Raw genomic sequence first — 72,089 nt, 5'->3', positions numbered from 1 at the left:
TGGCGTGACCTATGGCCAGAAGTGCTTTCTCCAAGAGTAGATAGCGCACCTTGGCCTCATTCAAAAACTTACTAACGTAGTAGACTAGTCTTTGCACCCTGCTTTCATCCTTTATGAGGACCAAGCTGACCGCGTGGACGGCCACTGCCAGATAAGCAAACAAGACCTCGTCCGCCTCGGGGCGAGACAAAATGGGTGGCTAAGAAAGATATTGTTTAAGCTGTTGGAAGGCTAACACACAGTCCTTGGTCCATTGAAACCCTTTCCATTTATTCAACAATTGGAAGAAAGGATGGCATCGGTCAGCTGACCGAGAGATAAATCTGCTCAGTGCGGCAATCATTCCGGTCAATTTCTGGATTTATTTTGGGTTCCGAGGCGGCTGCAAATCCTGAATAGCCTTGACCTGCGCTGGGTTTACCTCTATGCCTCTATGAGTAATCATATATCCCAAGAACTTTCTAAATCCCACGCCAAAAGAGCACTTTGAGGCGTTAAGGTGCAACCTGTACTTTCTTAGCACCTGAAAGGTGTCGGCCAAATCTTTCACGTGTGAAGGTATTGTTTTACTCTTCACCACCATATCATCCACATATACCTCAATGGTCTTCCCTAGTTGCTATTCGAACATTCTGGTCATCATTCTTTGGTAGGTAGCCCCAGCATTCTTCAACCCAAATGGCATGACCTTATAGTGGTAGTTCCCTGTTGGAGTAATGAAAGCAGTCTTCTCTTGATCCTCCAATGCCAATGGAATCTGATGGTAACCCTGGAAGGCATCCAAAAAACTCATACGAGGATGTCCGACAGTGGCGTCCACAAGCTGATCAATACGCGGCATTGGGAACGAATCTTTGGGGCAGGCTTTGTTCAAATCCGTGAAGTCCACACATACTCTCCACGTCCTATTCTTCTTTTTGACCACAACCGTATGCGCCAACCATTCGGGGTAGAAAACTTCTTTAATAGCCCCAGCCCTCTTGAGCTTGAGCACCTACTCCTTAACAGCCTCGGAGTGTTCCTTAGAAGAACGCCGAGGTGGCTGCCTTCTCGGAACAACGGCGGGGTTGACATTTAAATGATGACAAATGAAGCTCGGATCTACGCCTGGAGCCTCATAAGGGTCCCACGCAAAAACATCAATATTGCCTTTCAGAAATTCCAACAACTCCATCTTCTCCTGGTGTGGCAAACGTATGCTGACTTGGAAGAGCCTCTTTGGGTCATTCGCTATCAAAAACTTCTCTAACTCCTCACAAAGAGCCTCCTCTCCTATCACCGCTCCAGGGGCATCCGGAGCTGTTAATTGCTATGAATCCTTGATGAGCAAAGCTGATGACTCGGCTTCTGTCTGATGAAGCATTGCAGCCGATATGCATTGCCTGGCCACCGATTGGCTGTCGAGGATCTCTTCAACATATTCCCCAGAGGGGAACTTAACCTTAACATGCAAGGTAGAGGAGACGGCTCCCAGAGCGTGCAGCCATGGCCTGGCGAGGATGGCTGTATATGGAGAGTACGCGTCGACCACAATGAAATCCACCTCAACCGTTTCTGAGCAGGATTGAACAGGCAAACGAATCTGTCCTTTCGGCACAACGGCCTTTCCTTCAAAGCTTATGAGTGGCGAGTCGTAAGGAGTAAGATCTTCCAGCTTTAACCTTAGCCCCTTAAATAGATCAGGGTACATGATATCTGCACCGCTGCCCTGATCAATCATCACCTTCTTCACGTCATAATTACCTATCCTGAGAGTGACCACAAGAGCATCGTCATGGGGTTGAATGGTACCAACCTTATCCTCCCCCGAAAATCCCAAGACGGGTAAAATCATCTTCAACCTCTTCGACCTACAGGCTGCCTCCTTGGCCTGAGAATGGGAAACTGCCATCACCCTAGTGGGACCTGAGCCGGTCCTGCCAGGCGCAACGAAGATAACGTTAATTGTTCCCAATGCCGGCCGAGATGGATTATTCTTCTAATTGTTTGAGCCGGATTGACTGCCCTGCCCATTAGGTTGACACAGGTGCTGCTTTAGTTATCCTTCACTGACAAGCTGCTCTAAGTGGTTCCAAAGGGTCCGACAATTCTCGGTAGTGTGGCCCACGTCCTGATGGTACTGACAAAAGAGGTTCTGATTCCTCTTTGCGGGGTCTCCTGCCATCTGACTAGGCCACCTGAAGAAGGGCTCCTTACGAACTTTCTCTAGTAATTGGTGTACTGGTTCTCGGAACACAGTGTTCACGGTCTGAGGTGCTGCCGAGCCAGACTGCCCAACGTAATCCCTCCTCGGCTTGCTGTTGCGGTATCTGTCCGACCTGAAATCCCTTCTCTCCTGCGGGATAACCTTCTCATTACCCTTTCCTTGCTGCTGGTCTTCCTCTACCCTTTTGTATTCATCAATACGATCCATGAGGCGACGTACGCTGCGGACGGGCTTTTTAGTCAAGGACTTCCTCAAGTCGTGATCAATAGGAAGGCCTACCTTAAAGGTATTGAGCGCCACCTCATCAAAATCACCATCTATCTCGTTAAACATCTCCCAGTACCGGTCGGAGTATGCTTTCAACGTCTCCCCTTCCCTCATGGTCATGGATAACAGCGAGTCCAATGGCCGAGGCACTCTGCTACACGTAATAAACCGCGAAGCAAATGCTCTAGTAAGCTCCCCAAACGAACCTACAGACCCCGATTTAAGGCCGTTAAACCACCTCATAGCAACAGGTCCCAAGCTAGAGGGGAAAACTTTACACATCAGGGTCTCATTATGAGAGTGCACCGCCATCCTCTGGTTAAAGTGACTCACATGCTCCACTGGATCAGTCCGGCCATTGTAGATGGTAAAGGTGGGCTGGGTGAACCTCCTGGGGAGCCTCCCCTTCTTAATCCTCCATGAGAATGGAGATTTGGAGAGTTGGTGCAACGCCCGACTCATAGCATCGTTCCCCAAGCCCCTGGAAGGAAGTTTCTTGTGTCTGCGAGCTGGCGGGTCGTCCTCCTCACAAAAGGACATTGCGCTGGGGGGTGAGCATGACCTCGAGCTGTAACTACCTCCCCGGACCTCCGCTGAAGAAGGATTAGATGAGGACGGTGAAGGCTTATGTCTGGCGCAGCGCAGCTTTCTTTTCAAACGATAATCTCCTTCTGCATGGCTTTAGCACCATCCTCATGGGTGGTGCTACCCCCGCCATGAGTATGGCTAGCCCTAGGGTATTCTGTATGGATGCTCCCCTCTCGATCCATTCGACGCTCCAGACGCTCGAAAAGATCCTCCGGTTGTGATCCTTGAGACTCTACATGGTGTGAACCTTGGCCTGCCATAGTATCCCAGCTCCTTCTAGACTAGATTTCCCACAGACGGCGTCAATTGTAAGTGCACAATTGCACCTGGACCCAAAGACAATTATGAGCTCAGGCCCAACGAGCCTTAAATAATGAAATTTGTAGAGTGTGGACTTGAAATCTAGATTAGAGGTACTGAGAACTTAATAACAGACTATGGTGTGCAAACGCTTGTAAATAATGAATGATAATTGCAGATGACCTCCTCGGACGTGAGCCGAGGACTACTTCTGTATTATTTCTCTTTCTCTCTTAAAGATTACAATTCTTCATTTCTTTCTTGGTTACAGACTGGCCCCCCTTTTCTTTGGCCTTCACCCCCCTTAAATACTTCTTTTCCTGATACTTTATCCACGTGTTGCTCAAACCCCCTCCCCTCTAGATATTTCTTCTCTTAGTGCCTTTGAATAGTGACCAGAAGTTTCAGTTCTACTGTTCAGGGGTCACTTCCCCATTAATGCGGCCAGGGAGGTAGGTGCAGAGTCTTTAATGTGGAGGTGGCAGCCTTTGCTCATGATGTTTTTCTAACACTGGTGTATCTAGAAGGTTCAGGGTTTCCCCCTCTTAACCAACAGTTTTTCCGAAATTCTGCCTTGACCTTCGTAGTGAATTTCCGAGTTCTCTTGGGTCTGTCCGAGGAGAAACTCACCCTCGGATGTGTCCTTGGACCCTCGGCATATGGGCCGATTCGCAGTACTAACAAATTCTTAGCTCAAGAACAGATCGGCCCTCCTTGCTAGAACCCAAAGGCCCAAACGCCCGCTTGGGTCCTTTTACTCCCCACATCTACTTGTCAATGATTCATTGGTTGTTGGTTTGATTTTTAACTTTTAATGCAAAAAATAATTCATCATCTCTTTCACTTTCACACTTGTTAAGGTAATATGTTTTTTTTAATTAATATTAATAATTTTAGTTGTGAGTTCATGTGAAATGTTGAGCCACACATTCAACTCCCTGCTATTTACTTATTAAAAAAATTATAATTTAATAGTTTACATTGTAACATTTTTTTGTGTCCTTAAAATTAATATATATATATATATATATATTTTTTTTTTTTTCTGTCTTATCCAATCCATTTGCTCCTATTCTATCTACTTTTTTGCAATTCAGTCCACCTTGGTCTTCTTCGGTCCACTTTTGTCTTATTCAGATCGATTTTTATTCGATCCATTCTATTCATTTGGTCCTATTTGGTCCATTCGTTCCATATTGGATTTATTCTGTCCAATTTGGTCATATTCGGTCCATTCTATCAACTTTGTTCTTATTCAGTCCTTTTCGTCCAATCGTTCCACATTAGTTTTATTTGGTCTTATTGGGTCCAATTATGTTCATACGGTTCTATTTGTTTCACTTTAGTCCTATTCGGTCCATTCTATTCACTTAGGTCATATTCGGTCCACATTGGTCCTATTTAGTCCATTCGGTCATATTTAGTCCACTTCGGTCTACTAACTCTATTTTGGTCTACATTGGTGCATTCAATCTGTTTTTGTGCACTTACATAGTGGGAAAAGATAAGTTTAAATCCAATTTTTTTTTCCAAATATAGATCTTAAACTCGTAATATATAAAACCTTAAGCATAACATTTCTTATTGCTATGATCTTATTGAGTCACATTAATGTAGAATTTTGGCCTACTTCGATTCAACTAAATTTAAGTAAAAGTCTTTCTAAACATGAATACTAATAGGTTATGAACATACAAATGTAATCTTTAGGATAGTTACTCATTTGATTAACGTCATTATTTTTAAATGAATTGCACGAGGTTGATTATATTTTTAAACTAAATAAATAAATAAAAATTAATTAATTTTATTTAACTATCCAATGCAAGACACACGATAGTAACTAGTTTTATATAAGCTCATGTTGAAGTTATTTTATATACCTATAGGAGAGAGAGACCCAAGGGTAGAGGAACGTGGTGAATGAGCTTTTTGAGAAGTCAGATGGGCCCCATTGTTCATCGGATTGGGCCCAACCTAGGCAGGTAGCCAAACACTAGAAACTAAGTAGAGAATGGCTCACCTGAGGAGCCTTAGGAACATGCCCTTCCTGGGAGATCGAGGTTTAACCTCAGAGTCGTTAAGGCAATTTCTGAGGAAGGAAGTAAGGTAGAGCAAGTAAAAGCAGGAGGTATCTTCCTGAAAAAGCACCCTTCACCACCACATTCAATACTCCATGCCAAACCACCCTGCTGCATTAAATGGAGAATGACCCCTATATAGTACTTGCTCAGCTTTCACAACCTATTCTACCACCACCAACAAGGCAATGATGAGACAAGTATTTAAAACCAAATTTAAGGGATGTCCAAGTGAAAGGTTAGAATACACTTCCTCCTACTATATATAGAAAGGCAAGTCCCCCATGAAAGGAGATTGATGAAAAAGTTTGAGAAGAAGTTCCTAGAGAGAAAGAGTGAGAGAGAGAGAGTATAGTAACTATTGAATATCTGTGTTGTAGTTTGGGCTCCTCGAACTGGACGAGGAAGACTTTTTAAAATAAAATCATTTCTTAGCTTTTTCTTCAAATATTTTCTCAGAGTGGGTTTGGATAGGGCTAAAACGGTCAACGTCTGCATTTCAGCCCTTTTTTTTTTGGCTGGACGCGCACCTATCACTGTTCATTGGCCATGAACTGTGATTTTAGACCAATGAACAGTAATTTTAGGCATGAATAGTATTTTTTACATATTAAAAAATTATTTTATTACAGTGTTTTTCAATTTTCAGCCCAATCCAAACGGACCCTTAGTCTTACTTATCTTTCCATTAATCTTGCTAAGGTTCCACCATATATATAAGATTGGGTTGTTGACTTTGACCATCCATCTCTTCGAAATTAGTTGTATCGGGCTTACTCTACTAGCAGGGCCCTCAAACCATTGGGCTGGATCTGTTGTCGGCAGTTTTTGCCCCCTACAATACCATATATAAAAGTTGTGTCATACCCACTCCTTATGTTATATAGCACTTTAAAATATTAAAATTATTAATATGTTTTTGTTGGATGAAACGCTAATACTGATTAAAATTGTACTACCAAATTTTTTTTGGAAAGTTGAACTTCATGATTCGCTTTCAACATATAACTCACAATAATTTTTGTTCTTTATTTTTATTATCTATTTTATTATTCATTTTTAGTTTACCTATACAATTTCTTCACCTTTTTTTTTCTTTGGCCATGATATTTAACTTAATTTTCAAAATTTGCTTTAGTCAGTTTTCGTAAATCGTAATTCCAAATCAATATAAATGAAGCTCTTTATCAAAAATAAAAAATAAATGAAGCTCCAGTAAATTGGAACCTTCTTGGGTCCACAATAAATTATACGAAAATGTTTACTCTAGGCCCAAACTTAGCCATTGGATGATTCCTACTTCTTGTAATATGTTATCTCCAACCAAAGAGTATAGTCACCTTCCTGGTATATCATATGAGAAAGAGGAAATATATACCCGATGCAAGTTGTATTTTCTCCTCAAAGGCATAGGCGGAGATTTAACTGTTCAACCTCCGCGTAAGTGCGTAACATGACGTTGCTGTATTATTTACTAATTTATTATTCAATTAGATTCTCAACAAAAAAAAAAAAAAAAAATCCAACTCAGATCGAGTCTTCATGTAGTTTTTGTTGATCAAATCTCTTCCTTGACAGAGTCATTAGCTTGATAGCCTTGACACGTTAATAATTACTGAATGTCATTGTGGTCTTAGCTTGTGTTTTTAGTTTTTCTCAGTCAAATCTCTTCTTTGACAAAGTTATCAGTGGGCTCTATTGCTTTTGTTCAATGTTGTTGCTGCGCATTGGACACGCCATGCATGTAGAGAAAGGAGACATTTATCTTGTTTTTAATATGCAAATTGCTCTATGCATTTTTTTTCAGACAAATATGCAAATGCACTGAACAGTCTAAACACATATTTGTTTGACTAGTCAGAGCCTTATAATTCAGCGATAGTTTATTATTTCTTTTCTTGGAAAAGAATCTGAAAAAAAAAAAAACTATTTTTCTCATTTATTATAAGAAAAACAACAGGGCTAAATCTTAAATGTAACTTGAAAGCTGACATATTTATAATTATTTAAATTAATAATAGTCTCATTTAGATAAAACCTTTGACAAAGTAAAAACCCCAACACTTATATAAAAACTTATGTTATGGATTCCTATTTTCTTGGAATCTCCAAGAAATTAACATTCTAAATATATTAATTAATTAAACTATTGTCTCCGTCAACGATACTGTTCCTAATGAAATAGCAGAAATATGTACTTTTCGACTTGTCAACGATTCGGTGGCTGTTGGTTTGATCATTAACTTTTGATGCAAAAAATAATTCATCATCTCTTTCACACGTGTTAAGATAGTATATTTTGTTTTGTTTTTATTAATAATGTCAATGGTGAGGTTATGTGAAACGTTGAACCACACATTCTCCACCCACTATTTACCTATTAAAAAAAATCATAATTTGTCACCTTAATATTTAACATTGTAACATTTTTTGTGTGCCTTTATAATTAATCTTAACTTATATATATATATATATATATATATATATATATATATATATATATATATTGGTTTTTCATACAAACATCTAATAAATGTACTTGGTAAAGGCCTCATTAGGTCATACTTTGAACTTATCTAAATATCGATTTAGTCAATACCCTAATCATCAATTTCTTTGATTTTTTTTTTTATAAGGCAATTTCTATAAACTTTTGTATTTGGTCCACATCGGTCCTATTTTGTCCACTTCAGTCTAGTTTATTTAGATTCAGATTCTCTAGAGTTCCTAGGGTACTCTACCAAGTAGAGTTCATTAAATCCTAACCACTCTTTAATGATTTAATGGTTTAGATTCTGCCATGTCAGCATTTCATTAACAATCATCTTAATTGTTTTGTTTACAACATTATTTTATTATTTTAAGAATATTATTAATGAAATGCTGACATGGCAGAATTTAAACCATTAAATCATTAAAGAGTGGTTAGGATTTAATGAACTCTACTGGTAGAGTACCCTAAGAACTCTAGAGGATCTGAATCCAGTTTATTCTACTTTGGTCTTATTTGGCCCACTTTGGTTCTATTTAGTCTAATTTGGTCCAAGATGGTCCATTCTATTCACTTCGGTCCTATTAGGTCAACTTTGGTCCAATCCGGTCTATTTTTTCCTCTTTGGTCTTCTTCAGTTTGTTCAGTCCACATTGGTTTTATTATGTTCTATTCGGTCCATTTATTTCTATTCAGTCCACTTCAGTCCATTATGTTCACTTTTTTCTTATTCAGTCCACTTTAGTCCACTTTGGTCATTTTTGGTCAATTTGGTCCAATTCTGTCAACTTCAGTCCAATTCGTTCTACCTTGGTCCTATTCGGCCCACTTTAGTTATACTCGATCTACTTTGGTTCTATTCTGTCCATTCTGTCCACTTTGGACCTTTTCGGTCTACTTTGATCCTATTAAATCCACTTTGGTCTTAATCGATCCATATGTTTATATTTGGTCCACTTTAGTCCTATTCGGTCTACTTTAGTTCATACGGTTCTATTTGCTCCACTTTGGCCTTATTTGGTCCAATTCAGTCCATTTTGGTCACTTTGGTACATTTCGTCCATTTTTGTGCACTTACATAATGGGAAAAGATAGATTTGGGTTGAGCGCATCTATTTTAAATCCAAATTTATTCAAAAAAATTATTGATCTTAAACTCATAATATTTAAAATCTTAAGTATAACATTTCTTGTTCCTACACTCCTATTGAACCACATTAACGTAGCATTTTAGTTCACTTCAATCCCCCACTAAATTTAAGTAAAACTCTTTCTAAATATAAAGGCTAATAAGCTTTGAACATATAAATGTAATCCTTAGGTAGTTACTCATTTGTTTTAACATCATTACTTTTAAATGAATTGCACGAGATTGATTATACTTCAAAACAAAATAAATAAATAAATATTTATTTAACTATCCAATCAAGCACATGGTAGTGATTAGTTTTATATAAGCTTATGTCCAAATTATATTATTTATTTTTTTGATAAGGATGTCCAAGTTATATTATATACCATATAAAAAAGTTGTTTCATACACGCTCCTTGTGTCATATGAGGCACTTTAAAATATTAAAATTATTCCCCCTCAAAAAAAAATTATTATTATATTTCTTTGAATGAAACTCTACTACACTGATTAAATTTGCACTACCAAAAGTTTTTAGAAGATTCAACTTCATATTTGCATTTGTTATAAAACTTACAATGGTTTTTGTTCTCTATTTTTATCGTCTATTTTATTATTTATTTTTAGTTATATTATTAAAAAAATTGAGTTTACATATATGATTTCTCCATTTTTTTTAATCTTATTTTTCAAATTTTTCTTTAGTCAGTTTTCGTAATTCCAAATCAATATAAATAAAGTTCCAGTAAATTGGGCCCTTCTTGAGTCCACAATAAATTATATGAAAATGTACAATTACCTCTTGGTCTAAGATAGACCCAAGCCTAGCCAATGGACGATTCTTACTTCTTGTAATATGTTCCTTCAACCAAACCCAACCCCAAAAGTACAGTTACCTTCTTCTTCTTACTATTTTTTTTTAAGGTTACATAATGAATTCACAATATCTTCAATATATTTAATGTTCATTGTTTTACCAAAAAAGAATCGAAAATTAAATTTCTCAAAGGTCCAACTCATAACCTTAAACCCATAGATCTCATCTCTTGGACCTTCACCTACTGTTGGTTGGACCCAATTGAACATGGATGGGATTTTACACTCACGTGAGACAAGGGCAATCACTCAATAGTCCCTTAAAAAGGTATGCATAAAAAAGATGAAAAAAGAAAAAAAACATAGTCCACTGATCATAGTGGAAAAGAACATGGCCTGCCTTCCAAATAATTATGCCTTTTATGTGTATCTGCAGTTCTGCACCAACAGATTGCTTGTCAATGAAGGGAAAAAAAGCTTGTCATTGAATTTTATAGTGTCACTTGTTAGAGCATTCCCATTAAGGATGCTAAAAGTGCCATATGCTAAATTTTAACACCAATTCACCAAAAAACCAACTCCACCAAACATTTCGAATCTCAAAATTTTTGAGATTCTGCTACAGTGAGATTGTATCAATACAACCTCACTGTACCACAAATCCTAAACCAACAATTATTTTTTTATTCTAATGGTAACTGTGTGTAAATTATTTATTTATTTTTCCCTTCTTTCTTCTCTCTCCTCTCTCACTTTCCTCTTCTCTCTTTCCCGTAGCTTCTCTGTTTCTCTCGGTCTCACGGTTTGAGCTCCTCCCCTCCAAGATTTGTCGGTTAGAACTTCAAAGCCCAAACGCCTTTGAAGTGTTGCCGCCGATATGGAGGTAGAGCTTGACGGCAAGGTGATTTGATTTTGTGGGTTGTAAATTTGTGATTTTGAATTGTGATCGGCGTGGGTTTGGTTGTGGGTTTGTGATTCCGGATTGTGATCGGCGTGGGCGTGGGTCTCTGGGTTGTGGGTTTGTGATTTCGGACTGTGATTGGCGGGGGCGTGGGTCTTTGGGTTGTGGGTTTGTGACTACAGATTGTGATCGACGCGGGTCTCTAGGTTATGGGTCTGGGTCGTAGTGGATCGTGGTGCAGTGGATCGGTGTGATGGGTTTGCTTTTGTGGAGGTTTGCCATGGTGGGTTTGTGTGTGTGTGTGTGTGTGAGTTTTGCTCACCGGCATGATGGGTTTGTCTCTCTGTCTTTCTTTTTTCTTCTCGTCGATCTGGGTTTTGTGATTGTGATGGTGATTGATTTGTGATTTGGAAGAGGAAGGTAGTGGTTGGGTTTTTTTTTTCGTGTAGTGGATTTTGGTTGCCATAGTGGAGGTTGATGCTGGTAGTGCTGCGGCGGAGGTGGCTATGACGGTTGCTATTGGATTTTGTGGAGGTTGTTTTTATATTATTTTTAAGTATTGTATATATTATTTTAAATGAAGTGGTAAAAAAATAGAACTTTTGATATATGATGAATTGTAAAATGAACTGTTAAAATCAATAAAGTAGGTTTTTAAGATGCTAAATGCTAAATTTTTTAGAATTTTTGATAACAATGCTCTTAGATTTCATTATATTTGTAAACCTTATATAATTGGTGAAAAGATATATTTTGGTAATATTAAATTGTGTCAATATAGTTCAGTAACTAATAATTAAGTCAATTTATTTCCTAAACTTTTAATAAAAATAAAAATTTATTTTTATATCTTCTCTCTATTTAAATTTTAACACATTAGTTTTTGAAAATGGAGTATACCTTAAAAGGTTGTTCTGAAGAGTAAAAAATTGAAATTAAGTCAATTACAATTTTCAATGCCATTAAAATTTAAACAATGAGGATGTCTAATGATAAAATTGATTTGATTTTAAAAATTGAGAAATTAAATTAATGTCATTAATAGTTAACCGATGAAAAAATATAATCATTTTTCAATAGTCACGTTTAAAAAAATATAATCATTAAAATTTGCATAAGAAGTTTTAGAGAATAATTGGGTTGGTAGACAAAATAAAAATACATCTCCTCCTTTTTTTTCTTTATTTATTTTTTTAATTTTTGGGTTTAAATACAAAATAAGTATTATTGATACTGGGGCCACTACAAGCAAAGTATACATAATACATCCCACCTATCAAAAGGGACAAAGTAAGAAAGAATATTGGCCCAATAGATTAATTGTGTGCTTCTTCAGAATGGCCCACAAAATCTAATCCAAACAACCAATATGTTTGATTGTCGTTTTTTGTTTTTGGTTTTGTTTTTAGCATTTACTTCTTTTGTTTTTCCAAGCCGTTCAATATATGGACGTTACAAATCAGTCTATAATGTTTGAAATATTTCATTACTAAATCTAGAGCAATATATTCTAAGTAATTATTAGGTATTTTACCGAATATATACGTAATACAAATTTCTTTAAATGCCATCTCTTATGAAATGATATTGATTCTTTTTAAGGAAATAATTATGATACTTGTCCTAATTGCTCAAAAAATCTACTTCAAAAAAACCCAAAGCTCATTATTATTATTATTTTTGTTGATAATTTAATAATTAGGGGGTGGGCTCATGGGAGAATGTGAACCACGGATGTCTCTGTTGAAAATATCAAAATGCACCAGTCAGTTGAGTTATAATATTTTTGACAAATTTATTGCTTTATTGGTAGACTGTTTAGTTCTACTAACACAAATAAAAATTTAAGTTATACTCAGATTGTATGATTACTGAACGTGATATAAGCATATATCATATACACAAACAAATTTGTTTGAAGGGATAAAGTTCCATTTTCATGTCATGTAAAAACATGACAAAGGGGGCTCACACTGATATAAGAAAACCTTCATGTTGGGATCCTAGAGGGGATGTATCCCATGGGGATCGAGGTTTGCACATGGGGTTTCTTACAGTAGATTGCCTGACTTTTCTTGTTTTGTTTTTTCCCCTTTCTTTTTGAGATAGGTCATTAACATTTTAAAACTTCATTTTAAATCTTCTAGATTGAATTAGATTAGTTATGTTGGATGGCCCCTCACACACGAAGGGAAACATTGCATAAAAGGGGATGCTTGGCTTCCCTTCGTATAAATATATGGATTAACTGATTAAGGTCTTTTAGAGAGTTTTAGAGTAACTCTAGTACTCTACAGTAGAGTTCAAAATCACGTCTGTCAATTTTGAAATGACTAGATTGGATATTAGGATTTTGCTTCTTAATAGTAATATCTAAACAAACATGAACTATTACCATTTTGGTATCTATTTAAGATATTAAAAAAATTTAATCAATTTATTTTAACATAGATTGATAGAATTTTAAAAAATTTATGATATAGTTACTCGAAGAAGTAAGAACTATGAAGAATAGGAGTCCGGAGTATATAGCATTAAAAGATGAAGATAAAATTTTAAATAGAAAAAGTCATAGATAAGATTTAATTATTCCTATAAAAATATTAAAAATAATAATAAACCCCTCATTCTTATCTTATGCAACTAGAAAAAACTTATTCTTAAGTTTTTTTTTTTTTCAGAAGAACATATTCTTAATCTAACTTTTTTTTTTTTTTTTTTTTGAGGAACTATTCGTAATTTAACTTAAGAAACTCAACAATTTATTCTCATCCTTATCAATCTACCAAATGCAATTAAGTAATAACACGGAAACAACCTTAAATTAAAGTCTTTAAAAAGAGATAAACGTAACTTAAGCCTCACAACCCACCTTGTATTACACTTTCTCTTCCAAAATCCGAAGTACTAGCTCTTAAGCAACTTAGCTAATCTCACAGGCCATCTTGTCATCAAGCAACTTTGCTCATCTCTCTGGCTTGCAGTAGATGCGCCCTCTTTTACTAAAACAAAATGAGTAGTGGCAGTTTTTTGCTAAGCACAAGCTGATTGCATTCAAATCCCTCAATTGATGTCCACTTTTGTTTGTCAACCTTCATATCATAAAGACACAGATAAAACATAACTAGAAACCTCACATCCCCACCTTGTATTGCACTTTCTCTGCCCATCTTGTTCTTTGAGCAACTTTGCTATTTTTTCTGGCAAAGGAGCTGGTGTTAGCCGCACTAGATTCACCTCTTAGTCATTGCTTATCCAGCCAGAATAAGGAAGACCATCTGGATTCCAAGTCTCATGTGGAATTGTTGGAGTTTCAGAAATGTTTGATTTGGTAACGTTATTGAATTTAAGTCATCTTATATTTTACTAGTTAAAATTTTACAACAATTGTTAATTATTATATCATAGTAGGTGATTTGAGTTCGAAACCAATATTTAATGGAAGATATATCCTACACCATATGCAAAAACAAGAACATACATCACATGATTAAAGTTCTGATGATGTTCACATGCAAACTGTTATTAATTGTACAAAATGTAGTACTACTATTTACGATTCAGGTTTGAACCTTTAAAAGCTAATACTAAATATATTATTAATGACATTTCCTACTTTTGTACTCATACTATTACTCTCTAAAATTTGAAGGACGATTGTCAACGTGATGATCCGGGAGGTGCAGAATTATCAGTAATGGAAAAACCAGGTTGCTGGGCCTTTAAGAGAAGCTTCAATGCCTACTTGTCTTAACTCAAAAGGCCGTGCGTGGTTGCTGTGTTGCTAATTAACCAGGCTCCTGCAGACTCTGCTTCACAGACTAATGAGTGGCTCCTAACACTGCATCAGCTACTTATGAACCTTGTCAGCTTTTATTATTTCACGTTAAACTTGGTTAATTGGTTTTATTTTTAAAACCATTTTCAATTTAAATGAAATGAAAATGACCCTAAATTTTTTTTTTTTTAATTTTGTTCATGTACAACATTTTACACATAAGGTCACTTTAAAAATCAAAAGAGAAAAATGAAAAAGGCTTACCCCTTTAAGTAAAAGGCTTATTTTTAAGTTGTACCAAATTGTTGCATCAAACACAGTCTTGGTTGTGCACAGGATGAAATCCAAATCTGTTAATTATATATATATATATATATAAAATAGTACTATGAGTTTATATGCAAACGAAAATTTTAAATAATGTGATTTATGTTCTTGTTTTGTAGATGATGAGAATTATCTCCCATCCTTAGCAAATATTATTGTTGGTGCTGACACTTGACATGTGTTCCAGTCCCCAGATGGTCTTCCTATACCTGAAGACGGCGACCTTGTCATGGTTGGCTTAGCAACGATGATGAGGTGCATCTATTGCCACTAACACCATCTCCTTAATTTGCCAGAAAAAACATAGCTTGCTCAATGAGGTGTATGACTAGAGAGATTAGCAAAGTTGCTAAAGAGCTGTATGTGCAGAGAAAGTGCAATACAGGGTGGGATGTGAGGTCTCTAGTTATGTTTTATCTCTTTGAAGGTTGTAATAACTTCTATTTTATTATTATTTCTTTTTTTAATAAAGACTAAGGAATTAGTAGTTATTATTGTTAGAGAAGTGTGCATGTTATGTATATCCACAACACTTTCACAATAAATTCTAGATGGTAAATTGTTACTGGTTCTAATTTGAATCTACTACTAAAATTACTTTTTTTTGTCTATTAGTACCAACCAATAATAGTCTATTACTTAATATTTTTTATAAAAATGTTATGAATATAATATTTCTTGTATTATTTATTTAATATTTTTATTGAAATTTTAGCTGACACCATCAGCATATATATATATATATATATATTTGTTGATTTTGTGAATGTGAATTGACGTCCAAGCCCGTAGTCAAAAATATTCAAGGGTTACAGTGGAAATATTTAGAATCTATTACCTATCCATCTCCTAAAGAATTTGAAATTGTCAAGGAGCTCATTTATTTTAGTTCAAATTTTTAAAAATGATTATAAATTTTATAACAAAAGGCTTATAAATTAATGAGATTTATGTGATTCTTATCCATTCAAAATATAAGAAATAAATATTTTAAAGATAAAATTTAGCTACAAAATTGATTAAGACTACAACCTTACTCAATAAAAATAAAAAATTACAATATATATATATATATATATATATATATATATATATAGAAAATCTAACCATTGAATTGCATGTTCTTTACACTCTCAATACCCATGTCAAATTTTGTAGCAATCAAATATTATTTACTATATGATCTATAAGTTTATATTTTATACATAATTTTAAACTACAAAACTTGCAATTTAAACAATTTATTGATGACATAACTACTAATCTTTAATTTTTTTTTTAAATTCTGTAAGTATGAAGGATATAAGAAGAAGATGTAATCTAATAGTGGATTTGTTAAAATTCACCTCCAATAAAAAGATATTAAGGTTTTAGTCTTAAGATATAGCCAATTTTGAAACTAAATTTTGCCTATATTTTAATTATTATTTTATGATTTATGATTCGTCAATTTATAAGGTTTATATAATAAAATTATTTGCATGCTACACAATTCTTAGTGAGTTGTTGAGTCCAAATTTGTTATAGTTTGCTATGGTGTAGTAGTAAGTGGTCTTTATTTTCTAGCTTGTGTGAGTTAAAATGTTTGTACTATATTCTTACATTTGTTGTTGTTCAAGTTGGACAAAAGGACAACAAAACTGAATAAAATTTATAATTTTATATTATTCTTTAAAAAAAAAAAAAAAAACTTTAAGAGTGTAGGTGGTAATCTAACGCGTTTGTAATAAGTTTCATTATCTTTAATGCAAGACATTATTTATCACTCAAGAGAAAAGAAGAAAAGTTGACAAAAGGAAAATGAACTTTACTTTGTGCTTGCCATATATAATGCAGGACATAGTTTATTGCATCAAAATTATATATCATAGAAGTTCTTTTTTTTTTTTATTTGTTCCTATTCTAGTGTTCTCAAACATTTCTGATTTATAATAAAATTATTTGCATGCTACACAATTCTTGGTGAGTTGTTGAGTCCAAATTTGTTATAGTTTGCTATGGTGTAGTAGTAAGTGGTCTTCATTTTCTAGCTTGTGTGAGTTAAAATGTTTGTACTATATTCTTACATTTGTTGTTGTTCAAGTTGTCCAAAAGGACAACAAAACTGAATAAAATGTATAATTTTATATTATTCTTTAAAAAAAAAAAATTTTTAAGAGTGTAGGTGGTAATCTAACGCGTTTGTAATAAGTTTCATTATCTTTAATGCAAGACATTATTTATCACTCAAGAGAAAAGAAGAAAAGTTGACAAAAGGAAAATGAACTTTACTTTGTGCTTGCCATATATAATGCAGGACATAATTTATTGCATCAAAATTATATATTATAGAAGTTCTTTTTTTTTTCTTGTTCCTATTCTAGTGTTCTCAAACATTTTTTATTTATCTTCGCTTCAAGTTAAGTTAAAAGCAAAGTTGGGGAGTTGTTTCTCCTGCATCATTGATCAGATAATAAATAAAGTCTAATTACTACAAAATATGGCATGCATGTTAAGGTACAAAGACAACATATAATTTAATGGTTTGATTTTAAAAATTTTAATATTGATACATTATTTATTTATATTTATAATTGTTACAACATGTATGAGAAGGAAAATTTGAATTCTAACTCTCCTCATACAGAAAATGATATTTTTATTTGAAATCAATTTATTTCATGAATATTTAAAAGTGTACAAATTACTAATTGGTACTGTAGGGATAAAGGGCCCAGAAAGTGATATTGGATTGTGGGCCATATCCATGGACATTAAGTCGTCCGAGGATAGGTGGGCATCAATGAGGATGTACAAATTAGTAAGTTATGAAAAAAGTCTGGTTGTAAAGTGTTGGGAGTGTAGTCCGAGGAGAAATATCTCCTTGGCCCATCCGAGTAAAGGTCAAAGGTCCGACCTTTAATCAAGAACAACACACTAGACGATCACACTGATAAGGATAAGCATCAAAAGGTAATAAGACAAAGGAAAGTTTGGAAATATCTAAGAAAAAACTACTACCATCGCATCGAATGCTCTGCAGCTAACTCTCTGGTCGCATTAATATGGAGGTGATACCTGAGTAGGGCCATGCAGCCTTACAACTACCCACAGAGACTTCAGAAAGGGTTGGTGGGAGATGGATCAACACTAACAAATTAATCTACACGTGAAAGGTTGAGATGAAGTAAAAGAGGGGAATAAAGAGGGAAACCCCCATTACAAGGGGGGACCGGAGAATCTAAAGAGAAAAAAATCAATGTACACTCAAGAATTGTAATAATGTTTAAGTCTGAAAGGAATATATAAGAACTATCATCCTCGGACTTTGCCAAGGAGGATTTTCTTTGCATTAAACTGTTTATTTATTCTTTCAAGTATCATCTAACCTACTGTTATTACTATCCAACACTTTGAGTTCAGTTCCTAACCCACTCTCTAATGTTCATTGTTTTGGGCTCTTTGGGCCTTAGTCCTTTTCATCTTTGTGTTAATCCAAGCTAAGCGTACCCTTACAATTGGCGCCGTCTGTGGAAAATTGAACATCCTTGTGTTCATCACATAACCATGGTAGATTCATGGCCAAACCGTGAAGAGTTTGTGGGGTCGCAACGTCAAGATCGTTTCCTTAATCTTGAGCAGAGGAGAGACCGTGAAGTTAGTGTACACACCACTCATACAAGTAGAAGTTATTCTAGAAATAGGAGTCATGTGTCCCAAGAGGAGAGCACCAAGAACATGCAGTTGGAAATTGACCACTTACGGAGGAAACTAAGTCGTAAGCAACGGAGAGGGACTCCTTTGAGCTTAGAACCTTCCTCTGGTGATGATAATGATGCTAGCTATAGAAGCAGATCAAGGACTCCCCCTAATGAGTCTTTTTCTTATGATGAGGGGCGCCATTATAGGCAAAGAAGTAGAAGTCCATCTCATGGAGGCTTGGGTAATGACGCTATGAGCTATGCCTTGCGCCAGATTTCTAAGTCACCATTTACACAAAGGATTGAGGGAGGGAAACTTTCTTGGCGGTTTACTCAGCCAACATTTACCATGTATAATGGTAAGATAGACCATATAGAGCACGTCAGCCACTTCAATCAAAAAATAGCTGCTCACTCCAAGAATGAAGCGTTAATGTGCAAAGTATTCCCATCCAGCCTAGGACCGGTGGCGATGAGATGGTTTGATAGTCTAAAGGAAAGTTCAATCAACTCCTTTCAGGAGCTTACCATGGCCTTTGGGGCTCGTTTTGTTACTTGTAGCAGGGTCCCTCGTCCTTCGGTTTCTTTGCTGTCTATGGCCATGCAAGAAGGGGAGACCTTAAAAATGTACTCAGATAGGTACTGGGAAATGTTCAATGAGATAGATATAAATATTGATGATGTGGCAATAAGAACTTTCAAGGTTGGTCTGCCTGCCGAGCATGATTTAAGGAAGTCTTTGACTAGGAGGTCGGCTAGGAGTATACGCCAGCTTATGGATCGTATTGATGAGTATAAGCGAGTCAAGGAGGACCAACAGCAAGGAAAGGGTAAGGCCAAGATAGTTCCCTAGGGCCGAGGAGGTTTTAGGTCTGAGAGGTATAACAACAATTGACCCAAGAGGGATTTTACTGGGCATACAGGATCTACCACTACCCAGGTAGTTAGCATTATGTCCAGGAAGCCTGTGCATCAAATTTTGAAGAAAATAAAGAATGAGTCATACTTTAAGTGGCCAAATAAGATGGGAGGAGACTCCACCGAGTGCAACCAAAATCTTTATTGTCAATACCACCAAGACTGAGGACACACTACAGAAGAGTGTAGGACCTTACGAGATTATTTGGAGCAATTGATTAGAGTTGGGAAGTTAAAATAGTTTTTGCATCAACCCAATGGGCAAGGAGGCCAGGCAGGGTCAGGACCTCAAAGGGATGCTTCTTCAAGACCGCCTTTAGAGACAATTAGTGTTATTCTTACTGCACCAGGCAAAACTGGTTCCCTCCCATCCAGGGTGATGTCTGTAGCCTGGTCGTTTACTAAAGACCTAACCTTTGATCCCAAAAGAAGTAGATTGGAAACCTGACCGGCTTTGAGCTTCTCGAGAGAGGATAAAGTGGGAACCTTGCAATTACACAATGATACCCTAGTTGTTACCCTTAGGATTGAAGGGTATGATGTGAAGAGAGTTTTGATAGATCAAGGTAGCGGTGCATAGATCAAGTACCATAATCTGTATAAGGGCCTGAAACTGAAACCTGAGGACTTGACTTGCTATGATTCCCCTTTAGTAAGGTTTGATGGGAAAACAGTTATCCTGAAGGGCCAAATTAAGTTACCTATTCAGGCAGGAGAAAAGTTGTGGAGGTGGATTTCATTGTGGTAGATGCCTATTTCCCCTACATTGTTATTACCTGGCTTCATGCCATGGGGATTGTTTCTTCCACCTTACACTTGAAGGTGAAGTATCCATCAAAGGACCAAGTCGAGGAACTGATCGAGAGTCAGTCTATGGCTAGGCAGTGTTTAGTAGATGCAATTAGGCATCAGACTGGAGGAGAGTCCTCGGCCCTTGTAGAGAAGAGTTTGTAGCAATCAAAGAAAGTAGTTTTGTCCTTGAAAACAACCGTAGAAGGGGCAAAGTGTGAAGAGTTAAAGAAAATTGTCATTGATGATGACAAAGAGAAGTTTTTCCAGGTGGGAATTCAGTTAACCCTCGGGAGAAGGAAGAGCTGATTGTGTTTCTCAAGAAGAATGTTGACGTATTTGCATGGAGCACTTATGAGGCTCCTAGGGTGGACCTAAGTTTTATTTGTCACATTAAAATGTTAATCCATTGTCACACTGAAGAAGCAACCACCTCAGCCCTCTTCTAAAGAGCATTCTGATGCTGTTAGGAGGAGGTGACCAAGCTTAAACAAGCAAGAGAAATAGAAGAAGTGTTATATCCTAAATGACTAGTTAATACCGTAGTGATAAAGAAGAAGAATGGAAAGTGGTGAGTGTGTGTGGACTTCACTGATTTAAACAAAGCCTGCCCAAAGGACCCTTTCCCAATGCCTCGGATCGACCAGTTGGTGGATGCCACAGTTAGACATCTTTGGATGAGCTTTTTGGATGCCTTTCAAGGATTCCATCAAATACCTTTGACTCTAGATGATCAAGAGAATACTACTTTTATTACACCCACTGGGAATTACTATTACAAAATGATGCCCTTTGGACTAAAGAACACAAGATCAACTTATCAAAGGATGATGACCAGGATGTATGAGTCTCAACTTGGCAAAAACATTGAAGTCTACATAGATGATATGGTGGTGAAGAGCAAGGTAGAGTCCGAGCATGTGAATGACCTCGGGAATATTTTTGAAATACTAAGAAAGCATAATCTATGCTTAATGCTTCTAAGTATTCTTTTGGTGTTGGTTCGGGCAAATTTCTTAGTTATATGCTCACTCATCGTAGAATTGAAGTCAACCCTGATCAGATTAAGATAATTAACAATTTGCAACCTCCTCGAAATCCCAAAGAGATTTAGAAGTTGACAGGAATGACTATCGTCCTAAACCGATTCATCTCTCGGTCAGTAGACAGGTGCAAGCCTTTCTTCCCGTTATTGCACAAGTGGGAAGGATTTGAGTGGACTGAAGAATGTGCTTCGACCTTTCAACAGTTAAAGGAATATCTTTCTCGGCCACCCTTTATATCTAGGCCTGAAGAAGATGAGGTTCTTTTTGCCTATATTGATGTGACCTCTCATACGATGAGCTTAGTACTGAGAAGGGTGAACAATGAAGTACAACAACCAATTTATTACATAAACAAGTGTACGAACCGTACCGAAGTATAATTTGACAAGAATAAGGTTGAACCCACAGGGACTTGAATGAACGTAGGAAAATTAATTCAATCTTAACCAAATTAATCCTAATATAGTTTAATAAAAATTGGTTGTTTTGAAATTAAATAAACTAAGCAAAAGATATAAAGTAATAAAAAGATGTAAACAATCAAAGGAAATGAATTATGGTTTTAGAATCTGATGAAGTAAAAGTTCGTCAGTCGTTATGAGTTCGTCCAGATAGGGCCGGTCACACTCCTGCGTCACGACAGAAGCAAAAGCTCATTCAAATGGTCACCGGTGTGGTGCCTGCCATAACGTCTCCGATACCAAAGTTAGTGCGGAAGAAGGTTTATAACAATAAAAATAAAATAACTCAATATATCTTGTGACTATGTATATACCTCGTATTGGCGTTGTGAGGGCTTTATATATCCCTCTGGATTATAGCCATTGTGGATGGTATTGTGGTGTTAATGTCTTTCTTGATAACGTCTTTAACTGAGTAATGGGATTCAATACGTTTCCAACGGCTTGTCCAACTGGTTTCGTAATCGTCCAGGACATTATTGGCAGCATTGAATGGTCTTAACATCTTCGTCAGTGATGTGGATACTTGGTCAGGTTCGTCTGTGGAGGCGATCTCGTCTGTGTTTGACTTCGTCAGTCCCATCAAAATTCGCCTTATTAATTCATATCAGCATATATTTATGATCATTGATTTTTCCCAACCACTACATAATAATCTAGAAATCAATCTTGCTATCATTGAAAATATCATCTTTAAAACTTATGTTTAAAAATCTAAAGTATGTTCTTCTTCGCTTCTTAAGTATAAAATCAAATCATCAATTGTATCCGTAGCCAAACAAATCACAAGAGATATCTAATTTTAAAATCAAGAAATAATAAACCAAGCATTCAATTAATTAAGACAAATCCTAAATCATGAGAAAAACATGATTGAACTCATATCTAAAATCTTATCTTAGTCAATTGATATGAAGCAAGAACAATTTAAATCATTAAAAAACAACTATTGTGGGAAAAATCAAATCACATAAATATTACTAATAATCCTTAACAAAGTTTCATCCTCAACCCTAATTATAAATTTAGTTACTCATGGTAATTGAAAGAAAACACAAAAATAAAATCCTAAACATTAAACTAGACAAATAAAATAAAACTAACTGTCATGGAAGAAAATCAAAGAAATAGCCGTACTCTCTATGTTTAGCCCCCAGCTCTAGCACTCACCTCCCTGAATTTTGGCCTAAAAAACGTTTAACTAGGTCAAGGAATCCTATTACAAGTTGAATTCTCGTTTGGAGAAAATCCTAGATTTTTAAGCTTCGCTTAATCGACGATTTTGACCCATTTAATGTCAGAATTCAGACTTTTGGTAAACTACAAAGTTGTAGCCCTTTAAGTTAAATTTCCAGCCCAACTTGAATATCATCTCGATTGGATGTTTGTACCAAAAGTTGTGCCAAAAATACTAACTAATGTGCAGGCAGGAATCGTAATCCGAATTGGACTTGGATTTGATGCAAATTTCTTTTGATTCCTTACTCCAATTGGACTTAAATTTAATTGGGTTGACCTTCTTTAACTTTATCATGGCCCTTGTAAATGTAAAGTCCATTAGCATTCTTCTTTGCACAAATCCACTTATTTAATGTCATTCTCCTACAAAAGAAAAATTCATGCAATAAAATCCAATTAAGCACAAAATTAATTATTTAGCATTATTCCAAAATCAAATATAAAATGCATGAATTAACTCAAAATAAGTATGATAATACTTTCTAACAATGATATAACTATGCAAAATTAAGCTATTATCAATGTACATCACAAGCCATTGCAAGAGGTGGAGATTCGTTACCTGCCACTAGAGAAGACTATTTTGGCAATGGTACATGTTATACGGAAACTTCCTCATTACTTCCAAGCTCATACCGTCGTGATTTTAACTCAACTTCCTATTTAATCATTACCCTGGAAAGTTGATTACACAGGAAGGCTTGCCAAGTGGGAAACCATTTTGGGGGCCTTTGATATCAAGTATATGCCTCGGACCTCTATTAAAGGCCAGGTTCTTGTAGATTTGGTGGCAGAGTTTCCCATGGAAATGGAGGACGAGAAGCAGAACTTGGGAGGAAAACCAATCGAGTCAATCTCTCTACAAGGACCCTTACCTTAGAAATTATACGTTGATGGTGCGGCTAACCAAAGAGGATCTGGGGTGGGGCTAGTTGTGGTGTGCCCCAAAAAGATTTCTATTAAGAAATCTTTAAGGTTAAGCTTCTCGGCCACCAACAATGAAATCGAGTATGAAGCTTTGTTGGTAGAGATGGCTATGATACAAAATATGGGTGAAAAGGAAGTAGATGTATCCTCGAATTCGAAGTCGGTGGTAGGTCAGGTAAAGGGAGAGTTGGAAGTTAGAGATTTGAGGATGTATGAGTATTTAAGCCAAGCTAGGCATTTGTAATCAGGTTTTGAATCTTTCACTTTACAACAAATCCCAAGGAGTAGAAATACGCATGCTGATTCTCTTGCCACTTTGGCAACTTCCTCAGCATAAGGTTTACCTTGAGTTATCTTGGTCGAAAATTTATGTAAGTCTATTGAGGCAAAGAAGGAGAAGATCCAAACTCACCAAATTAGAGTAGGGCCTAGTTGGATGGATTCTATAATTCCGCTTTCAAGGAGAACACTTTGCCCGAAGATAAGGGAGAGGCAAACAAAGTGCAAAGGAAGACTCCTCATTTTTGGTTGTCTGAAGATCACAAGTTGTACAAATGCTCTTTTTCTAGGGCATACTTGTTACTTGATTTGTGATTCCACACACTCTCATCTGGGATAATGGCCTTTAGTTTGATAGTAAAATTTTCATAAAGTACTGCTGTGATTTGGGCATTAGGATTAAATATTCAACTCTGGCCTATCCACAGGGGAATGGACAAGCCGAGGCTATTAATAAGGTTATTGTGAATGGGCTTAAGAAGAGGTTGGAGGATGCACAGGGTAAATGAGTGGAAGAGTTACCACATGTTCTTTGGACATATCGGACTACCCCTCGTCGGTCAACGGGGGAAACACCCTTTTCAATGACTTATGGGTCTGAGGTTGTGATCCCTCTAGAGATTGGGTTTCCAACACTAAGGACAAGCTTGTTCACTCCAGACAACAACGATAACCTATTAGAAAAGAGCCTGAATCTAATTGAGAAGCAAAGAGAAACTGCCATGGTTCAGTTGGTGTCTTATCAACAGAAGGTCAAGCAAGGATATGATACGAGAGTGAGGGAAAGGCCTTTGGCCCCAGGAGACTCGGTATTAAAAAAATTTGTGAGCACCTCAAAGAATCCTTCTTGGGGGAAGTTAGGACCCAATTGGGAGGGATCATATCGCATCACTTCAATAGCTGGTATAAGAGCTTACTTTCTAAAATATTTAGATGAAAATGTTGTAACACGCCTTTGGAATGTAAATAATCTGCAATGGTATTACTATTAATGAATGGCATCTTTGCCACATTTTTGTTTAAAATATTGTATGTTGTGTTTTCTATCTCTTTAAGTATTAAATAGAACTTTGGTCATGCTTGGCTACTCGGACCATATACCTTGGGTAAATGAATACTCCTCAATATTTATCTAAGTGTTAAACAGAATCTTGGTCATACTTGGCTCCTCGGACCACATACCTTAGGTAAATTAATATTCCTCAATATTTATCTAAGTGTTAAATAGAACTTTGGTCATGCTTGGCTCCTTGGACCACATACCTTGGGTAAATTAATACTCCTCAATATTTATCTAAGTATTAAACAGAACCTTGGTCATGTCTAGCTCCTCGGACCACATACCTTGGGTAAATTAATACTCATCAATATTTATCTAAGTGTTAAACAGAATTTTAGTCATGCTTGGCCCCTCGGACCACATACTTTGGGTAAATTAATATTATTCATTATTTGTTTAAGTGTTAAACAAAACCATGGCAATGTCTGGTTCCTCGGACCACATGCCTTGGGTAAATTAACATTTCTTTGATTATGTGAATACTAAATAAAACCTCGGCCATGTCAGGTTCTTTAGATCACATGCTTTGGGTAAATTAGTAACCAACCTAGCTATAGTGGGTAACCAAGACTCTCATTGCAGTAACTTAATTGAAAGGGCACCCTTGAGCGTCACTTAAAGCATTTGCAAGTATATCCATGATATATTTGGGAGTAAATTGATATCTACAACTACTTAGATCTACTATTAAATGGAAGGCTATATGGAGCCCTGAATGGATAGATGTTTTACCATTATTTGAAGTTAGAAAGAGAATCCAACAGTATACATGGTCTTTTGAGTTACTTGTTTCAGATACTTAAGGTATGTCTTAAAGTTAAATTACACTTTGATGAACATTATGCGCTGAGAAAGATTAGCTCAATGTATTGTCATTTGCATGAAATGTAACAGCCAGACAACCACTTGCGTAAGTAACTATTAAAGTTAAGAATGTAAATATCTTTCGAAGTGGATTATGCTTATGTTAGTTTAGTATTGAATGGAAGAGACATCATATTAATCTTTGCACAATCACAGTGAAATATAAAAGAACTTAACATTTTTCATTAAAGTTAAGCCTTGAGAAAGGCAAGGCAAATACATTTTAAGGAAGATAAATAACAAACTAAATAGAAAGAAAAGTACATTCTAAAAAAAAACCCTATTCTAAGAGCTATTTAATCTTGAGAACGAGCTTGTCTTTTGTTGGGGCCTTGGTGGATTGGGCAGGTGCTGTTGCTAAAGATCCTGGACCTTTACCCTTGGAATCCTCCTTAGCAGGAATGGGGAGAGTTGCTAGAACTAGCTCTCGGCTTTGGGAGACCACCTTCTCCTCGGAGAAATCCTTGGGTGTAGCTGGAGGTTTTGTGGTTTCAGGGGCTACCTTTTCAGGTTTTTCTTTCTCTTTCTTAGCTACACCAGCTTGCCCTGCCCTTTTAGAGGACTGTTGGGAGAGGGAAGGTCCTTGGTAGGTATCTCCTGGATAAGGCTTGGATCTTTAAGGGCAGCGTTAGCTTGGGAGATCAAGGGACCTGGTGCTCGAATGGCTGGAGGGTAATAAGCATTCTTTGTTATCCTGAGGGCGGATGAGGCCTCCACTCCAACTTGGTTAAGGGCCTCGTTCCATACTTGGAGGCAGTAGGTTCTACAGACCCCAAGAACCTCAGCCCTGAGAGCATCCTCGGTCTCGACCACCCTGATATCGTACCCTTCCTGCTCTGCCTTATATGCAGCTTTCTCTGCCTCCTCCAGCTTCTTCTTTAAGACCCTTATGTGCTCCTTGGCCACAGCTAGCTTATCCTTGGCTTGACGGAGTTGTTTGCGCTGCCTCTCGACCCCTTGTAGAGCAATTTCAACACTCTTCTTCTCCCTGTCAGCCTCTATTAGCTTTGTGTTAAGGTTTTGGATCCTCTTCTCGGCTAGGGTGAAGGCCTCCACAGCTACTATGTGCCTTGCCTCTTCATCCTTCATCTGCCTATGGGAATTGGTCACCAATTCCTCAGCCATGTGCGCAGATTGAACAACCTATAAATAAATAAAAAAAACACACACACACACAAACGACAATAACAATGATGTAGTAAGAGAAAGTAGTAGGAATACTAAGTAAAAGAAAAGAGAAAGAAGAAACTTACAAGTGCAAGGTCTCTCTTCAAGTTTAGAAATACTTCGTGTTTTCTCATAGCCCTTAGGTCAGCCATGTCGCCAAGCAACAGTAGGGCTTGTTCCATGGCATCCGCCACATACCCAGCCTTTCCCTACTTGAAATCCCTTATAAAGGCATCCGAGGGGAGAGGAGATCCATTCAACACCAGAAGGTGATTCTCGGCTTGAACTTTGGTGCGTTGTCCATGTTCTCTCTCCACAATTGACCCTTCCCTGGAGGACCTCGTCTGGGTTGTCCTAGCTACTTTGGTTCCTCTCTAGGGCTCAATTTCTTTGGAGGGGGTTCCTCTGCCCTCTTCCATTGTGTATTTTCCTTTTTAATCCCTTTTCCTCTTCTTGTCGGCAAGGTTAAGCTGAGGAGCTTGAGAGGGGGGAAAGGTGTGGGGTTTAGGTTGGATAACCATCTCCTGTGTAGTGCCCCCTACAGTGGACTCTATGAGTTGATAGAGGCTTGTCTTAGGTTGGCGTTGGAGTACCATTGCGTAAGGAACACTTAGGGTTTCTTGGATGTTGCTCACTTGGGCTGGAGGGAGGTTGCTGAATTCACCAACTGAGGCTTCTGGAGATTGAGGCTAGTTGAAAACCTCAAAGTCGTCCTTGGAGTCTGAGACTTCAACTATCTTTACTTCCTCGAGAGCTGGTCGAGAAGGAGTTGTTTCTTCCTTGGCGGTACATTGGGAGGGCAATTCCACTTGAAATACCCCTTTTGGAGCAGAGTTAAGAATGAAGCCTGGTACTACGATGTTGATTTGATGTAAGCAGGGGTCTTTTGCCTTTATCACGTACTTGGGTGCTTGGAAGCTAGTCGAGATGGGGTTGTAGCCTAGGATGAGTTGGGTTGCTCTTAGCTGTCCATTAGTGTGGACAAATATCTTGGATTGAAGTATTTTTGTCAGGTCAGGCTCGTTGACAAGGTTTAGGTTTGGAATTGCAGAGTACTTATCTGCAAATTTGTCAAAAACAAAAACATAGTTAGCAAACATTAGAAGCAAAATAAGAATAAATTTATAAGCAAAAATAGAAGAGGTGAGTGTAGAAAATGTTAGTAAGAAAGGGGATATAGTTAAGGTAATAACCCTAGATCTAAACTCCCCACCTAGCGTCCCATCTCGTGTTGAGCAATGAAGTCCATCATGCCACTCTCCTAAAACGATTAAGAAATCTTTGTTCACGTCGTGGTGGGTAAGATTTACATTCATCCTCTCATTGAGGGCATCTACACTACCTAGAATCCTAAACATGTTAGGGGCACACTGGGTGGGGCGAAGCCTATGGGCAATAAGGTAATCCCTAGTCACTCTACCAATGGAAATTCTCATCCCCCCCTCTATAAAGGCAATCATAGGGATTACCACTTCTCCCTCTTGCCTTAATGTATGTCAATCCCCCCGGTAGCAATACCTAATGGAAACCCCAGGAGGAATATGATACTGAGCTTTGAAGCTCTCTATTCTCTTAGGGGTGTCTACTAGATGAGCAAATCTACCCATTTGAGGAATAGTTGAAGGCATTGGGAAGGCGAGGTAAAATTAGAAAGGTCGAGGAGAAGAAGGCTTTAAATTTAAAGAAGGAGAGTCTGAGGGTAACTTATGGAGTAAAAGGAGAGCTCCTCGAACTAGTTTTTAAAAGTTGAAGACGCAAAAAGTAAAGCAACTGAGAATTTTAAGCAATTTATATGTGGATGGGAAAGATGAGTAGGACAGTTCCTGCCCAAATTCCCATAAAAATTTCCCACTGTAGGATTGCCATCACACCGTGGAACGTAGGGAATAGGGCGCCATAAGAAATAGATGTAGATGCGTCTCGGATGCCGAAGCGTTAGGAGCATGTTGTTGGGCAGTTTGATAGACACCTGCACAGAACAAGATGACGTGAGGGTAGAACAGGATAATTACTTAAATATTAAAATCTCCCTTTTTCCCGAGGAGTAAAAGAGTGAAATTTCGAGGGGCTATTGTAAGGATAAAGGGTGCAGAGAGGGATATTAGGTCGTAGGCCGTGTTCGAGGACATTAAGTCGTCCGAGGATAGGTGGGCATCAACGAGGATGTACAAATTAGTAAGCTATGAAAGAAATCTGGTCGTAAAGGGTTGGGAGTGCAGTTCAAGGAGTAATATCTCCTCAGCTCTGCTGAGTAGAGGTCAAAGGTCCGACCTTTCATCAAGAACAACATACTAGATGATCACACTGGTAAAGATAAGCATCAGAAGGAAATAAGACAAAGGAAAGTTAGGAAATATTTAAAAGAAAGCTGCTACCACCGCATTGAATACTTTGCAGCTAACTCTATGACAACATTAATGTGAAAGTGATACTTGAGCAGGGTCATGCAGCCTTACAGCTACCCACAGAGACTTCACGAAGGTGCTAGTGGGAGATGGATTAACACCAGTAAATTGATCTACACATGGAATGCTGAGATGAAGTAAAAGAGGGAAACATATAGAGGGAAAACCCCATTACAGGGGGGGAACGGAGAATCTAAAGAGAAAAAAGAATCATTGTACACTCAAGAATTGTAATAGTGTTTAAATCTGAAAGAAGTATATAAAAACTACCATCTTCGGACTTTGCTAAGGAGAATTTTCTTTGCATTAAACTGTTTATTTATTCTTTCAAGTAACATCTAACCTACTGTTATTACTGTCCAACACTTTGAAGTTCAGTTTCTACCCCATTCTCTACAAGTTCATTATTTTGGGCTCTTTGAGCCTTAGTCCTTTTCATCTTTGGATTGATCCAAGTCAAGCATGCCCTTACAAGTACATAATTAGATTTAGAATATATATTTTTAGCCTTGAATTGAATAAAATGGAAAAAAATAAAAATGCATCCTAACCCGTTAGAGCAATTTGCCTAATTAAGAAAGAGTAATGTTTTAGTCTCAAACAATTTTATAATATTTTTACAAGTTATTATAACAAACTCTTATTAAACCTACTATTAGTATCACTTCTTTATTTATCTATAATTATTCACTGAATTAACCGTTTGGAAAAAAAAAAAAAGTGGCAGTAAGAGAAAAAAAAAACTATTAATTTGGAATGTACGACGTGGACAGCCACGTAAGAAGGAGAGAGGTACAAATAAGTTGACCATGCAGATTGAGATCACGTGTTAGTTAACGAAAAACGACGTCATTGCCGAGCCCCAATCGTTAAAGCACCCCGAAATGTCAGACTTTCACGTGTATTTCTCATGTATTCCCTTTTGGGATTGGTCTCCTGCACCCTTCCCTTATTGAATGCGAATACAGATACACTCCCCCAATAATGCATCAAATTTTTATTGCCCTTCATTTCAACTACTCAGACTTCTAGACGTGTAATCTTTACACAGAGCTGTAACCAACACGTGTAATTCCCTCTTCTTCAATTAGTTCTTTTTAAAGTTTAAGAACACAATTTTGACCGCAATTTTGACATATTTATACGATTGTAAATAGTGAGTAGCAGAAAAAAAATAGAAGCAATGACTCTCCAAATGATAGATATATTATTAAGTTGTGACTAATTGTATGGTTCGGAACAATGTTTTACATCTTTTAGTACATATGGGGGACTAGAACAGCAAGTTTCTAGGTTTGAATGATACATGTGTCAATAACCGAAACCAAAGGCATGGAATTTCCATGTACAAAGTACTATCTAGTCCCAACACACTGGTTCCCCAACATTGCCATTTCTAGACTCCCTAGCTAGATTTTTCTCCGTTGGCATAAATGAATAGTCTGCGGCATAGTCTATCAACTCACCAACATTATCATTTTCAGGATTACAACAATAAAAATATCAGAATTAGATAATATTCTTAGGGATAACACAATCAGTTGGGAGGTCACATCTTATAAAATAGAGATTATTATGTTAAGTCTTCTTCTTCTTCTTCTTCTTCTTCTTTTTTTTTTTTCTTGAAACTAAACTCACACATCATACCAATAGCTTTTAGGTCAAATAAAGTTTTGAATCTTATCGTCTCTTTCCAACTTAAAATGTATAGAATAGAAAACGCACTCATTCTATTATAAAATAATAAATAGAAATAAAAAGTTAGAAGAATTCTTTGTTAATGTTCAATTTTAAAACGAATTTTTCTATAAAAGGAATGGATTGGATACCTTTAAAGATATGAAAGAGGAAAGAAAGATTCTCTGGCAAATTTGGAAAATGGGCTGTCTCTTCAGCGAGTTTTATTGTTATATAACATGGAATACAAGTCAAAAGATAAAAAGAGAATATATCAACCTTGCATTGCCTGGCCCCGCTCAACAACCGTACAAATTATCATCAATAATTAGACAAAATCCATATTCTGAAGCTAAAAATCATCTTCTTCAGCTAATTAAGCATCTTCATAAGGCTGAACATTTTGAGCATGAGGAGCTTGGTAACCTTTTGCCATAGGAAGATAACTACTACTACTCCCACTAGACATAGCCACAGGGAACCCTATCTCAGTTGGCCTATTAGCCGCAGCTCTTTCCAAGGATTGCACTTGTGACTTCAAGAATTTCACATAGTGAATTGCTTCATCTAACATAGAGGCAGTGTCCATTTTAGTACCTCCTGGGACAAGTCTTTGCAAAATCCTTATCTTCTCGCTTATCCTTTCTCTTCTATGGCGTGCAGCTACACTTTGAGGATCCTTTGAAATCTTCACGTTTCTTCTCTTTGGTGGCTTCACTGATTCAGGGTCTATGTGTATTGGTTGCATAGCCGCTATCCGAAATATCATTTCTCTCATTGCTGCCATTGAATTCCTCTTCTGTGTTGCTGTAGAAACTGCCCTTGCACCTGATAAGAATGATGGAGTTGAAGCTTGTTGAATTGGGTTGGTGCTAGTGGATGGTATGTTTAGAAATAAGGGTGAAGGTGGTGAAGCTATTTGTGGGTTATTCATGTAATGTGACATAGTGCTAATATTGTTGTTATTGCTAGTACTACTAGGACCAGAAAACTCCTGGGGTTGCAACTCATTGACATCATTGTATGCACCACAAAACTCAGGAAGTTTGTCCATTTCCAACATCATCATCATCTCCATTTGGTCCTCTGATGACTTTAACTGCTCCATATGATCCATGGCTTATAGAACTCTCTATAGAAAAAAGATTCCTAAAAGGAAGAGAAATTTGAGAGAGAAGTATTTAAAGGTTGAGAACTGAGAATTAAGCAGATAGACAGAGGGATGGGGAAGATAAAAGAGAAGAATGGAAGACTTGGAGTTTTATCAGAATGTGCAGTGAAGGAAAAGAAGTGTAATTAAGGGTAAGAAAGAAAGAAATTGAAGGGAAACGAATAAAATAGTGATATCAGGAACAGACCCTTATCAATCTAGTGGCAAAGACTATATATTTATATATAACAAGTGGTTGAATATTATATAGTATAAAAAATGCTTCACTATTTTTTGCCTTATTGCTACTGCAAAGTTGTTTGTTTGTTTTTGTTTTTTGTTTTTATTTTTTCCACAGAGTTGTTGAGCTCACTTTTTCTTTTCATCCATGATTTTTTCTTTTATCCTTCTTTTTTAGGTGGCAACCTCCTTTTTATGGTTTGAGATTAAAAGTCCAAAACGGGTGCATGATTGTATCTACCTCGAAGAGCATCATAAAACATGCTCACTGACTTCAGTTGATCTGTATCATTAAACTCGTGGGCCAAAGTCTTCAAGATATGAGAAAAATAATAGTTAGATCTGACCAAGACCAAGACCATATAGAAATTTAATTACATTCCTAATTAAATATTCTTATTCCAGATTAAGAGATTTCAAATTCAACTTTTTTTAAAAAAAATATAGGTGACTGGACTTCTAAGCACTTAATTATTTTGTAAGTACGTGTTATCTCTCATTCTATATACACCAAATTACAGTGGTTGCTTAGATAACATAGCAATATGATAATAAAACAGAGTTATTAACACAAACTGAAAATTTTGGAAGAGAATAAACAAAATATAGAGACATAGCACCCTATTGTTGAAAGATTTTACTATGTGGCCCACCAGTGGAAAGGTCATATCTATCAACTATTCCAGGACTAAGCACAAAGTACTTTTGGATGGTGGATGCAATCATTTTTCAGTGATATTTGATAGCAATAAGATTAGATATGCAGAAACTAAAAATGATATTAGAATTAGAGTGGATTCATATGGGTCTTGTTCAATTTATCACCTTAATTATAAGAAAAATTAATATTAGGCAGAGACTACAGAGTACTATTCTAGTACTATTGCTAGTACAAAGCTCTGTCCCTAACTTAATTACCACCCACCTGTAGTAATTGTATTATTTTTTATTTAATTCGGCAAAGAAAAAAAAACACTATTATGCATTGAGTGGAAGTCAGTCTAACATTGTTGGAGTCTAACTTTGCCTTCAAAATCACTTTTTTTTTAAAACCTAAAAGCCCCACTCACATGACAGGTGTCAGAAATCTCACCAGCCTCTTTTAAATGAGATGCTATCACTTTCCCGGTTTGGCGGTGGGAATCCGGTGCCGTTTGGTTTATCGAAAAACGCTACAGGTGGCAATGGTCTAATTGGTAGGGCCTAGTCTTACCCAACTTGTTCCATTATCATTATGAGTCTAAATCTTTTACCTTACTTTTTTTTGCTCTACTCTATACTTTATCAATAAAAACTTGTCACATGTTTACTTAATTAATTAAATACTATTATTATCGGTACTCAGTAAATAAATATTATATTCACAATATTTTTATAATAATTTTACAATAATTTTTCGGCTGTATTTTACTGATTTTTATTTCAGCCTATTATATATATAATTTTTTTATAAAGTCCCGGATGTTTATAAAGCATTTATTAATGAACAATTTAAATAATGTTATGATATTACTTTTTTGAAAAATATAAAAACTGAAAAATTTTACTTTTTTTAATAAAAAATTTTTAATTTTTTTTAATATTAATAACTTCTTATAACTAATAATTTATCACATAAAATTTGTTGTGAAAATATTATTAAATTCATATCATCAATAAAAGCCTAAGTTAAGCTACCTCGTGTAGTCGTGTTATTGCATAGGGAACTCTTTTCGAGATAGATCAGGTTCTGTGCAACCTGCTTCATGTGCTGGCTGGAATTGCCAACGAAATTACCTAGGGGAGGAGGGAAGTGAAGTCAGAAAGTGGCTTGTGATGTAAAAGCCTCACCTACAGCCAAAATTAGGCTCCGCAGCCTTTTTACCATCAATTACTATTTTTTTCCTATGGTGAAATTGGTTAAAGTTAAGCATATAATAAATGAAGAGCAAAGTGTAGGATAAATAATTTCACAAAATTTAAATTCAAAACTCATATGATTCAGAAAATTATTCAATTCACCTAATATATAATACATTCTCTTCACATAAAGTTGAATCTTACGTATAAGTCTTTCGCGTGAAATTTTTTTTATATGATATCACAAAAATATTTGTATCAAAATAAGATATAATATAGCGGTTGTATGGAATAATTTTTCCAAATCACAAGCCAAAAAACACAACATATCAAATTTTTGTGAAACTTCAGTGTGTGAAGAGTTCTTGATGAATGAATCACCTCTGTTACCCTTTGTAATCCTTCTTCCTTTCGCAATACTTGTGCGTTTAGGTTAGTTTATTTTCTTAAACTTATATTTTTTTAAGAGATAAACTTGAAGACTAAATTACATTTTTGGCATTTTATGCTTAGGGTTAACCCTAAATCACTTGACAACTAATTCTAGCAAGTGATGTTAGTTATCTGTACTCTAATTGTCGTCATTATGATAAGGTGGGTATGTATATAATTTTTTTCTTTTTTTAGAAAAGTAAAATAGGAGTATATAGAACTCTTTTATGGCAAAAGAAATTTAGGGGAAGAAAAAAAGATTAAAGAGAGTAGGTGTCACGGAAGGAAACATTAATCAAATGGCAAGTCATAGAGAAGTACATGGTCAGGTAAATGTACTGTAATACAAATTTCAAATTCCAAGGGGTCTAATTTCTATTTTTCCATTAAAGAAACCAACCATTTCAGGAGGGACAAAGTAGCCAGCAAAGCCAATGCTCGACATAAATACAGAAACCTTCTTCTTAATAAGGATTGCAGTAATTTTCATTTCAGAATTCAGACTGTATCACCTATATATATAAATTGGTATTCAATATTGTAACTGTTTGTTTCTTCGTCCTCAACCTCTGATCATCACCCATGGCATTGGGGCAGTGGGGCCTAGCTAGCTGTGGACCCCACTCAATACATACAGAGTAGTGGGCCGCTATTCACCTCATGATATGATTAATCGATGATGATATGATGTAGACGTCGATAGGGTCGTTTTGAGAAGGCTAGCTAGCTACACAGTTCAGTCCTTCATGGAACGACAAGATTCTTTTTTGGTAGAGAGAAACATTGTTTTTAATTTTTAATTGAGTTGGCTGTATTGGAAGAAAATACTGGGTAAAAAAAAAAAAAACTTTTTAAACCATATATTCTAAAAAGTGTAACAAATTAAAACCTAAATTTTTTTAAAAAATAATAAATTAAATTTTACGTATGATTTATTTTTTAATTTTTGAAACCCTTTGTTATTTTTGAAAGTATAAAATTTAATTTGTTACCGTCCTAAACTACAAATCAAAATGTAACTTAAACTAAGAAAAATAAAAAATAAAGAAAAGAGATTTAATTACGTTTGTGGTTTTGGTCCTTGATTTTTATCATTATTTCAAGGCTGTGTTTTTAATTTTATATATATAAAGGTTATTATCGTCATTTGATTAATGATAAATACTACTAACCTAACAAATAGAATTTGTAAAACCGAAGTCACTTTGAGCTAGAGCTACGACATGATATGAATTTGTTTTCTCATATCAATATTTTTCATACATGAAATGATCATAATAGCTTTTTTGATTGTATAGGAATCACGATGAAACATTTTTAAAATATAAGAATGACTTTAAAATAAAGAGAAAATGTTGAGCACCAAATATACCATTTAACTTTTTTCATTACCATGCTAGCTAGCTAGCTAGCTAGTAAAATGCTATGAGAGAGAGAAGAAGGTGTAGTAAAAAACTACACAATATATGCATGTAAAGCACTACATGCAATATAAACGTATAGAAAAATAGAGTTACACACACTCTGTTTCAATTTAACTAACGATTTTAGTTCATGAAAACAGACTATGTGCCTAATAAAAATCCCCCCTAAATGTATAAAAGTTTGATATGTACACATAACAAACCCACACCTTATATTTAATGTGGAGCATGAATAGCGCAATTAATGGCTCAGTTGTAGTAGATCTCTTTTTTATGAACAGTACTAGATCTCTTTTACATCCAAAGGTTAAGGACATTCGATGGAGTACAGTTACCCGTCTTTATAGCAACAAATGTAATATAAATGAACATATTACACATTATCAATTAAGATAGTAAACCAATTTTAAAAAAGATAGTAAACCAATTGAAGCTTCAACTAGGTTTACATGGACTTCCAACTTCTATTACGTCACACAAAGTTACCTGGAATTAGTATAATTTCAAACCCTAACAATGAATGCCATTTCAATCTGGGAAAAAAAAAATCTAGTAATAAAATATATGTATGTTATAAAAAAATTTGGTTACAAAACCAACGTGATTTGCAAACCTTCATATATATACTAATACATTAAAGTCAAAATACAATCAAAATTCACGTCAAATCTAAACTTCTAATAAAGTGTTATTGGGTACCAAGAATCTATTTTAATTTTTTTTTAATTGTAGTGTCAAGTAACTTATTTATAATAGTCAACTTGTAAGCCAAGATGACCACTTTACTCATAAAAACCATTTTATTATCACTATATAGTGAATTTTTTCATGTATAAACACGAGTTACAACCTAAATTTGAAGAATAACTGAGCATGTTTTTACAACACCTACCTAACTTGAAAACAGAAGTAGTATTGGCAATTGGGTGTTGAATATTGTTTTACCAAAACCACAAACACATTATTTTGAAAATAGCCAAAGTCAATTTTTTTTTAATCTTAAAAAATATTTTTAAAAAAAATTTCAGAACAATTTTTAAATATACCCTGATTTCAAAGCACTCCCAAATCATGAAATCAGTGGCTATAACTACCTGATGTCTTTCCCTTTCGTATCCATAATATAATAGCTTTTATATATATATATATATATATATATATATATATATATATATATATATATATAATATTGTATTTAAAATTCAAGAATTCAAAAGAAGTTATGAATAAAGGAACATGTTCTCTGAGAAGAGGTTCGATTGGACAAAAAGAAGGCAGAGGAAAGAGAGATCAAGGTGTTGTTGGGTGGGTTTTTATTTACTCAATATTATCATGTACGGTTACACCACCTTATCCCCTCTTCCCCACAGCATATTTTAAAAAACTAGTAGATATTATCGGGGGATTTGGATCAGGTGCAATACCTAGGGTATTGCACCTGGTGCAATTCACTCATTTTCCCTTTCAATTTTTTTTATTTTTTTTATTTCTTAACTTTAACTCAACTCTCTTTTAATATATTTTATTTAATGGTTGAGATTGAAAGTTACTTTTTCAACCTTCAATCTCAACCCTTAATTACAATTGCACAAGGTGCAATACCTAGGGTATTGCACCTGATCTGAATCCATATTACAATACAGCAAACAGAGCAAAACAAACATATTATAATAATTCTTGCTTCTACAACTTTCCCTATCCCTCTTCATCGGGAACTGCAGAGAGAGAAAAAGAAAGCCCTTTTATAATAATAATGTTTTTCTTCACAATCAGAATTCAGAAATGGTCCCATCTCTGATCTCCTCTCTCTGTCTCTATACATGATTTTCAATACTTTCATCTTGGATGATCATTTTCTTCTTGCCTAATTGAACAAGCCAGAGAGTAAAAGCATATTTGTTGCCAGTTGTTTAGTTTGATTCGTTGAACCTTTGGTACCACTACAGTCCTTGATAGAAAATAGTGCAGGGGTGGGGTTTGGTTGTCCCAACTCTTTGGCTGGGGCGGTGTTTTTTTTCACACAGTATGTTTTTTCACGTTTTCAGTTATAAAAACACATCGAGTAAAAGAGTTTTTACCTTTTTATTTTTATTTTTATATGCTGGTGGTGTTTCCATGAAACATTTGTGATCACACTGACTTTTTTCTGTGTGACAAACGCAAATATTGAGCTTTGCACTTCTTGATTAATCTCGTTTAAATTAATGGCTTGCTTCCATGCACATGATTCATTTACAAGTTAGAAAGGAATTCCCTCCTCTTAAACGCATAGACCAAGGAACACAATGAATAGATATAGAAGATGACCCCAAGCCTAAATAGTAATAAAATATGAAGTATCAAATATTTCAGAGCAAATCTCAGATCCCACCTAGTTGGGGAGTTCAGGGTACGAGATGGCCACCTTGTGTTTCTGTAAATATTTGAAGGGAAAAGAAGCTAAACCAAATTAAGAGCCAATCACATATTTCTGTTACTGGGGCAAAAAATTGGTTCCCAATATACAAAAACTCCCATTTTTATGAGGTTTTTAAAAAGTGATTAATAATCAATCTTACCCCTAATAATTATTAGGAAAGTTAGATTCCCAAACTCGAACCCGTCACACTTGCTATCAAACCAAAGCACATTTTGTTAAGAGGTTGAAAAATACCTTTATAATCTAAAATTCATCACCAGCCAATAAGTGAGGAAATTGTCTAAACGCTGACCCCCCATATATGGACCATGGAGTCTGAATTTAACTACCAAATAAAAGGGGCGGCCCTTTATACATTTTACTTGTACAAATGAGACAATCACCAATAAAGTAAGAAAGCCCGGTTCCATGTTTTTGGGATAATCATGTGAAGGCACAAGTCTTGGATTTATAAGGGAACCCCTATTGTACTCTATTCCTATTGGTCATGGATGCAGATTTTGGGTTCTGTATGGATTTTAATGAGAGGAATCATTCATTCTCTCCAGAATATTTTCATATTAATAAGCCATAAATCTTTTCAAATAGGCTATGAACTACAAAAGCATGAATATAATTTATGTTTGTGCGTGCGTGCGCAAGGACTTAAACCATGGACGGAGCCAATTTTTTTAAAAAATTATTATTATTATATATATATAGGTACTAATTTTAACAATTTTATTTTAGAAAATTACACTTTTGCTCCCTTAAAAATATCATTGATTCTTTTAAGAGTATTGTTATAGTCACAAATTTTTCTATAATATTTTTACAAACGGTTAAGATAGCAAAATTCTTATTGGTTCACATTTGGGCTCGCCACTTCCATTATTAGCAATTTGTAAAAAGATTTGTAATTCAAACATTTTCCACATTTTAAAGACCATTAAAAAATATTTATGTCTAAAATCTAAAAAAGAAATATACAAACCCAAAAAAATTAGTACAACAACAAAAATTATCAATAGTAAAACAAAAAAAAAAATTAAACCTGGTCAACCAATTTTACTTAAAACAAAAAATCTGAACCTTTAAAAAATTTTAAACAATTAGCAACTAAGCGACTAAGTAGCAGCTAAGCGACTAAGTAGCAACAAAGTCGAAGGCCGAAGTCATTGCACAACCAACAGCAGAGCCACCGCCCTAACTCTAAGTTCTGACTCCGTCACTGACTTAAACTTTGATCCTAATTCTCACTTAATTTCCAAGAAAAATAAAAAGTAAGATAATCGTATAAACTGATATATCAGATGCGGAAAGTCTTTCAAAGCATTCAAGATCTTAATCAAACCTGTAATAGCAAAATCATGCTACAAAATTACAAATAAGTTGGTCTCCAAAGACACTTCCGTCAACCAAACATGACTAAAAGATTTTATGAGATCAAAGTATTTAATGATGCCTTTTCTGGCCATGTAACACATTTTTATATATTTTTTAAAAAAACAATAATTTATAGAATTTGCTCAGTATTGAAATAATTTCGGAGGGTAAAACTTCCTTGTACAATAACCATAGCATGTAAGCAATAGAGGGTTTGCCATCTATCAGACCCAGCAGAAGTTAAATGCAACTAATGTACTAAATAATCATCAGAACCACAAATTCATATTTAAAGGATATGCTAATCTCTGCTGTATAACTTTAAAAACAGAACTAAAGTTCATCCCCAACAGAAGAGAGAGAGAGAGAGAGAGAGAGAGAGAGAGAGTCAAATTGAAGACTAATTACCCTAAATAATAATTAATCAAAATTTAAAAAATGAAAATAAAAAACGGAAAAAATAATACCAAACAAAAAATATATCGTTCGTATCAGAATCACCATATACTAATTGTACCTTTGAACTGGGCAACTGTTAGGAGGGAAGAACATCTACACCTTAGGTGGAGTTTCCATTGGGAATTCCTGCTTGATCACTGTCCAAAAGTTCATTTACGCAGAATTGATGCAAGTTTTCGTACGTTTTCTTCCACTGCTGAATCATTTGCCTAGATCTTGTACACTCAAGCTTTAGTCTTTCCATCTCCATTTCAGCAGCAGCAGAAGAACCTTGTTGCTGAATACATCAAAAGAAGGGTTAGGCTGGATTTCAGAAGCATGTCAGATCATGCTATTTGCATAGTCAGATGACTAAAAAGCATAACTAGGAACAAAACATGTGCATACGACCATACACACAAACAAATACATGACAATGAAGTGGACAAGGAACATTCACTGAGATTTTAAGAAACCTGAAGTTCTTTGATTTGATTATTTATCACATGCGAACTGAAGTATGAAGGATCCATTGATTTCCTGCAAGTAGACTGGAGACCAATGAGAGTCGTAGTGTCTGCATCTTCATCTGTTGGATTCCGATATTTATCCAGCGCAGGTGGTAACAATGACCCATGTCTTCTTGAGGAAGCTTGTGAATTTGGCCGAAAATTAAAGTTGAGCTCTGGTCTAACAACAAGAATATTGTTTACAGGACCTGCACATCATGAAAGGGAACAGTAAAACATGGGTTAGATAACCACATTTTTTTGGGAGTCAAAACCAGATAAAGGGAAAGCGTGTGGAGGCAGGGAGAGGTTATTGATAACTAGCACTTAATGTTGCTTACATAAAAACACTAATATACAAAATTTTAATAGAAATACCCAATTGAAAAGCACCCAAAAAGGTTTTTGAGATACATACTTTTAGATAGAAAAAATACTATAATAAGTGAAATGCCACTTAGAGACCAGCTTAGGAAACAAATCTAGATTTAGAATATATGCCTTCAAATCTACTGTATAGGAAACATGACCAGACAGTTATTTGGTAACTACACTTTTTGTAACGATTCTAGTAAACACCAACTCAAATACATTATAACATTTCTATTAGAAGCTGTATGTTTAAGTTTTCAATCATAAGTAAACAATGCAGATCATGAATGATGTCATTTGCTTCAAGATCATAAATAATAGCTTAATGGTTAACTTAAGTCCTTAATCAAAACTACAGATTTAAAAATAAAAATAGTGTCTATATATAGAGCACAATGTTTATTACATGAAAATTTTCTGTAAGGGGATGGTACAAGCATAGTAGAGAAAAATAAACATACACTGAAGTGATTAAGAAACAAAAAAATAAATAAGAACTAAAAACATAATAAATGATTCTTTTTCCTTTGTCGTGAACAAACACCCTATGCACACAAGAAAGCAATTATTTATATAGCTTGGGCAAAACCTTTTGCATGCTTGAGAACACGAACAATGTTGTGAGTTTTAGCGTCCCAAACTCGTACCATACCATCATCTGATCCAGAAAGTAAAAGATTTCCACGTGCACAATATGCTAAGCAAGTAACAGCCTTGCTGGGAAAAAGAAAAAAGAAAAAAAGAGAGAGAATGAATTATGAATTCAGAGATCTTAGAGGCCAACACTACGAGAATGCAAAGTCTGTTGACACAACTTAATGAAGGATCACAGTCTTATCTAAAACAATCAACAATCTCCCAGTGATATAGTTTGAGACAATGCAATAGTAAATAACTAAATATATATTTGCAGATAAATATATTAACGATGAAGTAATTATGATAATCAATGAAGCACAGATTACACCTAAAAGGCCCATAATCAAGAGATTGCTCCAAAAAAAAAAAAAAAAAAATTTTCCCATGACATTCATATAGGGAATATTTGGTACAATTGTGAATTGTATTGTCATAAAAGGTGATAGAATCACAAAACTAGTGAGTTACGTGTAACAAATCCATAGTAACCACATTGTTGGACTGTAACAAACCAAATTACAGCAATGTAGTTCAGAGAGACCATGAAATCCATAATCAATATAAAACATGACTCTGAGGGCTTGAGGTAAAACAAAAACAACATTATTAGATAGTTAACTGATAAGAGCTGCATCTCAAAAAGGTTGGGGGCCAAATCATGGAAAGATTAATGAGGGTAATAGCCACCCACTGCCAAATCTAATTCAATCCCACCTCTAACACTAATATTTCAACCTCAACATGATTCCAATCAAGTAAGCTTATCTCAACAAAACTTATTGGAAAGAAAGAAATGCTATATAACATTTTTACAGAAACCAGTCCCCAATTATGGATAGAGAAAAATTAATGTTAAAACATGGCCGCTCAAATAGAGTCATATAAACCATATGCATGATGAAAACATAAATTGAAACTTCCATGTAGGTAATATTCACAATCACCAAAACTTATCCCCAACAATGCAACAAACAGATATATTTAGAATTTAGCAAAAGAAAGTCCACAATCAAACCAGATGATAGCAATTATAAAAACTTGTGAGTAGCAAGGATAACTCATTTTTTTCTGCAACTTCATGAAACTCTAAATAACAACAAAAGAGACAAACCTGTGATTTGATAATGAATTTATGATATGCAACCCATAGTTGCTTTTAGAGGTGCTTTCAGCACTAAGTGCAGCAACGTATATCTTGCCATCTCTACTGCCAGCATAGAAGACATGTTCGCCAGGATCAAGTACAATTGCATCAATTATTGAAGGGAATACGATATTTCTTAATAATTTTCCCTTTGATAAGCTCCACACCTGGGAAAAGGTACATCATATAAGTTATATACTGAACCAAATTTCAAATTAATTATTGAAACTATAATAATAAAGAAAGAAATGCCTTCAAGGACACTATAAAATAAAGAATGAAAAGTAACTCTTCAGAAGCTGAACTAAGGTCACTAATAAAATAAGTCCTAGAGAGGACAGATACAACTTCTGTTAGTCTTGTTCCAAATTGGACTTGTCAGCTGACAAACATATTCTAGAGTGTGAATCATCCACATTCTAAGATACAATAATCAGTAGATTGATTGGGACTGTTGTTTGATTCCACTTATTCACAGGGTGAGTGCAGGTCCAAACCCCCCCCCCCCCCTTCCTCCTTTCCTCTCTTTAAACACACCAACAATGTTCAGAAGGATTACAGAAATCTCAAGAAGAACAAGTTATGCCCCTTTATTTTACAAAAGGGTTCTTGTTTTTAAACTAGTAGCTTATAAAAAGTATGATTTGCGAATAATAAGTATCTGATTTATAACTTAAGGTGGGTGAACCTCACTTGACAGTTGCAGTTAATCTCCACCTTAACATCCCAAGCCATAAAAAAGCAGCAGATGTCATAATTGATAATACTACATTAACAAAATACTGTAGACAGTATAATTTATTCGAGAGCACGTCAAACCTTACAAGTTCGATCCGCAGAAGCTGATACTATAATGGCATTGCTTCCTCCATATCCGACTACAATATCAGTTACACGCAAAGTGTGCTCTGAAAAATTGTGCTCATATAGATGATCAGATCGCTGACGTCTCAAATCATCAAATATCCTGAATCATTAGTCAATGGAAGCAAAAATAAAGCATGAGTATATAATTAGAAATGTAATAATCAAACTAAATATAGTAAACATATATAGAGATAGAGAAAAGTACATGAAGAGGGACCAAACTTTAACGGATCCATCCTCCGAACCAGAAATTAGCAGTGAGTCATCGTCGGAAAACACCAAGCAAGTAACAGCCCTATAATGAGCATTCCATTTCCTAAGTTGTCTACCAGTGGCAACCTAAAGCATCAAATAGGTAGTCTTCAGATAAATATAAAAGGCAAAATAGAACTCCAACTATGCTAATGATTTTGGTTTTGTTTTTTTTGATACCCTAGGGAACCTTCCGAAAGAAGAGTCCTTTGGACCCACCCTTCGAAACCCAGTTGCCCGGTACTCCAGGGGCATTCACCATTGTCGAGCTAAGCTATGCTAATGTTAACAGTTCTAATTTTTCTGAAACCAATTCAACAATTATAATATAAAGGAAATTCACCTCCCACAAGTAAATATCACCAGATACGCCTCCACCAACAATGTACGTGCCTTCGCGGTTAGCAGCGACTGGCTGTATTGGTTCCGAAGGAAAGCTCTTAACTTCTACTTGAGGCTGTACACACAAATAAAGACATGTATTTAGTTTGAGCGTTCATTGAGGCATATTGTCGAACAGGTTGTGTGCATAGTATGAAGCGAAGTATACCTTAGACCAAGACCAGTAGAGGATGCAGCCAGAGTTGGCGGAGGGATCACGGAGCTGAGAAGAGGCGAGGAAGCGTTGGCCCACGCAGGCGAGGCCATGAGGCGGAGAGACGCAAGTCTTGTAGCGGAGTTGCTCCGCGCCGGTATGGATGTCCCAGCAGCCGATGCCGCCGTCGATGGAAGAAGAAGCCACCACTACTTCCATTGCTTGTGATTGTGGAATTAGGGCTTGGAAGGTCTTGGAGCTTGCGTTTTGAGTGTAGGGATTTTGCTAGGGTTTTAGGAGCTTCGCGCACGAAGACTTAGCATACGACGTCGTTGTAAGAGAGGAAGGAACAAATACAAACTTTTATTTTATTTTATTTTTTAAGTGAAAATAAAAAAATTCTCAGAGGACTTTTACAAGTTCAGAAATCAGTTAATTTTTTTTCTTTTCCCATAAAAAAAAAAAACTCTAAAAAAATTATTAAATTAATATTCTAGGGTCATCTTGTAACTTTTCATTTTATAATTTTATTGGGAATATTTATATTTTAAATCTTATAATTTCAAAAAATTTAAATTAAATCTTGCATTTTAATCTATATTAATTAAAATTTTAAATTTTAATGTTTAAATTAGTATGATTTAAAAAAATTTCTTAAAACTTATTCTCAAAAAGAAAATTCTTAAAACTAATGAAATTATATTTGTGATAGTTTTACTACGTAAATGTTTAATTTAAAACTATTTAAAGTTGGAAAAGAATTTACATGTAATGTCCAAAAAAGGAAATTGATGCATCATACTACGACCTATATATTTATCAGTTATTAGATATCTCTTTTTCTTTTTTTCTTTTTTAGAATGAGTTATATATTTTTTTAATTATTACATCACACATGATAAGTGATCTAAAAATTGGACGTTGTATATATAAGATGATAAGATTTAATGAAATTATAAAACTATCACATACTCAATTGATTGATAATTATTACGGTCTAATTGAGGAAAATATTTCTTAAAATGTATTAGAATTTTGCTCCAATAAATTTTTAAACAATTAAAAAAAATGAAATAATTAATATGCTTCTCTTCGGACCATGTAACTTATAACTAACCAAATAATCAAATCAAATATTTCTATTGAATTTTTTTCACTTCACTCATATTCTTTCTCTTACTAAATTTTCTCTTTTTATATTTTTCTATAAATATAATTTGGATCCTGGATAATCTCTTTTCTACTAGGGTAGGCTAGCAGCCCAAGCCCATAACTTTATAAAATTGAATCCCACCAGAGCCACTTCGGCCCAAAACAGTTTTCATGCTTACTCGTTGGAAGTGAAACGTTCATAGAAGCCCATATAAACCCAAACCAAGTTTATTTTAGTGCTTCTTCTATAAAAAAAAAGTTTAATTTAGTGCTTTTTTTTTTTCCTTTTTGTCTTTTTCAATGTTTAGTGGTTATAGTATCCAAATAAAATTAACCACTTCTTCAGTTTAATCTCACTGAACTTAAAAAATGAATGTTTGTCTTTTTACCATTGATTCGAAAATTCTCTTATCCTTTTTAAGCATGCACGAAGTTTGAACAAATAGCCAATACAAAATAGAAGCTTAACACTACGCATGCTTCAAATTTTTGCCAAGTTTATCGCAAAGTTTTTGTTGCTTCTTAAATACAAAAGTCCCTTTTTGATTGCGGAAAGCAAATATGGCTACAAACACTTTCTTTTGTGTTTATGTATGTTTCTCTCTTTTCTCAGGCATGCCAACGTTAGATTGTCGTCTAAACCACGTGTTGCAGGAATCAAACTTTATATGCAAAATTCTAGTTGGTGGAGGTTGTTGAGCAATGTTGGATGATTGTGACGGAGAGTCATCATATATTCATATAGAGGTTAGTCATCTATGGCTAAGGCTACTGTCTAGTATTTTAAAGGATTTAGATACGAGACAAACACATAATCACTTTTTGATATGTCATATCTATGTAACATTCAATGGATGGAAGTACAGAATACAAATCAAATCTATCATCTATATTAAATATTTAGTTGTGGCCATTTTAGAGCAAGATATTTATGTTTTGGCATGTGTCATATCTATGTTACATTCAATGTACTGAAGCACAGGACACAAATCAAATCCATTTTCTATATTAAGTATTCATTTGTGATCACTTTAGAGCAAAGTATCTATGTAGGTGTACCAATAAGGTTTCTCATTTTCGTCGTATATGGTCTTTGATCTAATGCTTAATTAATGTAGTTTTTTTTTTTTTTTTTTTGGAAATACGATAGGGTTTGAACTCTTGACGTTCACTCCAAACATTTGTTCATTATACAAGACAAGTCACAAATTAGATTTTGGTATAGATGAGATTTAAACATAGATTCTTCATTCAATGACAACATTGAGACTTTACTAAAAACTAGAAGAAGAAAAAAGGCTAATTAATGAAGCTAAACATATATTTACTTCACAATTTTAATAATCCAAATGAAAGTTAAAATGTTTGTTTCCCTCTTAAATGTTCCTCATCTTCTAGCGTTCATGTATAGTTTTACAATAATAAGTAAATAACATTAGAAGAATGCTTCTTCTTTTTTTTTTTGGTTAGGAGGTGGGGGTGTGGGAATGTGTTTGAGCCAGGATATCAAAATTATATTGTTATGTTTGTTAAACATACATTGCCCACAACGTGGACATCGGCAATATATCCCAAGCTAAAAGGTTGGATTGTAATAGTCGTTTAGGAGTGTGCATTCAATTCACCAACATAATCCAAGCTAACCCAACTCCCATAACGCCCCAAGTTTTTTGTAGGTTGTTGGGTTTGGTTGTATTCTAAAATTTTTTATTCAAAACTTGGGTTGAGTTGGGTTTGTGTTGGTAAATTTTTTAATCCAAGTAACTTCATCTAATAATGCATATTAGTAGATTAGAAAATATATATGTACTTTACTTTTGTTTGATTTATTTTGGATTTTGGGATTTGGTTTAAATTTTGTTAATTTGGTTATTTTTGTATTGTAAAACTTAATTTTTGATGTCATGGAAATTTTGGATCCAATTATATAAGTTATATATAATTATTAAATAATGGGCTTGAATATATTTAAATGAAAATTAAATTTGTAATTAGACCTTACAAAATGCTTGGCCATATATAGATTCTTATTAACTCATTAAGTACCAACTTTCAATAGATATGACAATGTTGGCCAGATCCTTAGATATTTTTTGCCCCCTTTTTAGGTGGAGAAGAAATTAAGGATATAATTACCTCTACCCTCTAGGTTGCATGGTCTGTTTTTTCAGGTAAACAGATTAAGGATATAATTACCACCCGGTTGCAGGATCAGTGAAATCATCAAAAACAATGTGTACCAAATGGTCCAAACATTTCCAAAACTTTCACATCTATTAAAAATTTGTGTACCTGTACCAACTATACCATGTAGCAGTAGACTTCTAATCTTCCTATTATGCATGTACCAATATTTTTATTTTATATAATTGTCAATAAAGTGTGTGCTACCAAAAGAAATGAGAGGACGAAAATGTCAACAAAGAAACATTCAAAAAAGAGTACCTAGCAAACATGTCTTTTTAAAAATCCAATGTCATCTTTTTCTCTCACTTTCTTTAAGCTACTCTCGAAAAACTGGATTCAATACGGCTTATTCTTCTTCAGCAACACGCAAATGCGTCTTCCTAAAGCATCTTTACCAAGATGATCCGTATCCACTTTTGAAAGCCCATCTCACACACACACACACACACACTCACTTTTTCTACCACCTTCGATTGGACCAAACAAACGTATCCTTGCTTCACTATATGTGCATATTCGAATCACGTGCGACTCTCTATAAAGACCAAAAGTTTATAGGGTACCCTTTGACATGTCAAGGTTTTGGGGTTCTTTTTTCTTCCTTTAAACATAAAAACTTTCACCTTCCTTTACATAACTATTAAGGTGAAATGTGATTTGTATTAAACTAATAGTGAATGTTAGTTTGCTGGGGTTAGAGCATCCATATCAGTGGATTCATAAATGTGCAAAATGGAAAAAAAAAAAAAAAAAGTCACTAATTTTACACATTTTGAGCAAAAAAACACCCACATTAGTAGGTGTAAACTCGTGTATAAATGCACGTTGCTACAGTACCCGTGTAATTTACACGGGTACTATAGCATGTGTATTTAATATCTTAATAATTTTTTATCTCTCCTCTCTACCTGACTCTCACCTCCCTCTCTCTCAGGCGCACAGCATCACCGCTCTCTCTTTCTCTCATCACATCAATTTTTCTTCCTCTAGCTTCCGCCAATCGTCATCGCCGCCAATGAGAACGAGATCGAGCAAGTCGAGTCGCGGGACAAGTCTGTCGCCTACAACACCAACAGAGTTCTCCGATGGGTCCGTCGCCTAGAATCTTGTGGGTTTTGATCCATTTTTGGTTAAGCTTGAGGCTGGCAGCCGTCGCGAGGAGGTGGCGGTGTTGCGAGGTGTTGATCTTGCTCAGGCCGGAGGCCTCGATCTCACTCCGATCTATTGGTTGCTGGTTTTTTTTCTGGTTTTTTGGTTGATTGTGGGTGTGGGTCGGTGGGTTTTGATCTTGATCGGCTTGGCTTTTCTGGTTCATTGGTGGGTTTTGATGATCTTGCTGTCGATTGGGTGGGTGGTGATGATGGTGGCTGGGTGTGGAGTGATCGTTGGTAGTGACGGACTGTGGGTCTGTGAGAGAGAGGGGCAGTAAGGGAGGGAATAATAAAAAACTGTAAATGAATGAATATTTTATTAAATAAATGTGTAGAATAAATAAACTGATGTGGGTGTTTTGTAAAAATAAGTATGTAAAATAGAAAAAGAATAGGTTTTTTCGTGTAAAATAGACAAAAATTTTACTTCCACTGATGTGGATGCTCTTACAATTTTTCACATTAACCATTGTGAAAAAAGATGATTATGAAAATTTTAAATAAGTTTCAAGGTATAAAATTTTTTTCATCTACGGATATAATTTATTGTAATTGGTGTATAATAAATATTAGTTATAAAATTGGGGAAAAAAAAACTGCAATCATAACAACTATGCGAATCGTAATAGTAAAAAAAAAGAAAAAAAAAAGAGTACTACGTCTCTAACCTTTTATCTCTTTTTGTTTTATAGAAAGATTAGAGCACTTTGTATCTTTTTATTTATTACTATTATTATTTATTATTTTGGGTGGGGGCGCGTAACACAAATGAGACGAAATCATTGCACAAAAAGTATATTCTAATTCTATTATATTCCTAACTTTATTTCATCTCATCACTATAGAGCCTTGAAATAGAGGGTCTTAGCTTGCTTTCATCTGTGTCTCACACAGTTTTCTCTGTCTTGGATTTTAATACCAGTATGAAAATACATTAAAAAAAATACATTGGGGTCAAGAAAAGCAAAAATGCCTAGTCAAACTTTATGTGAAACTTTACTAGTATAGGGGTGTAGGACAATTGGTCAAGCAAAGCCATTTACGTAGATGAGGTTTTTTGGGCAAAAAATGATTTTTTTAATCTAGCTACCATTCAATATTCTCTCTCTCTCTCTTCTTTCTGTTTTTTTGCTTAGGAAGAAGGAAAAAAGTGCTTGGAAATAGTGAAAGAGATGTGAGGGAAACAGGAGGGGTAGGATCCAAAGAGAGTGTTGAAGATATTGATCAGGTTCTTAAAGTAGAAAAAGGCAAAGGTTTCAGGTCCTCAGAAGAAGAAGAAGAAGGAAGAAGAAGAACAAGAACAAGTATAGAAGCTTTGATATAAACATTACAAACCACGTTTTTAGTCAGTTCTCTCTTATATTTCGCTTTCATCGAATAAACCACTCTTTTAGTTTATTCAATTTTCTCTCTCTCTTTCTTGTGCGACTGACAGTTCATGGAAACGAGAAATAGAGATTATAACCTTCATCATAGAAAATGACAGACTTCTTTTTCTAGAAAATCATGGTATACTTCCTTTTTAACAATAATGGAGATCATAAAAACAATAATGACACTGCTAATATGGGATTTTGAGGAACGCATTGTCATTTGGTGTCAGCTACTTTTATTTTAGTTACAAGACCATCATTTTGTATCGGTTTTTGAATTTGAGTGAGTTGGGTATTTTGTGTCACATACATACTTGTACTTATCGACCATTAATGTACTAATAAGAGAGAAAGCCCTAGAGGAAATTGTCGATGAACTAGCCTGTAAAGCTGTAACTTCCTCAGTCTTTTTTTTTTTTTACAATAAAACTGAGGGAAAAGGAAACAAACCCATCAATATAATACCCTCTCTCTCTCTCTTTCACATTAATGAAACTGAAACGTTCAGATACTAAAATCAGAAAAAGAAAGAGAAGGAGAAGAAAGATGAGCATGTCCATAATCAAAAGCAATAAATTGCACCACTACAAAGAATAAATAAAGCTTAAAGAAAAAGATGGTATTGGCGATTTAAAACGCTTTGCTTTGATCTTCTTCACTCTAACCAAAACCCACCTGCATTCATGCCCGGGGGAACAAAGATAATACTGGCTGGCACTAAAGTTATATACACAGACTCACATAGAGTCACTCACAAACACACACGCACGCACACACACATATTGTCAACAATATCATTAAACTCTCTCAAGACTCAAAAAAGAAAAAGAAACGAAAAAATTGGACAAGAAAATCAAAAAAGAACTTAATTTTCTAAATGGATTCAAGGAAAACTAACATGTAGGAGGCATAAGATTTAAGCCTAAGTCATCCTTTTCCAAGACCAAACGAGCTTTGGTAGTCTCCATGTTGATGGGATTAGTAGAACCGTACTCAGGGTGCAACCTTTTCTTTGAATATTGGAGTGGCACTCCAAAAAGCTTGGTCTTGCAGCTATTGCTGTTGGGTTCATCAAGAATTGTCAAAGAACTAGTCTTTGATGTAGTAGTAGTAGTTGGAGAGTTCATAACATGGGTGTTTTGAAAAGCTTGCTTAGGGTTATTATTCTGACAGTATCCAAAAAGCTGGTTCAATGGCTTTTGCACCATTGGACTATTAGAACCAATAGGTGTGGCAGCTGTTGCTTGTGGGCTACAAAGAAGTAGAGAAGAAGGGTAAGTATTGCTTGGAGCCACAGGTTTCACATGGTTTTGAACAAAGTATATTATATCATTGTAAAGCTTCCTCATGTGTGCTAGCTCAGTCATTAGCATCGAATTGCTTCTTCTTAGTCTTTCATTGTCCTCTGAAAGCGCAGTCACTGAGTTATTGTAGTTGCCTCCTAGTCCACCTCTTGGGGATGAGACTAGTGGGGGTGAGTCACACCAATTAGCTTGCTCATCCGAGTCAGATGGAGATATGCTGACTCGGTTTGAAAAAGGAAAGAAACTCGGGCAACTCGGGCCATTGACACCCAGTGGAGAATGTGGGTGGTGGTGATGATGGTGTTGGTTTATAGCCACTTGTGGCTGAGCAGTTTTCCTTCTATGGATCTCACAAAGCAAGTGCTTCTCCCCCTTTTTGAAGAACTCGTTCGCAAACTCCCATCTATCCGGTACAATCTTTCTAAAACCCTAGTAAACATATCAAAAAACACAAAATAGAGATAACCAATTTAGTAAAAACACAAACTTTAAGCTTAGAACATTGAGTTTTAGTATATTAATCAAGGTATATATGCTCATGTATAACTATATATACGTACATAAGTGTTGAGCTGGCGAACGAAGCTAGAGAAATTGTTGTGCTTGAAATAGTTGGGAAGGAGGTCACGAGCAAACTCAGGAGGTCTCCAAACAACGAAGGTAGTGTCATCTTCACCCCAAGAAACTATGTGGTCTGTGGCTGGATCGTCTACAAGTTGATAGGTTTTGGTGAGGAATGGAGCTGGGACTGATTTGTGTGAGTCTAAAGAGAGTAATATGCCCTCACAATTGTCAAGCATAAGAGCCATTTTTTTTTTCTTTGAAAGCTCAAAGGCACAAGCTTGATGAGTAAGAGTAAGAGGAGGAGAAGATCTGAGTGAGTGATGAGTGAGAGAAATATGGTGGGGTTAGTTGAGACTTGAGAGTGAGAATATGAGAGTGAGAATGAGAGAGTGTTGTTGGATAAAAATGTTTGATGGATGTGTGGGGGTGTGTGTGGTACAATGGTACTGTGTAATGCGGTTGTTCTTTTTTTTTCTTTTTTCTTTTTTTTTGAAAAAATAGATGTATAGAATATGGTTTTTGATTTTGCGATAAAATATGTGTTTTTTGTTATGTGAGTATTATATTTTTGTTTCCCTCCTCGGTTATGTAGTGAGAGAGAATATGTGTCTGTCTGTCTAGGACTGTGAAATAAGGGCGTTTCAAGACAAACCCGTGACTTTCTCTCTCTCTCACTCTCTCTCTTTCAAAGAGAGAGGTACTGACATTGATCCCGCGCACACCCACTTAAAATCACGCATAGGAGGATGGTGCAGTGTAGCAGACTAGCCTGTTTTTGTTAAATTTACATTGCCATCCTTTCTTCTTTCTTAGCCTTTTTTCCTTTGTTCTAGCATAGAAAATATGGTCAAACTATTCATTACTAGTTTTCTATTATTCCATACATGTAAAAATTATATAAAAGCTTTCCTTTTCTGCTCCCACTTTCTCTTTTCTGGTTCTTTTTCAAAACTCTGCGTCTTAAAATTATCCATGTAGCTTCTTTTAGTATATCTGTTCCTCAAGAACCTAGCATTAATTGCAAAGTTGGATAGGATAATCTTTTACGTGAATCACAATTTTTTTAACACAAGTTCTTTGTAGAATGAGCAGTTGATTCATATGAAAGTAAAAGTATAATGACTTAAATTAAGAGAAAAAGTACAAGCATAAATGTCTAATTTTTTTTAATTAAAAAAAAACTAGCCTTTGATTACTCCTTCAACTTTGTAAAGTAGAAGTTAAAGTCAATTTCTTGCTAAGCAAGCTGCATATATTTAGGGGGAAAAAAACCCCATGGAAGGGTGTTTCTGTCAAGCAAAACATTATGTCTTTTTAAACAAAAGGAAAAAAAAGTTAAGAAACGAGAGGAAGGTGGTTTCACTTCACGTCAAACGAGTGTCCTCTTTCTAATTTGTATCTTTCCCTTTGTTGTTTAATGTCACCAACCAAACACAGTCTCCAATTTCGAATCCCCATCATTTTCTACTACCTCTAGCAGATATAAGGTAAAGGATACATCGAACTACGTGATGGGATTTAAAGCCTGTTGTTAGTGACGACATTTCTTCCTTCTAATGCTTCTCTTCCATTTGCTTCTCTCACTCTCTCTCTCTCCAACTTTCTTCTTTTTCTCTTCCTTCTACTTCTTCTTTGGTTCATAATATTCCAAACTTCAACATCATAGGGCTAGGGGGTCATGCTCTCTCTGCCCACACTATTATATATTCTCTATTTTTTTTTTTTTGGGGGAGTAAAACTAAAAGCCCACTACTACCTTTACTCACTAACTTACAATGACTCTTTCTAGCCCTTTGAACTCTGCCTACTTTGAGAGCCTCCAACATTGGCTCTTCCTCGGCTCGGCTTCTTTTTGCTGATGTGTCCAGGTGATTGAATTATTGGTCCCAAAAGTTTCTATGAATAACTGAAAAAAAATTATTTTTTACAGCTTTTCCCTTTGTAATGCCTCAAGAAATATTTGTTTTTATATACGTACATACTCAAGACTCATCACTCCCTTCTCTCATAATGTTCCTTGGAGGCATGGTATTTCATGCCCCCTCTAATGAAATAATGATATTTTTTAAAGAAAATTGTTGCCTAAGCTTCAAGTTTGATTTTATTTTAATCAATATCAAACTGAACAGAGTATTGGAAGGATTATAAGGTCAAGTTTCCTATATATTGTCCCTATTTTGAAGGTAGTAAAATGCCACAGGTGTCACAATTAGAACAAGATTGCATGAAAACCATTGCAATAAGTGGTTAATGAGGGATCCAATAAAAGTAAACAGAGATGGTTTTATTAAGTGATGAGTAAGTGACAGTGAAGGGTAGGGTAGGGACACAAAGCAGTGCCAAAGTGAAAGAATAAGAAAATGATTACTAATTATTTCATATAGATACTCAACTGATTATTTTGATAATGTCTATGATTCTCATTATTGGAAAAACAAAGTTAAACTGTCCTGGTTCCCCACCTATATAATTTCTCACTTTTACATGTTCTTTTAGCTCTTTTCCATATTCAAAATCAAAATTATAAGCTTGATATTAATAATATCTCAAAAGTGATCGATTGCCATTTTAAATGTTACAGTCTTATTGAACAAGCCAACAAATTTCTTTTCCTAAAAAATAGGTTAAAGAAACACTAACCAATTTTTTTGAAGAGAAAGAGGTTTATGTATTGGATACACTTTTAATAGTGGTGTACAAAAAACTTAACTTTTTGCCTATTTGTTAGGTGACTTATATACGCATTTTGGGATTGAATTTTTGTTGTTGTATATAATAGACCTCTAAAAATAATGTGGAAATGCATAAGAGGGAAAAAAAATGAAAAATGAGGATAAGTTATTTGTTTACCACCCCATAGCAACATTGTTATCTCATTTTCTCATTTTATTGAAAATAACAACCACGAATAAAAATCTTTTTGTCTATGACTCTATAGTCTTATATTGAGTGTTATAGGCTATCAAACTTTTTTTTCCCTCTCTTATAAAGCAATCAGAGTATAATTTTTTTAATAAAAAAATACATATTCATGACATATTGCAGTCACTGGAACATAAAATAAAATACTTAAAATTAATGGGACTAATTCAATCAAGTGCATCAAAAGTAAACTCATTTTTAAAGCATTAGCAAAATTCCAAAGCAATCCATGTGTAGAACTAATAATAAGCCAAAGCATTGCAAGTATCCACAAAATATCACAGGCTGAAACTTTGAATTAAGATTAAGATTATTTTGAAGTAAGCATTTGCATGTGACATTCAAATATTTTGTGTGACTTTTGTCCTTTGGATAATAAAAAAAAATAAGATGATTTTTTTATTTTCTTTTTAAACTAAAAATGAAGAAGAAGCTAGCCTAGCACTGTCAGCTTCAATTCCCAATATTCAATTATAATGGGAAATGGTCTGTGTGTTATGAGAGAAGATGACCTTCTAATTCAACTTCCATTGCTTGCTTTCTTTGTTTCTCTTTCTCTATCTCTCTTATCTTCTCCTTCTCTTCCTAATTCCCCGTTCACACACACACCCTTACCCATCTGCAAACTCTGAGCAATTGCAGCGGCTGTCGTGGAGACAGTAGTCCTTTTAATATGTGTTGGTTCTGTGTACTGTACTGTGGAGTATGCCATTCTCGTGATTCCTGTTTTGTTTTCTTCCTTATACCATATATTTTTTTCCCATCACCCCCTTTCCTTATTCATGTTACATGCATATTCTTGGGATATTTCCCATGTAGTTTCTGTTCACACATTAATTTTTCAAATGTGTTTTCAGGTTGGTGTAGAATTCAATTTATTTGGTTTTTGTATGATACTCTTAATTTTTACAAAAGTAAGATAAAAAAAATCATTTAAATTAGTAAATCATTAAACAAATTACTTAATTGTTAAATAAATCATGTAACTAAAAGTACATAAAGATAATTTTTTGAATCGCTATGTAGTGGTTAGATGAATTTTGGTCCAAACTATATGCATATATTTTTGCTTCAACTTATTTTTTAAATGCAATAACTCAATAAGAATAAGCTATATCCCAACTGAGCATCAACAAAAACACAAAATAGAAAAAAGAGTGGAAAAGAAAAAAGGCCTTCTGCTTCATAATTAGATACCAAAGTAACAACTCAAAAATTTTGATCTTGTAACAAAATTATGGTTGATGATGGGCTTGAACAAGACTAATTATTGATACAACTGATTATCCAATGCTGAACCATTATGGAAATGTGGTTGGATATATCCATTAATCATAAGAAGGATCTAACTCTTCTTTTTTTTTTAGAATATAAGAAGGATCTAACTCATTGATGTAAAATAAGGAGTTTTTATAGGAAATGTAAATTAATGAAGCATGAAATAATTGATGAGTAAGAAGAGGGACTAGTGATTATATGGAAGTTTTTTTTTGCCTGAATAATGCAATGCAATGCAAGACATCCGTGTGTGTGTGTGTGAGAGAGAGAGAGAGAGTGAGGAAAAGGGTCCACTAAAAGTATGGAAAACTAGAAGCAAAGGCTGAATTTTCGCACACAAGTTGTCAGCAACTCAGACAGATCCTACCGAGCCCACCACCATATATGACTAGCAAAAATCACCCAAAACACACTCACAAACACACACAAAAACCTTCCTGTATTCTCTTTCTACACGTTGAGAGCCAAGAAGATTCTATTCTAATTTCTAAAACGCAGTGAAAGTGAAAACCAACCCCACTTCCCCTCACATGACCACCGCCGGTACCTTTCAAAATATATTTATTTATACACTAAAACATTTGTTTTCTAATAGTAATATAACTAATATAAAATAAACCCACACCAAGTTTTTTTTTTACAAACTATTTGTATAATCTAATAAAAATGAGAGTTTCAAGGAGAGACAACTTAAAACATAGAGCGAATACGGATAGAGCCCCAATATTTTAGGCACTTTTATATTACCTAATATTATAATTACAAACACCTTTCTTTATCTCCATCACTCTTTGTAAAGTGAAAGAATCAAAATCTGTATTCTATACGACAACCTACAAGGTTCTTTCTTCTGTCTCTTCTTGCACTCTCTTTTGTCCGATTCATTGGACCCTTCTGTGCACGGCGAGAAACACAACCATCTTATGCTCTATTAATTTAACATGTTATTTTATACTGACCCAAGAGAAGAAAATAAATTTAAAAAAGAAAAGCAAAATCAAAGCAATGTTATATCATATCAATATCAATATCATTGTAATGGTCCTAGCTACATAGCTAATTGAGTTAGCAAGTCAAAGAGAGTTCAAACTCTTCAGGAGCCAAGGTGTATCTATCTGAGAGACTGAGAGAGAGAAGAAATTGAAGAAGTCACGAGGGGATATGGATCCCACGAGGAAATGGCACTCTGATAATAATGGACCAGACAAGATACCCGTTTGTCTTTCTAGTGCACTAATGTACCCAGCCCTAGGCTTTGTCCTCTGTGCATGAGATTGACATCTCTGTCCTTCTAGATCACCTCCTCTTCCCAATCACATTGTACACTTATTTTATACATGCAAAAATCTACAAATATGCTGCATGATCTTCTTTCTTTTATCCACTCTATTTTTGCCTTCTCTCTTAGTGGTAAAAAAACAAAGAACAGTAACAGCAGTTATACCGACATAATTTTTTTTTTAAAGTATCGTCAAAAGTTTCTTAAAATAAATTTATTAATACATATCCTAAGCATATAATAATAAAACTCAAATTTAAAAGACACGGTGCCCTCAAAACATACATTAAGCATTTATTTTAGAAAATTTTTTATAAAATATTTAAAAAACTGTAATAAAAATAAAAAGTAAGTCATTTTTGCATTTTCCTAGAAAAAGTTTTATTAAATAGTTTTGTCAAGTTCTAAAGTTTTAAGAATTAAATGTTTAGAATCATATTTTGTATGTATTTGCAAAACGAGAACAAAATATGTCTAGTCTATGTGTTAGACAATGCTTGAAGGTGTAGGTTTCAAGTTTCAAGTTTCAAGTTTGAGCTGACTACAAAAAAGGGAAGTCATAGTCTACCAAGCTCAATCAATCAAAAATTAGGCCTGACTAATTGAGAATCACAGAAAAAAAAAATTCTGCAGAATTTTAAATCAGGTTTAAGCTGGCAAAAACGTTGAGGGTTTCATTCTAACTTGTCCACATATAAAAGGGAAACTCTAACTACATTTTTCAGACTTTTGGAAGACTTTGGAAGTGCTCTTATGAGATCTAAAAAATATTGTATCTTCCTCTATCAAAGTCATTGCCGGAAATTATTCTCATATCATTAGATCCGAACCTGAAGTTGTTACAACAAGATCAATAACTGTTGATGATATAAACCTTCAAGGGTGGTCTTAGAATCACAAACAAGAGGGTTTGTGTTGCTAAACCTTTGAGTGAGATCTCAAAGTCACAGGAGTGGGTGCTTGTGTTGCTACAAATCCAAGGAGAGAAGGAGTCTGTTGATTTGGAGCTTGCACGTGGTTGTGTCAGTAAATTACTACTTGAGGTAGTAATAAATTTAGGGTTACATCTGATTGTAAAAACTTCAATTCTCTTATAATAGATTGAGGATTGTTAGGTCAAATCATCTTCAAGTTACTTTTTACCTTGAAACGGTTCATTTAATCGGATTTCTTGGGTCATCATATCGTGGTGTGATTTATTTTTTCGCTATTGTGCATGATATGATTTATTATTGTTTTAATCTAGATTTGAATAATTAACCTAAATAATCACTTGGCTAATATATTAGGTTAAACAACCTGATTCATGGGTTCTAAACAAAACAAACAAGTTTTACTAATGTATGCCCTAAGAGCATACGATAATAAGAGTTTGGCTTACTTTTAATACTTTTTTAACTGAACATGTCATTTTATTTTAAATATACAATGACAAGTGGCATTGAGTTTTAATCTCCACATTTTATTTAGTTAGTGAATGATATTACAGTTTCTCATTAAAATAAAATGAGATTCCAATTTAAAAAGTATTGAAACAAGCCAAACCCCGATAATAAAACCCAAACTTAAATTCAAGTTCTTTTGTTGTTTTACTTTGACTTTCCTAATTAAATTTATATACATTATTGTATTGATATTAATAAATTATAAAAAAGATAATATTGTGTTGCATTTAATTTAAAAAACCTAAGGTACATCTCATATATATATATATATATATATATATATATATATATATATATATAACTTTGTTTAAATTCTACTGATGTTCACATTTTTTTTATATAACTATTGTCATTATTGTAATTGATATATAATAAAAGTGATATTTATGGTTAATTCTTGTATGTGTCTTCAATTACAACTTTTTCCATTTAACCACTTGTGAAAAAGATTCTTTTAGTGTTACTTTAAAGAGAATTGCCTCCTGCTCTCAAAAAAAAAAAAAAAAAAAGAGAGAGAATTACTTCCTCATTCTTTTTGTATGGTTTATTTATTTTCAGACTTAAAGTAAATATTTTAGGTTGATAAAGGTGAGTTCATACATATAATAAACTCTTAAATTCATGAACTCGTTCCAATTTCTTGTCTAAATATAGGGTCAAGGATTTGAATGGTCTTTGAATTAGAGTCAAGGACATTTCTTAATACAATGATTGTACACAGAGAGAGAGGGAGAGAGAGTGAGAGAGTTGTCATCAAAGGGAGAAATGAGTGTTGACTGATAAAGATGGGTGGTTTCCCAACTAAAATTACCTTCAATTCAGAGCAAAAAAGTTATTTTTCCATCAAAACCGAAAGAAGAATCAGGAATCCACTACAAGTTCGAGTCCTAGGTAGACCACTCATTAATTTACTAACATAGTATGAGTGCTAACCTAACTCCCAACTTCTCTAAAGAAAAGCCTTTCAACACATCTAATAATTAAGATAGGACTAATGGGGGTCACTGCTAGCTCCTACTATATATATATATATATATATATATATAGAAGTACTGTATAAAAATCAAAGGGAGAGAATAGTAGTAAATGTTATTGGTCTGTTCTAAAAAACATTTTCTGGCTCCCAGTCTCCCCAATCTCAATAAAGCTATAGTGTCAAGCTGTGCTTGAGCTCTTTATTTAAACCTGGTCTATGCAAGAATCTCCGAATTTTTGTACTTGTTAGGCAATCTATAACATATTTAATGGGCAAAAATGTTATATTCAAACCATTCTGCATTTTGAGGCAACTACTTAACAAAATAATCCGGAATTTCAATCAACTCACTTGATAAAGTACTTTATTCTTGTCGTTAAATAAGAAATTGAGTTCAAATTTTGCCTATACTGAAAAGAGAAAATTATTGGTGTCTTGGCTAATAGTAATAACATTCATGATTGAACAAACACTATAAATTTAAAACCTTGTTGTATAAAAAATAAAAAATAATTAAGTGGTAATATAAAGTTTAGTAAAAAGAAAAAGGATTTCTAAGGAAATTTAGTAGTTTACTAAATTTGAAATTGTGCTGTCTGTGCAATGAATTTAACTATGGATTACATATTCTTATAACTTGCAATTTGATTTATTTACTGGCCAAAAAGACTTCTAATTTTATTTTTTGGTCCTTATATTCGATTTGATTCAACTAACATGCCCATAGTCCGAAATAAATAGAACCGATAATACAAAAGATTGTTTTCATTTTTTTTCAAATTTATTATAAAGCCTGCAGAACAAGATTCCATGTCTTCAACTACCCTTCAACGTAAAAAAGTTGGATTTAAAGCAAATTGTGGGATACAATCATTAGGGAGCCAAGCTTTATTCTGATAATAATTATAAATGTCAACAATATCCAAGATTAATTAATTTAGATTATGGTTACACCAATCATAGTGTCCACACTTGTGAGCAGTTTTAATCAAGAAACCCATAATGAGGTTTTGCACATATATACGTATATCCTTGCAACATGGTCATCTATGTATATATGTACTTCTTCTTCCTACAAAATGGTTTAGGATGTTTAATTAGCACCAATAAACTTCATTGTGTTAAATCGTAGTTGGAAATTACACATATTATCAAAATTGACAAAGACATATATCGTCTCAAATGAAGCTCTCTACATAGATAGATTGATTTAATTGGAAGGGGACCTATTGAGATTAGAATAATGGAGTGGTGTTGCATCCATGCAAAAGTTTTTTTTTTTTCTTAAAAAAGACGTTAAAAGCAGCTTCTTCCAAGAATAATCTATACCCCAAATCTTAGGTCCAAAAGGGCTTCCATATTAAAAATGTAGACTTGCATGGCATATTGTTTCATGTCAATAAAAGAAAGCTAATTTTAACTCACTTTAGAGTTACATTAAAAGGAGAGAACAACAAGAGATGTCTTTCCTCCATTATCTTTTTCTCCCTTTCCTTCTTCTTTCCTATCTCTTTTCTTCTTTTCCCACTTTCTTTTTTTCTCTTTGTTAAAGACACACCCAATTCAACTTCTACGTGAAAAAGGATATCCTTCCATAAACGTCACAAACTTTGCCAATTTATACAGTATATTCTACACCAAACTAATAAAGATGGTTTTTTTTAGATATAAATCCCTCTTTGATTTGATATTGGGCCTTTTGAATTCCACTAATAACTTGCTTTTTGATTGTTGTATGGTTATATTATATGATCAAAGACCATGGCCGACCTCGCATGTCAAAAGAGATGGGCCCAAAATTGAAGTTTTTAGTACAAAAACATAGACATCTATTATCTATATATGACCTAAACATGATTAACCAAAAAAGTTGTATTAGTCTCACCGAATGTCAAAAAAGACACAGAAGAAGAATGGTGGTTTTGTGTATTTGGTTAGAAACTTAGAAGATGAAGGGGAACATAAAGGCTGTTGGATCACATGCACATCACATTCCTTTTCTCCTTCTCTTCTCTTCTTTTTATACTGTGGCTGATGAACGTTAAAGAAAAGGTGTTTTTTTTTTTTTGTAATTTTTTTTTAAAATTAAAATTAAAATTAAAATTTTGGGTCCCACAAATTCAAGGCTGCTATAGCTATAACTATTTCCTCAATCCAAGGGATTTCGTGTTATGATCAAAACAATCTGGGTCCCTCCATCATCTTCACCATCATTTTATGCATATATATGAAGACCCACCTCTCATGTCCATTACTCACAAAGCAAATTCTTAAAGTGGCATTTTTTTCTGATGACAGCCAATAATGCATGATATAAAAATGGCAGTTGAGAGAGAGAGAGAAAGAGAGAGCCTCATCGAAATTCGGTGAAAAAAAAATTATTATCACTATATGGTTGATAAATCTGTTTTACAATTATGCCTCTTTATCTTAAAAATCATTTGTATTGTTTGGTTGATCCGGACTGTCCAAGTTTTTCACTCAATAGTAGATTTTTACATATTTCCATAATCATACTAATATTATTGCCACCTAATTATCCACTAACAAAAACCCTTTTGGCTACTCAATCATGTCAAACATAAAGTTTGCAAGTGAATTTTTTTGATGCTGATCATTCAACTAGCTAGGGCACAAAAAATTGGCGGTCCACAAACCTGGTCCAATTGTGAAAAATGTTCTATTCTCACGCGCACCTTAGCAGGGTAGTTCTAAGGATGCCCCAATTATGGGGGAACAATCATCATTATTAGTTTTTCCCCCAATCTTCTTTTTCTTCTGGATAGAATTGACAGGTTCATATTACAATAGGATTTGCAAGTTGAAACTTATGTTTTATTTATTGATTATTGTTCTGTTTTTTTTATTTAAAAAAAAAAGTTATGATAGTTATTTTTTAGTATCGTCTCAAAATATGTAGACTTTTTTTTTTTTTTTTGGTAAGATCATATCCCTTATTGGCTACAAGACATATTACTAATAAAATGTCAATTTGGGAATCCCGTAATTTTTTATAGTTAGTTTGCATAGTTTTTGTCAAAAAATATATATTTTATTTGTAGTTGTTATGTTAAATGTTTGATAAAAAGCGAAAAACTAGTTTATTTAAAAAAAAAAAATTTAAGATTAGTTTTTTTTATTAAAAAAAATAAAAATAAAAAATAAAAAGCAAAATATTTATTCCAAACTTATTTTTGAATGAAATCAGTAGAAATTTATTGTTAAAAAAACAAAATTAACAACAATATATGTTGGGAGATACAACTATACAACCAAGAAAACATATCTCCATTCCTCTCCAAAAATCCACCTCAAAGCCATCAGAGCCGCACAAGGAAAACTTTAGATTTATAAAGAGAATGCCTACTCTTGCCGTGAAAACACCATTGCTCAGAAGCCAAGAAGAGAAAACCATATGGTACTAGAGCTCGAGCTATGAGATCCAGCCATTTTGGTGTGAAGGAGCTTAGAATCAAACCAAAACCACCCATTCTAGATACAACTCTCAAGGCTAGCGCAAGACCCACCCATAGCTCGAAAAAGTCGCTAGTAAAGGCTGAGAAAACCCACAAAGAAGAGGGGCTTAAAAAGCCCTTTGATGAGAAGAGACATACTCACACTAAAAGCAAAGCTCAAATATTTTTCTTCAATAATATTAAACAATCTGCGTAAATTTCATTAACTTTTATTACGCTGCTAATTATTAAAGCCCATTTACCCTCTTCCTAAGTAATTTTAGAGAAGAAGAAAAAAAAACTAGCCTAATGATGATCGGAGAGGAACAAATTAGCCATTCTAGAGGACGGTACGAGCATTAGCTCCGAAGATACTACAATTTTCTTTCACATAAAAATAGGTTCATATATGGGTCTTTTATGTATTTGAGATCCACATTTATATTAGAAGAAAATGTACGAGTATACATAACAATATAAAGGTGGACTAGAACACTGCAGCCAACAGTGTAACCAGGAAGCAACAATGGCTAATGCTTCTCTGCCGTTGGCTTTATTCACAGAAGAAAGGTGAAGCTGTTTTCACGTCCCACGTTGTAGCATGGATACGTACTAGCCAGACCAACAAAAAAGAAAAGAAAAGAAAAGAAGAACAGATAAATACAAGCATATAAGACAAACCGTCCAGATTAAAAAATTAACTTGTGGGACAATATAGGACAGTTTGATTCGTGGATTATTGATTATTCAATTAGTTGGAATCAAAATTTATGAGATTAGACAATTTTCCCCCACTTTTTTGAATGAAATTTGATTGAACAATACCATTGGTCTTTGATCATTTTTAGTTCTCAAATATATAAAGCAAAAAAGGGCTCTATACGTTAATTAATGTCATTACTTTTGGGACTGCATGTAATTGCATACTAATAAATTTAAAGCTTTGGACACTTTTGTTTACGCTACACTGAATCAAAAAAATGACTGCAGAATTATCGGAAAAAAAGTCATTCATTAATTATTTATTCAACTAACCTCTATCTTTTTAATTTAGTTTCATAGCACTTTTGAATTTGTGTACTCTCTACTAGTTCCAAGTCTTATCTGTACTCTCAATTATATAATACAATACATACAATACTCAATAAATTGTGAGAGTGACAATTCATTCAAACCTATAGTGTGTATTTGGTAGCTAGTAGAAAGGAACTAATTAATGGCGGAGGACAAAGGAAACGAAACAGGATTGGGACTAGTAGGATTTGCATGTGGAGTTGGGGTTTTAGGGATGGAGACAAGTGATGCTTCAAGAGGGTTCCAAATTTCTTTTGAGGAAGTAAGATCTCGTTAGACAAGGAGGAAATTAAGAGATCCTCAACGAAGTTGAGAAGACCTTGACCTTTAAGGTATGGGATGCGTTGAGTTTTTGTTAATGAGTTTGATGGATGAAATATGATGAGCATTGGACAAAGAATATAGAATTAGGGAAGTTTTGATCAGGCTATCAATCGAATACAAATTCTCTATATCACTTTTGGTATTTTACTTTATGTTCTACCAATCACAAATTGTAATTTTGTTCATAATAAAGTTTCCGAGTGTGTCTTTAAAGTTTGTTAAATTTGAATTAAGAATCAGTTAGCTTACCTCATGACCAAAGGCGTCTCTTCTTTGAGGTTAATATTCCTACAAGAGAAGTTGAGCTTTCCTTACGAGGCCCTTCAACAATTGAGAGAACGTATTGAACTATCCTTGTCTTTTGTATGAAATTTCTTAGCACATTTGAATTTTTGTACACTTTATTTGTTCCAAGTCGTATTTCATAGTAATCTCAAATATATAAATGTAATACATACAACACTATAAAGTGTGAGTGTGACACATTGTAGTTCAATTACTTTTATTTGTTAGCTTGTGACAATGACTCAAAATTCTAATAATAAATCCATCAAGATTTATTTTATGATGCATTTGAAGTGGGAAAAAAGAATTTGAATCTTAGATATCTTTGTTGGATCACTAAGAAATGTCACTTGATTTAAAAGTCATTGGCAATTCCGTGAAGGTTATCAATATCATTAACAGAGATTTTCTGAAAGTCTTCTTGTTTTATATTAGGGGGGGGCTAGATACAACATTTTAAAATCTTTTACCTCCAAAGTGTTTCTATACTTTTACACGACCTATCTTTTGGTCAAAAAAAAAAAAACAATAAAAATAAACTCATATAAATAAATCCTAAGGAAATATAAAAATGCCCTCCTCTCAAAGTGATATGAGACAACACAAAACTGTAGTCACCCAACATTTTCTACTTATACATGCTTACCCTCCCCCCCCCCCCCCCCCCCCCCCCAAAAAAAAAAAAATTATCGAGTTTCAGGTTCTAAAAATCATTTCATTTTTTAGTTTCAATGGTGTCCCAAAAGACAGTCAATACAAAATGAACCAACTACCTAGAAACGAGGTGAAACTACTTTTTAAACAATGTAATACAAGCATTCCATTATTCCTAACCAAAAAACAATTGACCTAATTATATTTTGGAACTCCTGTCATGCATCTGAGCAGCACTGCAACAGTACCCATCGAAAGCAGAAGTTGTAGGGATTACAGGTTACATGCATGTTAAAACTTAAAAGAAAGGGTAAAGATTTGGTTGCAAAAAGAATACATATTGAGAGTCCCAAATTATTTATTTATTTTTTTGGTAAGAGAGAGTCCCAAATTAACCCACTTGCATACTCACTCATGTATGATATCTCTGAACCAAAAAAAAAAAAAAGAAAGAAAAAAAAGAAAAAGAAAAGGGTATGGAGATACAAAGTGGAAGGAAGCCTTATAGATGGGGGGCCAGAAGACCCCACAAAGAGAAAGAAAGAAAAAGAAAGTAGAAAACAGCTTTATAGGGAATATGGAGGCGAGTTGGATGATTGAACTGAAGTAAAGTTACATTCTTCCTTCATTGAATTTTAATTATTCAAAAAAATATATGCACATATAGATTCCGGTTATTATAATGCTCTTAGGACACACATTAATTATCCATTTATGTTAAATTTTTATGAAAAAATGAAAAAATTGTCATCATTTTTTCATTTTTCCATAAAAAGTTTCTAAAATGGTTTATTAATATATGTCTTAAGGGCATACTTTTAATAAAATCCACACACACACACATATATATATATATATATATATATATATGTTTGTTTTGATGATTCCTTTTAAGAAAAATGAAAAAGAGAAAAGAAGAAAAAGGCAAAGGGTATGAATGAGTATGACAGGACTTATAGATCGGCTGGGGTTTGCGGTGAAAGTGGAGCTAGGTGGTGGGAATAATAATAAGAATAATGGATTACAAGATAGTTCATAATCATGGGGGAAGCATATTCACTTTCCTCTTTGTCATCACTTTCTAGGGCATGATTAGAAAAAAGTTCATCAATCTTCTCTCCCTCCCCTTAAAGAAAAAGCATTTTTTTTCCTTCTCTTACAACTACTCGTCTACTCCAATTTGTCCAATTAATATAACACCAAAACAAAAGTCTTGCTTCCCAAGGCTTCTACAATACTAAATAGAATATATATGAATAGGAGAGAAAGTTCATGGTTAATATTATTAATTATTTTAAACTAGGTTAATTAATTAGTCCATGTATATATATTCTTTGTCTTTGTTCAAGCCCATGAATTTTGACGAAGGCACTACCTTAAAAAGTTTTAGTTTTTAAAGTGCGGGCCATAGAGATATGGCTAGGTAATTGATAAACTCATCACCTATAGCTTAGCGTGGACCCTCACTATCTGATTTAAAACATTTTATTTAGTTACTGAAAAAGTAAAATTAAATTCTCCAAAGTTTTGTTATATTACAGTGTTCCCTCCTTTTTGAATTAGACAACAATAACATTTTTTAATTTGTTAAAATATTATACACCAAACATATCTTCAGACACCAAAAACTTGTTAATTCAACTGACATTTTTTTTTTCCCAATAGAAATGTGCAATGTCCAAATCTTTCTACCCAACTAGTAATTTAAAAATTAAAATCTCACACACTAATTTTGAGTAAATGGACTAATGAAATTTCCTAATCAAATAAAAAATATTATTATTTCTTGATCAAAATGTGTAACATGTAATTTTTGTCTTAAGAAATGCAAGCTACGAAATTGATGCTTAGTAACCATTGAACTAATCACTAGGGGCTTGTTTCTCAAAAAAAAAAATCAATGGAGGCTTATACTATTCAGGAAAATTTGCTACCAATCGGTTTGACAATTGCACTTATCTCTCATGAAGTCATTGTTCATCATTCAGTAATTAAGTTTTGGTTTTTTGTTACATTAAAAGTAAACTCAAAGTGTTTGAAGCACCCTACTTCCTGTAAGAGAGAACATAATTTTTTAAAATTATAAAAAATAGAAAATACGGATAACAACCTTTATGAAAAAAAGGCATTTTATTTGATTTTTTATAAGTAACTCGTTAAGATAATTTCAAAGCATTGATTTTTAGTGCATTGAGGATGACTAATCAATAATAATTTTCAATTCAAAGGATATTGATCGATTTGAAATAAGAAGGAATATCATGTAATTATAATAAAAAAAACTTAAGGGAGATCATGTAATTTTTTAATGTAGATGATGCTAGAAAATTTTATATAGCTATTTGAATGCAACATAAATGCATCTCACTTAACAAAATATTATGAATTCAATACCTTTCATTATGTTAAGTGCCTTTGATTGTAATGGTCGACCTGCATAAGTTTTGTGAAATTGAATTTAAAAGTGAGCTCAGTAGAGTATGACTCGGGCTTGACTTTGATTAATTATAGCCCAGTCCAGTTTACTAGTCTAAAAGCCCAGTCTAGTAAGTGATTGGTTTCACTTTGATTTTCTCTGTTGATTTCAGTCTCTATTATGATGTCATGGGCCACTCCAGTATTGGGCTCAACTCCTCGTAGCTCACAGCGGATCAAGGTCTGCCTAGAGCCCAAGAGGGTAGACTGAACTTGAATTTTCATTTTAAAGTGGGCGGATAAATATTTAAGAATATTATGATGAAATCACTTTTTTTTTTTTTTGATGAAATGATGGAATTACATTAAACTATAGAGGATCTTTTTTTTTTAGAAGAAACTATAGAGGATCCTAATCCGTAATTTTATATGGGCTTAATAAAATTTGGATCCACATAGTAATTGAGCTAAATTCTCATATAGAAGATTCTCAAAAAAAAATCTCATATATAAAGTTAGAATAAATTCTTATAAATCAAACTTGAATTTAATTTGACCATGATTGTGTAAATTACTGCTAATTAATTAGATTGGTCCTTAGTTGAGTCAATAAAACTCAACCAAATGTTCGGTTTGTATAGGTTCACCAAAAGATTTATCTAACCATTTTTTTTTTATGAGATAAATATTTGGATGGATAATTCAAGAGACTTAATCTCGTCTGCAATTAGGTCTAAAACACACACACACACTTACTTTGAGTCAATGGATTAATGAAATTTTCTTGTCAAATAAAAAATATTAATTATTGAATGTCAAAATGTGTAATATGTTATTTTTGTCTTAAGAAATGCAATAGCTACAAAATTTATGCATAGTAACCGTTATACTAATCACTAAGGGCTTATATTATTCAAGAAAAAATTACTACCAATCGATTTGACTATTGCACTTATCTCTTGCGAACTCATTGTTCATCATTCAATATCTAAGTTTTCTGGTTATTTTTTATTAATATTAAACTTAAAGTTTCTAAAGCGCTCTACTTCCCATGAGAGAGAGCATAATTAGAAAAATTAGAAAATAGCATACATTTTTCCTTGATTTTTTATAAGTAACTCATCAAAATAATTGCAAAGCATTGATTTTTAGTGCTTTGAGGGTGACTAATCTATAATAATTTTCAACTCAAAGGATATTGATCAATTTGAAATAAGAAGGAATATCATGTAATTTCAAAAAAAAACCTTAAGGGAGATCATATTATTTTTAAATATAGATGATGCTAGAAAATTTTATATAGTTATTAAAATGTGACATTAATGCATATCACTTAACAAAATATTATGAATGAGAATACCTTTCATCATGTTTAGGGGCTTTGATTGTAATGACTAATGACCGACCTGCATTAGTTTTGTAAAATTGAATTGAATAGTGAGTTCAGTACAGTATGAATCGGGCTTGACTTCGCTTAATTACAGCCCAGCCCAGCTTATTGGGCTGAAGCCCAGTGACCCAGTTTAGTAAGTGATTAGCTCCAGTTTTATGATGTCTTGGGCCACTCCAGTATTGGGCTTAAGTCCTCGTAGCTCACAGCGGATCAAGGTCTGCCTAGAGCCCAAGAGAGTAGACTGAATTTGAATTTTCATTTTAAAATGGGCGGATAAATATTTAAAAATATTACGATGAAATCAATATATTATATATAAAAGCAGAGACCTCATGCAGGAAAGCATGAGGTCCTACCATGTGGCGCCTTCTATGATATCCATTTAGTTTTTTTTTTTTTTTTTTTTTAAACTTACAACTCATCTATTACTTATTACCCCTCATCACTCCTCTCTCATGTGTCAATTGACTAAAATAACTTTTAAACTTTCAAGTATACTGTGTACCATTAATTGTTTAATAAATAAATAAAATACCATTAATTAAACTCTTCTACATCTAACCTTTCAATTTGCCCACCTGTTGCAATTGCTAAGTTATATAGCTCCTCTATATCTAACCCTTTAGTTGCCCTCCTCTTTCAATTATCTAAGTTATATATTAGTACACTTCCTTCTAGCCGTGAGTCTCATTTTACAATTACTTCTTTTCTTTTCTTTTTTCTTTTTTTGTTTATTCTTTCTAAAATCTTTAGCTGCACTTTTTTTTTTTTTTGAGAGGGCTACACGTTTTTTAGAAATCAAGTTTTTATAACTCAAATTCTTGATGTATTGTAGGACAGATTATGCTTGAAATGAGTAAATCCTATGGCAAAATTGTGGTTCTGCATTCCGAAATCTGTAAAGTTCAAACATGGTGAGTAAGAGTTTGAAATTTTATTCTTTTTCTCCTTTTGAAATTTTATTCTAGAAAAGTAATCACGTTCTTGGCTAAGTAAGAGGAAACACAAATACTTTGCTTTAACTATTATAAACTAAATTAATTTTGGTTTGTTATTATCAATCTAATATTAGAGTTTGCAACAGGCGGTTAGGTTTTAATAGTGTTGTTATCAATTCAATATTAGAGTTTGCAATTTCGACGTGTAGGGTGTTTTGTTGGAATTATTACTGACAAATAAAAAGAAGTGGTTTATGAGATCCCATGACAAGGGCAATGGCAAGGAATCCAATTGTTCTCTCTTCACACCTTTGCAAATACCACAAACATTTCATCATAATTGGAATGTCCCTTTGAGGTCAATTTTATTTTTAAAGTTATTTTCTTTGAGATGTTATTTTTAATTTCAGTAATCAACTGGGTTTATTTTTATTTTTTAGGGACAATAATCATCATATGCAAATGTTAAAATCTAGAGCATCTTATCACAACTATTAGTATACGTCCTTTTCTTACTTTCCAACTTCCATTCATGTAACTGAAACTATATGGGGATAAATAATGACTATCCTCAATTAAAATCTCATTTTAACTACTGCTATGCATTTGCCAACTATTGGTGCTACAATGCTCAAAGGCCCTATAGGGAATTTTTTGTTTAACTATATATTATTGCTAGATACCAACACAACCCAAATTTCATCTTTTGTGCACATTTTAATTTAGTCTTCTTTCTTTTTTGAATTTAACTAGCTCTTTATCAATGTTCATTTTAACCATTGTCGTTTGTGACTCAAATGACTTCATATTTCAAATTTTCATGTTGATAGTAGTTTGCGATACTTACAAAAAATAACAAAGAATGTTGCCAAATCTAAATTTGGCAGATTTGGCAC

At 34.2% G+C, this 72,089-nt stretch overlaps 3 protein-coding genes and 1 long non-coding RNA gene across 4 annotated transcripts; 1 reads left to right on the top strand and 3 right to left on the bottom strand.

Annotated features, from left to right (window-relative positions):
- Nucleotides 1-13,647: 13,647 nt before the first annotated feature.
- On the top strand, nt 13,648-14,742 carry LOC142627401 (uncharacterized). Its single transcript, XR_012842835.1, has 2 exons — nt 13,648-14,113; nt 14,435-14,742. It is a non-coding gene; the product is annotated as an uncharacterized LOC142627401 (long non-coding RNA).
- Nucleotides 14,743-31,608: 16,866 nt separating this feature from the next.
- On the bottom strand, nt 31,609-32,739 carry LOC142622641 (transcription factor HEC1-like). The gene has a single exon (XM_075796158.1). The coding sequence runs from the start codon at nt 32,514-32,516 to the stop codon at nt 31,776-31,778; it is 741 nt and encodes a 246-aa protein (XP_075652273.1). The 5' UTR covers nt 32,517-32,739; the 3' UTR covers nt 31,609-31,775.
- Nucleotides 32,740-40,513: 7,774 nt separating this feature from the next.
- On the bottom strand, nt 40,514-45,351 carry LOC142642600 (protein ROOT INITIATION DEFECTIVE 3). The gene is made up of 8 exons (XM_075816998.1): nt 45,040-45,351; nt 44,833-44,946; nt 44,443-44,576; nt 44,190-44,337; nt 43,338-43,537; nt 42,177-42,304; nt 41,183-41,424; nt 40,514-41,004 (listed from the first exon to the last, which is right to left on the bottom strand). Exons 1-8 carry the CDS (start codon nt 45,241-45,243, stop codon nt 40,828-40,830), a joined length of 1,347 nt encoding a protein of 448 aa, XP_075673113.1. The 5' UTR covers nt 45,244-45,351; the 3' UTR covers nt 40,514-40,827.
- Nucleotides 45,352-51,489: 6,138 nt separating this feature from the next.
- On the bottom strand, nt 51,490-53,126 carry LOC142605986 (heat stress transcription factor B-4). The gene is made up of 2 exons (XM_075777413.1): nt 52,752-53,126; nt 51,490-52,620 (listed from the first exon to the last, which is right to left on the bottom strand). Exons 1-2 carry the CDS (start codon nt 52,998-53,000, stop codon nt 51,781-51,783), a joined length of 1,089 nt encoding a protein of 362 aa, XP_075633528.1. The 5' UTR covers nt 53,001-53,126; the 3' UTR covers nt 51,490-51,780.
- Nucleotides 53,127-72,089: the final 18,963 nt, after the last annotated feature.

The sequence above is a fragment of the Castanea sativa genome, chromosome 1, assembly GCF_040712315.1.
Source record: "Castanea sativa cultivar Marrone di Chiusa Pesio chromosome 1, ASM4071231v1".
NCBI lineage: Eukaryota > Viridiplantae > Streptophyta > Magnoliopsida > Fagales > Fagaceae > Castanea > Castanea sativa.
This window is presented reverse-complemented; position numbering and strand designations above follow the sequence as displayed.

Coding starts and splice junctions, on each gene's coding strand:
- LOC142605986 (XM_075777413.1), bottom strand. CDS start 53,000: ATGGCTCTTATGCTTGACAATTGTGAGGGCATATTACTCTCTTTAGAC. Junction 52,621..52,751: donor TTCGCCAGCTCAACACTTAT/GTACGTATATAT, acceptor TATGTTTACTAG/GGTTTTAGAAAGATTGTACC.
- LOC142622641 (XM_075796158.1), bottom strand. CDS start 32,516: ATGGATCATATGGAGCAGTTAAAGTCATCAGAGGACCAAATGGAGATG.
- LOC142642600 (XM_075816998.1), bottom strand. CDS start 45,243: ATGGAAGTAGTGGTGGCTTCTTCTTCCATCGACGGCGGCATCGGCTGC. Junction 44,338..44,442: donor AAAGTTTGGTCCCTCTTCAT/GTACTTTTCTCT, acceptor CTAATGATTCAG/GATATTTGATGATTTGAGAC. Junction 43,538..44,189: donor CTGCGGATCGAACTTGTAAG/GTTTGACGTGCT, acceptor ACCTTTTCCCAG/GTGTGGAGCTTATCAAAGGG.